General features: G+C 43.0%; 1 protein-coding gene and 1 non-coding gene across 2 annotated transcripts; one reads left to right on the forward strand and one right to left on the reverse strand.

Annotated features, from left to right (window-relative positions):
- The first annotated feature begins 13233 nt into the window (after positions 1–13233).
- LOC124613754 lies at positions 13234–60254 on the forward strand. Its single transcript, XM_047142469.1, has 4 exons — positions 13234–13299; positions 31208–31536; positions 37422–37658; positions 59970–60254. The coding sequence occupies exons 1-4, from the start codon at positions 13278–13280 to the stop codon at positions 60252–60254; spliced, it is 873 nt and encodes a 290-aa protein (XP_046998425.1). The 5' UTR covers positions 13234–13277.
- Trnas-cga lies at positions 37990–38064 on the reverse strand. Its single transcript has one exon. It is a non-coding gene; the product is annotated as a tRNA-Ser (tRNA).
- Positions 60255–60948: the final 694 nt, after the last annotated feature.

Genomic DNA, 60948 nt, shown 5'->3' on the forward strand with positions numbered 1-60948 from the left:
ATGTCCTTCGTGGTAGTCGATGGTAACAGCTCCCAGAAATGACCGAAGACACGAAAACCATCCAAATTGTGTACTGAAGAAAGAGTCCATGAACGTATCGAAAGAATATTCATATATGAGACACGAGTACATTATAGCTGAACGACAAACCCACCTAGTATATTTAATAATAATTTGAATATAACTGTTTCTATACTGCTGCTAAGTAAGGAACATTCAGCACGGTAGGGAAGGTAAATAAAGGTGGATATTTGGTCAGTTGTATAATATTAGATTTCAACTACCAGAATTAAATACTTACAGAACTTGTGATACGCTGTATGTTATGTTCAGCAATTCAATAAGTATTGGTGACGAGAGTAACAAGGCCCTTGAAGCAAAAGGGCTGTACTTGAGAAGCGCTTATACACAGAGGACGGAATTTCAAAAATTGACTACTACAGCTATGGAAAATCCCAAAAACATACACACAGTTTTATCGACCAGCATCAAACGTTACTCACACCAAAACCTTCTTGTGGACCTTCTTTTTATTTCCCTAATATTACTCTGTGAATGCTATTATAACAGTTTCTTTCTTTCTAATGTTTAGCACCTCTGGTAAACTACTCTCCGATGTAAGACAGTAAAACTCATATAATTGCTCCGAAAACGTTACCAGGTATTCTTTAATGAAGACTGTACTAACTCAACGTAGCAGGGGCGTTCTTACAAGTAAACAGTTTTCTAGGTCTTACTAATCATATTTTTAAACAATTTTATAGGACTTACTAATAATAGAATACATTTATTTATTTCCGTCTAAGATCACTAACTTGTTAGGTCCTCAGACTTCAGGTTTCGGTCATGCATGACCATCTTCAGCTCTGCAGCAAGACATGGGAAAAACGCAAGTACAACTAATGGATTGTCTACAATTTAAAACAATACAATAGGCCACAAAGAAAAATATTACTGACATACATGTGACAATTATGAGGTTTAAATATGGCGGAGCATATATTAAAAGAATGTCCAAAAATAATCGTCAAAGGATAAAAATGAAATCAGCTCAGATGGTATAGAATAAAAAGAAAATTTCAATCGATAAAGTCTGTAGTAAGCTTAGGAGGTGAATAAGTCATATCAGTAATAAAATGCAATAACTTAAAACGCTACCGAAGTTAGTTGGTTAAAAAAATAGATAAACGACAATAACTCTGATACGCACCTGTGGCGAATCTTATATAAAGTACAATTAAATACATAAGAACAATCCTACGTAGTTCACAGAATAATATGGAAATGGTAAAACAAGTAGGGAGAGAAGCCAAATAAATGAAAACAGACAGTTGCAGATACTCAGTACCCTCTGTTGGCGTGAGCGCCAGAATGCCGCATATACGAGAAGTGGTCAGAGGGACGTAAAAGGCAGAGGACCCCTCCTACCCTGCGACTGTCGTTCCTAAAAAAAGAAAGATAAAACACAGTACCAGTTGATTAACAAGATTGTCTAGTTAATGAAATATATAAGCAGAGAAAGAACAACAAAACAAGAGAGTAATACGGTCAAAGTAAGTAAACGAAATAAATATGTAAAGCACTCTATGATAGGTAAAGACAAAGACAAGATGTACACATAACAGAGGCGTTCAGTGATTATAGCAGAACATTGGCAAACAAAGCAAAGGAGACTTGGGTACAAAATCGTTTTGCCACTCAGCTCTTTTGCTGAACCTCGTTTTTCCGCATCATAAATTTCAAACTCTTCAAACAAGGTGACCGCATGACCTTTTTCCATCCTGCGGAGAATATGGATGAATACTAACAATGCTCCCTATACAATGACCATTTTTTGATAAATGCAATCCCAGGGAAGACGATATAATATTTATCACAGTTATTACAATCAATCCTTATACTCCAGAGCCATCAAATTTGTCTTACACCCTTTCCAGTTTACGCTTTGCTCGCAATTTTAGGTTGTTGTTAACTTGAAAACCGCATCTAACATTAGATTTTCTGCAACATTTCTCTATTTTCTGGGCCATTTTGCCGTGAAATTTCATTGGAATGATTTTATTTCTTTCTTTATTGGTTCTGTTCTCTGTGTAAGGTTCGTCTGTCTGCTGTTTATTATACTTTCTTTAGCCTATTGTAAGGGTGCGTTACGACATTTACAGAAAAAGCAATATCTATGGCAGTTTGCTTTAAAATGGTGAATTCTTTACATATGTCGTTCTCGACCAAACGTTTAGCTGTGAAACTTGGCATAGACAGGAATAAAGAAGTTTATTCTGAACGCTCCGGATCACTGTTAGATTCGCGGCTATGTCGCAGTTTTTGTTACTAATAATTACTAATAATAGTTTTACCAATACGACAGATTACGTAGCAAAAAAAAAATAGTGTGACAGTTCGTAGAAAAATTTACTCATAACTCCATTATGATTTACGATTTACAGATTTAACCAAACAAATAACATGCATTAATTCAAAAGTATGTTCTCATGAGTTAGCACTTCCATCCGCTGACGCCTTTGATTAAAATAAGTGGTACTTATGTCTTATGTAGTCTGTATTTTCTGTGGGTTGGGTGAGGCTCGAGACATGAGCAGATCAGCCCAAGAGGGAATTTAATAGTACTCATCCTCATATGGTCTTACAGAACCCACCCCTTGAAGCCAGCGGGAAATTACCGGCCAAAGTCATCTAAAGGTGCGCCAGAAGGCAACTTGCTGACACTGTTCGCTACGTACATACTGTCCCACAAAGACAGGAAACGGGAATGATTACTTATACATAGACCATTAGAATTTATGTTTTGTAAGAGAGATGTAGCAGCTAAGGTCTTAACCAGACTGACTGATATAATAGGAATTAACTGTGAGAAACAAATGGAATGTAATATCAAATGTTAACGGATATTGCCACACGGTCATGGGTCGGCGTTTCTCACCAAGTGCTTATCTACCAGGTAAGTTATCCTCTCCCTACGATGATCCCATTTTTTGTGGACGTGTAGCAGTGTTCATTTCCCGCAGACACTTGGAGGATTCGTCGCTCATGAAGACCCAGTGGCTTTCAGTCCACTTGAAGGCTTGATGGGCAACAGTTGGAAACGAAAGACAGATTAGTATGCTGTCATGGTCACTGTGGTACTGAAAGTCGATTCAGCCCGCAAAGATTAACCTAGTTTCTTTGCAATTCCAGTTGTAAATATTAGTGTGCATTCTGACAAAGAACACAATGAGCTGTTATCAGAAACATGTTAAACTCGATGAAATTAATAGTGCTTCTCTGATGTTATAATAAGATGATGTGAGCAGATGAGCAAGGAATCAATAAATGAACAAAGATTTGACTAATCGCATGTTTTTATTGGGGTATTTACAATTATTTCGACCCAGTTGTTATTTATATGAATACTGATGTGATCTTCGTATTTTCAACCAGTTTAATCTGATTACATCTTGGCTGTTGCGTACAAAGGCCAACCAACCTTTCCTGGGAGTCCAGTAGTAGATTCCGATGCACCACTGCAGGTTTACTGCAACACTTGGACCTTCACATTGACGATGAAACACAGATATTGCATCGGGAATGAATACAAAAGGCACAATGCCGACTTCTGTCCAGGTGGAGTAACGCTTCAAACAGTCTGTGCTTTGAACCTTTCCTGGGATATCAGTAGTAGATTCCGTTGCACCGCAGGTTTACTGTAACCCTTGGACCTTCACATTGACGATTAAACACAGAAATTGCATCGGGATTGAATAGTAAAAGGCACAATGTCGACTTCTGTCTAGGGGGAGTAACGCTTCAAATAGTCTGTGTTGGAACCTTTCCCGGGAGTCCAGTAATCCTAATCGCCATGAGTTTGCTATGATGTATAACTTCACGATCAGGGTAAGAGCATTTGTATTGTGTAGCCATCTTCCTGAAGTGCGTTCGTGACCTGAGTAATGTTAGAGGGGATCTGAGAATGCTACTCCTGGTTATCCTGTTCATGTAATTCATTCGTTATGTAACTTTTTGCACCTTTATTTGCAGTTATTTGCTCCACTTCTGCGATTTTCGTTCAGCAGCATCATGAAAACAAGGTAAAACATTTCATCTTACAGTAATGACGTACTCCTAACCAGTACTTCCTTAAAAATTTCGTGTCATTCAAGAGATATCATGGTTGGTCTCCTAAAAAATTATTTAACTGTGCATCATTATGGAAACAAAATCGGTAAACGAGTCTTAGTAATTTCTTGTTTTATTGCAATTAACCACACTGAATGTACTGGTAGCTGGCTAACATGACGTCAACGTAATATTTTGTATGCTAATAATGTGGAGCAGTGTTGTATTCTGAATAATATTTTTACTTGAAACTTAAATAAAAATATCGTATATCATTTAAAAACACCTGCGCCGAAAATCACTCTATGCAAACTAGAATATTTCAGGAGTACGTCATGGTAGAAGCTGTGTCCTGACAGAGTACAAAGGTAGTCCGCTGTCACCTTTGCGTCAACAACAACATCGTTATAGTAAAAGTATCATTATTATTTATCATTTAATTATAGTATAGGCTTAAACCAAAGCTATAGCCTAAAGGAGGGAAGTCGAATGGCAAAGGGGAAATTGGTGTAATCTTATTCGATTGATGTAAAGCAACGGAAAAAATAAGTTTAAAGTTGGCAATACAGATGCTCATCGCAGCATTTTCAGTTCCTTAGAACGTCGGAAATCTGTTAACGAAACCTGGGGACTGCTTATTTTGTCGACTCCTTGACAATCCCTGGCATCAGAGAATAGACTCGGAATATAAATGAAACATGTGTCACTAAATATCAAGATTATCTCGTACACAGCTGACAACACTGGTCAACAATTACAATGTTAAATAAATAATTTCAGCTGTTTCCCATGCGTTTGTATCGGCCAAATCCAAAAATGAAGTCACACGTGTTCCAATAACCACAATTTTTTTTGTAATATAAAAAAATCTACTTTCATATTTCTTAATGTGATTAAAAGAATATAATTTTATTTGAATGGGTCAACAGTTGATATATTTGCTTCAAACGTTTGTTGTTTATGACTTCAGGAATCACAACACTGTTGAACAATGAACTTTTCGTCTTGGTAATGGCTTTCTCCCTATTACAAAGGTTTGCTCCAATAACGGATAAAGTGAAAGATCTGTTGCAGACAGTGTCCTGCATAGCTGCCAGAGGAGTAGAAGCTTTGTTTAATGAAAGAAGCTAATCCTGTGTATTCTTCAACTGTGAACTGAATGTCGGCTAATAGTATATTTTCTCAGGCGTTTTTTTTAGGAGAGGAACATGTCTTGCAAACGTTCAAACGATACAAATAATTTTAGTTACGTTTGTGGCGAATTCAATTTAAAAGAGAAAAGGCAATATTTGACTACTGTCATGCATGGCCTGCAGTATATTTGTGCTGTTGATTGTCGTCTAAAAATATATTTGAAACGTGTAACATAATTAACTGGCTGCTTAAAAGGAGTCTGTCATGTGTCTTTTACAGTTCCTATAATATGGCGGGAGCCTGACGAAAATCTGAATGCTGCTTCTGCTTGACAAATAAATCTGGAATTCGTTTTAAGCTCATTTATTCTGTTAAATATCCGTGTTTAGAATTATCAATTCGACCGTTTCCTCATGGATGAGGTCTTCCCCTACCATCTCCACCAGACGGCAAAAATATGACTGCAGATTTTTAAACCGTTGATGACATTAGTGAATTACCGCAGCAGAGTGGCCCCAGTTTTTTGCAATGAGTTACCGCAAACGAAACCTCAATTTGCAACATAGAAGGATCTAAACGACTTGGTTCGTGATCTTGGTTTACCTAAAAGTAAAGCAGGATTACTTGCTTCAACATTGAAAGGCTGGCACATTCATAGGATGGGATCAAACTAAGTTCGTCTCATCAAAGCCAAAAGGAATTCAAGCATTTATTTTCTAAATAGGACCTATTTGCTGGAGTAATGTTGAATCTTTGATGGAGTCATTGGGTGTTGAATATAAACCTGAAGATCGGCGTTTGCTCATTGACTCCTTGAAAAACAGCTTGAAAGGTGTATTGCAACATGATGGAAATAAGTTTTATTCATTCCTGTAGCTCACGATGTATACACGAAGGAGAGCTACACGAACACGCATCTCTTGCTATCCACTATTCTATGTATAGGCTATTCATGGTATATATGTGCGGATTTTAAAGTGATAGCTCTACTGCTTCGATTACAGCATGACTATACAAAATTTTGCTGCCTCTTGTGCATGTGGGATAGCAGAGATAGAAGCAAGTACGAAAAGCTGGCCAAAGAGGGACTCGTTCAATACAGAAAGACAAATATTGTTCATCGATCATTTGTAAGTCCTGAAAAAGTCTTACTGCGTGCATTTTATATGTCTATGTTTGACTAAAATTGTTGTGAAATTAATAGATCGTAACAGGAGTGTATTTCTCTTCCTAAAATCCACGTTCCCAAAATTTAGCTAAGCGAAACTAAAAGAGGGAGTATTTGTTGAACAACAAATTAGGAAAATTATAAAATATTCACAATCTGAAAGCCTGTTAAATATGTTAATATATGTTAAATATGGTTCCCTTTCAAAAAGTTGTCATAAACTTTCTAGGAAACTACAGATCTGAGCATTAAAGAGAACGACTCAGCGAATGGACTGAGAACTACAAGGTCATGGGCTTTAAAGTGTCGTTGAAAATACGCATGTAGACCTCCAATATTCATTTCTTCCGTGAGGTCCTCCGTGCTGTCAGCGACGAACATGGCGAACTCTTCCACAACGACATCGCTGAAATGGAAAAACGCTACCAGGGGAAATAGACTCCAAGTAAGTTGGCAGACTGCTGCTGGATAGTCAAGAGAGCTGTTCCTTAACCAAAAGACAGTCGAAACTACATTTCATATATTGTACATTTTAGGTAGGTAAAAATTACTCTAAGAGTTTACATCTACAGAAACGTACGATTATTCACTGTGTGTCATGCAAAAGTTCTGTTAGACTTTCAGGACAAAATACTTAGTAAAAATCACAATTATACTTCTTTTAGTATTAAAAACCTAAAATTTTATTTATCAGTGCAATGAAGGGCTTCTAAAATCGGAACAGTTTTAATGTTAAATCTATGTACATTCATTGCAAGCCGTCGTACTGTACTTGGTGGAGGGACTATTATTCAACACTCTCGGGCTATGCCTTCCGTAAAACCATGATGACCATTATCAGGGACTTGACACACACTTCCAAATGAAGGTATCTCCAAGGCCTTTCCCCGCCTTACGGTTTTCGGAATAAATCCATATTACTCCTGCTTGTTTTCTTATTTCATCAATACGACTTCCAGCAGTCGTGGTTTGGTGTCCCTTTAGCGTTTACAATCCAACGAAGGACTTCCTCGATGTATCTGTCATCGATTCGCCACGCTATACGTCTTGCAGACCTTCATGACAGTCACACTCTGTCTGGTCCGCGGTCCATCTGTATATTTTCCTCTCTCCCGTAGATGTTATCAGCATACATCTGTACACTGGTCTTTGATCAAAACTGTTTTCGAATAGTTTCCATTTTAAATGTCCATGTTGCACTGCCGTAAGCCATACTTGGCATTACAAACTGATTTTAAACTTGTAAAATAATTTCAGGCATACTTAGTACTGATAACACTACATAGCTTGCCAAACTCCTATATATCACTTTTATTCTATTTATTTCTTTTACTTTTGCCACATTAGAGACTGTGGCGTTAACTGTGCTTGGGTTCGATGAAAATAAAACCTGAGCCTTCGTTCAAACACGCTACAAATTCAACCTGTGGAAGTCTTCAGTGCCATGTTAAGAACCTCGGGTTTCAAGACTAAATAATTGTAAGCCAAAAAATTTCGTCATAGCAAAATATTTTTTTTTATAAAAACTTGCAACAGGTACGGACAGTAACAGCGAATATCGGACGTTTGTGTGTAGACTGTTGCCAATATTTTCTTGGATAGTATTCTTGGAAATTAAAAGTATGGCAGCCAGAATGAGATTTTCACTCTGCAGCGGAGTGTGCGCTGATATGAAACTTCCTGGCAGATTAAAACTGTGTGCCCGACCGAGACTCGAACTCGAGAACTTTGCCTTTCGCGGGCAAGTGCTCTACCAACTGAGCCACCGAAGCACGACTCACACCCGGTACTCACAGCTCTACTTCTGCCAGTACCTCGTCTCCTACCTTCCAAGCTTTACAGAAGCTAAGGTTCGCAGGAGAGCTTCTGTAAAGTTTGGAAGGTAGGAGACGAGGTACTGGCAGAATGAGTATGTGAGTACCGGATGTGAGTCGTGCTTCGGTAGCTCAGTTGGTAGAGCACTTGCCCGCGAAAGGCAAAGGTCCCGAGTTCGAGTCTCGGTCGGGCACACAGTTTTAATCTGCCAGGAAGTTTCAAAAGTATGGCAGGTTTACACAACCTACCACAAATCAATTCACTCTGAAGTGGCGTTGGCGACTCTCTGCATTATTTAAGGACGTATGTCTCTCAACGTGTTTGACGGATGTGAGGTCACGAAACAAAGTATAAACGTTTATTTAACACCAGATTTAGGCTGCCTGAAGGCTAGTTCAATTTTAATTTACAGTAATATTAACTTAAAAGATAATTTATGTGAAGCCATCATACAACTTTTATTCAACAAATATTGAGGATATTCAGCCCAATTTTAAATCATGTGATTATTGACACAGCATGTTTCGGGCCAACATCATCCTATTTTCAAGTGTCAAAAACAAGAAAACCAGAGAAAACAATCCTCCTTATACCGATAGAAATGTAAGGATTACAGATGTCCTTAGTTACAAATTACCTTAAAATTTTTTATGGCATTAGGCCTCGTCACAAAAAAGAAGCTGCACACGTGAATTGTCAACTAAAACCATAAAACATGAAAAGCCTGTGCATCCACCGTCCTCGAGGTACAGTTGCAAACTGAGAGCCGCTGACATCAACTACCAACTACGATATTTTCTTGAAGCCTCATGCTCAGCACCAACGATACTACTGTCTGTCATACAATGTTTGAGAAATGACTTTTGTCTGGTCCTAGCCCATTCTAACTTAAAACTACATCTAAGCAGCAATCTGAACGGAATTAGCATGGGTAAATCCTACGTCACTAGGTAAAATATGTTGGTGGCTGCATCTTAAAGAGGATACCGCTAAATGTGCCCAGAAATGCTCTTTAGACACATTCGTCCTCTCATTTAAAACGCCGACGCACTCCTCTTTCAAGGCACAATAAATCTCTACCTATTCTAAATATGATAGCAACCACCCTCATGCTTTCATTTATATCCCCCAACGAATGCTGCTTATTCTTGAGATGCTTTGCTACAAGTGACGAGCCGTTCTCTCTACTGTTGTGCTCCATATATCAAATATTAAAACCCAGTCCCGTCTGCCCCCTCCTGAAAATTGGATAATGTTGTCCTGAAACATGTTGTGGCAGTAGCCACACGATTGACAAGTGGGTTGGATATCCTCAACACAACTTAAAAGAGATTTTGTGTAGTACATTAAGTTTTTAATGTATTTCAATGTTGTAGGAAAATTACTGGAGTCCACTGTTATTCCCAAAACTCTGTCTCCCATCTTAGCAAAATTAAATAAAAGTAGTATTTACGAAATTTAAAACGACTGAGAATCGATATGCAGGTTGTCTCTCCTGAGAGTCGTCGGGCGCATTCCCTCCAGTGTTTCAGTAGATATATGCAGTTCGTTTTCGCAAATGTAGCTAGAGTCACCTCAAACAAATCCTGTTTATCACGTCTTTCATACAACGCTCAGCATCGAAGGAAAGCGTCGGTTTGTTTCCCATTACAAACTACAAGCAGAATTTTACGTGCCCATTAGACAGAGTAGTCCCAAATTAGTCTAGTTCGAATTTTTTTTATCGGCTGTATTAACAGGGACAGTCGTGTGACTAGGGCCTCCCGTCGTGTAGAGTCTTTCGATTTGATGGCACTTCGGCGACTTGCGCGTCGATGGGGATGAAATCATGATGATTAGGACAACACAACACCCAGTCCCTGAGCGGAGAAAATCTCCGACCCAGCCGTGAATCGAACCCGAGCCCTTAGGATTGACATTCTGTCGCGCTGACCGCTCCACTACCGGGAGCGGACAACAGGGACAGTGAAACACGAGGAATAACCAATATTCCGGCAACGACAGAGCACCCTGGCCCTTGCTGACTGCTACCGCCATACAGGAGCGCTTCTTGTGTACTGATTATTCTATTATTTTACTGTTGCCGTTAATTCATATCGATAAAACGAATAACGCACTAGACTAATTTTGGACAGCTCTGTCGAATGGGCACGTAAAATTCAGCTTTAGAAGTCAAAGCTTTCCGTCGACGTTGGGCGTCGTACGCAAGACTTGATCAGCAGAACTTGCTTGGGTTTACTCCAGCTACACGTTTGCAGAAACGGAATTGCAAATATCTGCCGAAACACCAGAGCAAATGGGCTTGAGAACCCATAACAGAGACACCTGGTATAAAGTTGGAAACAAATTTTGTGTAGATTCCAAAACTCGTCATAGGTTTTTCAAATATGTATATTTTTGAAGTAACGGAAAATGTAATATAGTTTCCTTTTTGCAGTATTAATTAAGCTGATGTGTTTGGGTTTCAATTGAATGTGTAAAACATGATCTTTCGTACTCTACGAGCTGCTGAACCAATGTTACTCTTGCAAACGATCGTTTCATTGAATTTCAGTATCGCACAATAGCTTCCTTTATTTATACATGTCATTTTGGCATTAGCCAAATTAGTAGGTACCCAATGAAACCTATTATAGTCGTTAGTTATGATCCTCAATCAATGGTAGCAAAATGCACGGTGGAGGATTAAACTGACTTCAACATTTGAAATTTGGATTTCTTGCAGGAATCCTGTAATACAGCTTCAGAAGAATTGTATGGTACGACATCCATTGAATCAACAGGCAATCAGCAATGTTTTGCTGTTGTTTTAAATTGTGTTATGTATGGGGAACAAAATTAAGCCACTTGATACAAATTTGTGGTATGGTTAAAGAACGCGATCGACTGTGAGTCGATAATCAATTGTGAAATTATGTGCATCACAAGACATCAGTGGAACTCAATGCCTCAAATTTATCCCATTAACACGTAAAGCCTTGCATACAGATCGAGAAAATGTAGGAAACAGGCTAATACGACTCTGCGAATACTTAGATTTGTTTTGTTTTTCAACACCATTGTTATGCTGTTCCATGACGTGGATAAAAGGTTACTATTTGTTTATATAAAACCAGAGCTTTCTAGGTTTTCCTGAAACAACTTCTGCCAGTGCTTGAGTTTGGAGGTTACTGACTTCTGTAAGTGGTTCAGTTTTTACGTGGTGGTAGGTCCTTACACGACACGAATTCGCATAAGGGAGATCAAACCTGAGTTTTACATGGTATGGAATAAACCGCAGGGGAATAGTTTAGGTAAATGAAACAACACTTAGACTGAGGTAACATTATTTTTGTCACGGAAATATATTGTTGTTATTGTTGTGATCAGCAATAATACTGGTGTCATGTAGCTCTCCTCAAAAGTATATGTTCTGAAAATAACTACTACTGGTCCCTACATTCATTTGAACCTACTTACTGTATTCAAACCCTACAAGCTCTCTACGACCCCCTCCCGAAACTCCCACCCATTACAAAATGAGCTACTCTTTGGTATCTCCATTATGTCACAAATCCTATGCCTTCCTTTAGTCAAGTTGTGCCATAAAGCTATTTCATCCTGAGATTTGTTGAGTATCTCTTTATTAGTTACTCGATCCTTCTTCTGCATCTTTCTATAGAACAACATTCTCGTCTTATGTGCAATATTTCCTGTCCACTTTTAAATTCCATAAAAGGCTGCACACTAAATAAATACTTTCAGAAAAGTGACACTAATTTATAACCAATGTTAACATATTCTGATTCATTTTTGTTGGCACTGGAATGTAGTCTTCTGTATCTTATAACGTACAATCACTCAACAGTGTAGTGAACTCTGTTTTATCTGAATTCTTACATTTTGACCACCAGCATGTACACAAAAATTTACATTAATAGTTCATCATATACCACATATTGTTCTGATCTAACTTTAGAAGATTTATTACAGTGTCGGAGATCGCCTAATAAAATTAAAGAACATAGTTCGTCGAGAGTATCGCTCTTTGTGGCAACATAATGGCATTCACTTGAGGCAACATAAATCGTCAGAAATAGAAAAGTGAATGGGAAGGCAATTTCTCCGCATTACAAGTCCAGCGATTTAAAGACTGTGGCGTCCTATATGGTAGAGCTTAACTTCTTAACAATGGTTATTTACTTATGTGTCTCACGTAACTGTTGAAGCCTTGGTAGCTGACAACACACGGGCATCCTGAGTACCAAGTGTCATAGCTGTAACGGAGTCGTATAAATGATATGTGCGAGTGTACTGCAGTGTTTTCTTCGTGTTGTTGATGGTGAAGAAGACGGGAGAGGGTGACTTGCGTTGCCGGCACATATCCTACTCCTCTCAGATAGCACCAACAGGATCTTGTGCCATAACCGCCCTTAGTCAACATTATTTGAATGCTAATACTACGAATGAACCAGTTCGGCTTGTAGTAAATAACAGTTTTCCTCTAAGTACATCATATCAAATATTATGCTTCGTTACTGACTGGTCAGTTAAAAAACTTTACTTAAATTTGTGTTGTTAGATTTCTTTTTCCTGTCGGTGCACCAAATGTATATTGTTACAGATTCTTTCAATGGCGGTACCTTGAGATTTTAAAGGCCTGCTCGCAAGGTGGTATTGCCAAGAAACTCTGCTTTCTTCTTTTACAGACGGCTGAAATTAAGTCTTGAGTTTGTATTGCGGAGTTTCTAATCAGCCAAGAAGCGCTTAAAGAATTAAAAATTGCTTTCTTCTCCCTCCCAGGTCAGTGTCAGATTTTCCAACAAAGTGAATTTCCAATCATGACGAAAGGTGCGCCAGAATAATTCGGCAAGATTTCATGCTTATTGAGGTCAATGTTTCATTTCATTTACACGGCCTTTCCAAGGAGAGCTTCACGTCACGTTAATATTGATATATTTGCAGCAGCTCGAGGGATAAAGAGAATTGAGAAGTCGCGGAGTCCTCTGCATTCTCGAGAACTTTTGTCTGCGGACATTCGTACGGTGACCAGAGAGCGCAGCACTTCATCATGGCGAAGGCTCAGAGCGCCGGTAAGTTGCGTAAACCGTCTTCTGTTCAGAACTACAGTATTGTTTTTAGTCTTGTGTCTTTCAACTTCAAATTAGAGCCATACCTTTTAATTTAGGACTACGAAATTCGAAATTCGGATAGGACCGCAACATCTGAAAACACTTTTTAATTTTTTTTACTAGTGCTAGTAGTTATTTTAAAAGTATGAGTCGCATTAATCATTTCTCATTTTATTTTTCCAATAAGTTCATAGTGAACAATAGGAGAGAGAGACGAAGATTCCTTTCGCTTACATTGTAAACAAAGCAAGCAGTTTTAACTGAATTTTCCATGGGTGAGTAGCAGAATATGGCATTAATTAGGAACCACTCCCCAATGTTCAAGGACTGTACGGGAGAAACGCTTTTATGTTGTTGATTAAAATTTATTAATTACTTTTTTGACGTATTAAGCTGTTGAACTTCGAATTCATTTACGTAGATTTTTTTCTACAAGTAATGTAATTCCGAATCCAGTTGTAAATAGGTTAATGTTAAGTAAGTACTTAGTTATTCTTCATACTAAAACTATTACTCCAGCTGGTGTTGTTAATAGTCAAGATCTATAATCGACTATGTGAGATGGGTAATTTGAACGACTTGTTACAAACAAGTACCGCTATACACATGTCTGCATTTGATATTAAAATAATTATTTCTGTGCTTGAAAGTCACATTTTTGCCGTTACAGCAGTCATCGTGTTGTTGATAAGCGTACATTAAACGAACTTGACCGAATATTGGCAAATTTCCGGCAGTAGTGTATTACTCATAATTCTGAGGCAACTAAAAACCAAACATCTTCATTTCACATCCTTTAAGTAGTCCTTCACAAGTTAAAGCCTTACAGGCAGAATAAGTATTTTGAGACACTTAGAACATTACGAGAAACAAAATGCTTTTCCTGCAATAGTTCTACAATAGCGGGTATTAACGAAACAATACTTTGATATTAATGCTACACAGTACATTCAGATATTGTACTAGTTTATTCCTGTGTATTGAGTTTTGGCTTTCAAAGACGAATTCGTAGGAAATCTGCAAAATGAAGTGTTGCATGTGACTACATACAGCACACAGACCCAAAATATTTAATCCTTTAGGGTTCTAGAGAGGGGGGAGGGGAGGAGGTTGATTTGGGGGGAGCAAACAGCGAGGTCATCGGTCTCATCGGATTAGGTAAGGATGGGGAAGGAAGTCTGCCGTGCCCTTTCAAAGGAACCATCCCGGCATTTGCCTCAAGCGATTTGGGGAACTCACGGAAAACCTAAATCAGGATGGGCGGACGCGGGATTGAACTGTCGTCCTCCCAAATGCGAGTCTAGTGTGCTAACCACTGCGCCACCTCGCTAGGTGGTTCTGAGACTTTTACTTGGGAAGCAACTATATTGAAATTCAAAAGAGTTATATCCTGACGAACTTCTCTGATTCTGAAACTCTGTCATAATCGTAATAAATTTTAGTTTTACTAATTTTACTACAAATCTTTGAGAATGTCTCCAGTGTTGCGATTACATATGACTAACACGGCAGCAAAAAGTTCATTTGTGTTTGTCTGTTAATAACCGTTTTCAATGGTAGCGACATCCATTATCATTTTTCTGTCACGTGTCCACTGCCTGACCAAAAGTCTGTTGCTAGTTCAAGAAGCCTTTCCCATTTCACGACTGGGTCTCTTCAAGACTGATGAGTTGTGTGAGCTGTACAAACACGTTAAGCAGCGAAGATAATGCCACACGATTCATTAAAGTGTTGACGTAACACTCTGTTTCGATTCGATGGCTACTGATAAAACGGAAGCATTGTCAAAAAATAGAACGCCATGACCAACAATTCATAGCCAACGACGCAACCACGCTTAAAAATCGGTTGCAAGAGGAAAATAAAAATATGTCAACGATGAAAAAAACTAGGTAGAGGTTTCTTCAAACAGAAAATTAATTTGAATTTAGCTATTTTTTCGCGAAAAGTTATAACAATAAATATTTTTTTTCATATTTCGTACTCCATCTGAACATGTAATTCTGTCAAACACTAATTGGTACTCGAAGGAACTTCATTTTGCAATGTGCATTCTGCTCTGTGGATGACACAGTGAGAGTCAGATTATGAATAAATTCTTTTGTGCTCAGGATAGACAACTACCTTATGATAAATTCCAGTAAGACCACGATCTCCCTGTTGCATCATATTATATTCATATAAAAAAACAAAACATTCAGATTTTATTTCATATCGTCTCCCCTAAGTAATGCAGAATCATAGCTTTGGAGGTATACTGATAGATCGGAATGTAAAGCTAGAAAAGCACTATCTGGAACATGTTACGGAATATCGCTGCTTACTGGGCGTTGTCAAGTTGTTTTTTTCATTCCCGAGCTATATTACGTAGCAAAAACAATGAAATCTGTCTACAATATAAAAACAAAATCATATAATTAACATGTTTTTGAAAGAAGGAATCCAATATGCAAAGTATAAAACTGTGTAGCACCCCAACAGCATTTTCCCAGATAGTAAATGATAATATTAAGCACACCGAACGTAAAATTAATCATCGCGCTAATATGGTGTAACACCGTCAAAGCCTTGACAATGGCCCCTATTCGCCGAGGAAGTGAGTTAACAAGTTTCTTTAGGTAGCTACATCTAGCTGAGGCCACTTGTTGATAATCATATAGGTCTATACATCTACATCTATATTCTGCACGCCACCTTGCAGTGTGTGGCGGAAGGTATTTTGTGCAACATTTTCACTCTCCCTTTCCTATTCCGGTTGCGAATAGTTCGAGGGAAGAACATTGCTGGTAAAGCCTCAGTGTAGATTTAATCTCTCTATTTTATCTTCATGGTCTTTTCGCGAGATATATGTTGGAGGAAGCAATATATTTGTTGACTCTGTTAGGAACGTACGCTATCGTAACATCAACAATAAACCACACAATGATGCAGAGAGCCTCTCTTGCTGCGTACGCCACTGGAGTCGGTTGATGATCTCTGTGATGAATCTAATGTGCAGAGTTGTATCGAATGCATTTCAGAAGTCGATACAGATCCGCACTGCCGCCTAATGAACAAAATACGGGACTACGGAATATCTGGCCAACTGTGTGATTGTATTGAAGAGTTAATGGTAAACAGAATACAGTGTGTCGTTCTGAAAGGAGCGAAATCTTCAGATGTAAAAGTAACTTCAAGTGCATCCCAGAGGAGTGTTATGTGATCGTTACTGTTCACAATATATATAAGTGAGCTAGTAGATAACGCCGGAAGTTCCATGAGGCTTTCCGCGGATGATACTTCTGTATACAGAGAAAAATCGAGCCGCTAAAAAATTGTAGCAAAATGAAGGAGGAACTGCAGAGGATCAACAGTTGGTGCAGGGAGCTACCAAGTGCTGGGATACTGACTGCTACGTTTCACTCGCTTCTCCAAATGATCCCCGACTTTCGGTTCAAATGGCTCTGAGCACTATGCGACTTAACATCTGAGGTCATCGGTCCCCTAGAACTTAGAACTACTTAAACCTAACTAACCTAAGGACATCACACACATCCATGCCCGAGGCAGGATTCGAACCTGCGATCGTAGCAGTGGCGCGGTTCCGGATTGAAGAACTTAGAACCGCTCGGCCACTGCGGACGGCAATCCCTGAATTTTGCCATTCGGTTAAAATCGGGTGATTTTGGGGGCCAGTCGATATGCGACAGAGTTCGTCAAATCAGGAACGAATAGGGACAGTCCTGCGAATATGGGTGTTGTTATCTTAGAAGATGAGAGTGTTCACAGCAGAATTACACAAGCAACACGCTCCGCGACGAGGTAGCGAGGGCACGTGCGCGGGCAGCGTGCACGGTTTCTCATTGTCGAACACGGCTTTCAGACACGTATGTGGATCCAAATTCTTGTCATTAACCATCTATTGTTCTTAAATTTGGCTTTATAGTCCCAGTAGCATTGTAGTCCAGCTACTTCAAGCAGTAGATCGGCGCTGTTTTCATCAGATAGACGGTAAATCATCAAGTAGAACAGAAGTGATATCTTGCGTTCCGCAAGGCTGTGTCATAGGCCCTCTACTGTTCGTGATCTACATAAATGATCTAGGTGATCATCTGAGCAGCCCCCTTAGATTGTTTGCAGATGACGCTGTAATTTACCGTCTAGTAAAATCATCAGACGATCAATTCCAATGACAACATGATATAGAGAGAATTTCTGTATGGTGCGAAAAGTACCAATTGGCACTAAACAAATAAAAGTGCGAGGTCATCCACATATGTACTAAAAGAAATCCGATAAATTTTGGGTATACGATAAATCGCACAAATCTAAGGGCTGTCAGTTCGACTGAATACCTAGGAATTACAATTACGAGCAACTCAAATTGGAAAGACCGCATAGATAATATTGTGGGGAAGGCGAAACAGAGACTGCGCTTTGTTGGCAGAACACGTAGAAGATGCGACAAACCCACTAAAGAGACAGCCTACATTACACTTGTCCGTCCTCTGCTGGAATATTGCTGTGCGGTGTGGGATCCTTACCAGGTAGGATTGACGCGGACATCGAAAAAGTGCAAAGAAGGGCAGCTCGTTTCTTGTTATCGCGTAATGGGGGTGAGAGTGTCACTGATATGATACGCGACTTGGGGGGGCAGTCATTGAAACAAAGGCGGTTTTCTTTGTGGCGAGATATATTTACGAAATTTCATTCACCAACTTTCTTTTCCGAAAGCGAAAATATTTTGTTGACACCCACCTACGTAGGGAGAAATGATCATTGTAATAAATTAAGAGAAATCAGAGCTCGAACGGAAAAATTTAGGTGTTCCTTTTTCCCACGCGCCATTTGAGAGTGGAATGGTAGAGAAGTAGTATGAAAATGGTTCGATGAACCCTCTGCCAGGCAATTAAGTGTGAACTGAAGAGTAACCATGTAGATGTAGATGTAGATTCACGTAATATGGAGAGGTGACTCAAACCTAGCTAGCACGCCTCGCTGTAATAAAGCAAACTACCGCACTGGCTAATGATCAAGATTCAGTTATCCGTGTTAAACTCCGCTCTTCCAAATATGATTAATCGCAGCCACAACAGAACTCATTACATTTAAGAAAATGACATTATGACTAGTTTGCACATAAATTCTACTGGCGAATCATGTGATGAACACCTCTGATATCACTCCATACTACAATGATTTTTTTTTGCTATTCAGTTGCACTACAAAACCTCTTTTACTTCCCAACGCGTTTGGCGCTCCATCTGTAGACAAAGAAACTGCCAAATTCTACCATAAACCTATATTTTCTCTACTTTCTTCTACGCTGCTGATGCATTTATCGTTTTCTTCACTGTTACTAGGGCCATGTGCTCTTCTCTGACGCCTGCCCGGGTCGTCGAGCGGTTCTAGGCGCTACAGTCGCAAGTTCGAATCCTCCCTCGAGCATGGATGTGTGTGATGTCCTTAGGTTAGTTAGGTTTATAAGTAGTTAGAAGTTCTAGGGGACTGATGACCTCAGATGTTAAGTCCCATAGTGCTCAGAGCCATTTTTTTTCTTCTCTGACCTCAAGTTCACTGCGGTCCTCCAGTAAAAAAGAACTTGCTGGACTCTGTGCATGATATCTACACTTTTATTAAAGAATATGCAACGAACTCTTTACAAGGATTTACAAGCCGACTCTCAGCTCCGTGTACTATATTCTGTGTCCGACACACGACAGTCATGTTTGATAACGACACAATCTGAAACTCTTCTACCTGAAGAGGGCGATGTTCAGCTGCATTTATCAAGCATTTGCTTTTCAAATGACCGTCTGTGTAACGGACGTCGCTAAAACTACTTCCGTTTGGTAATTTATCCGATCGGTAAACTCCTTTGAGTTCTCTTCTCCTTCCGCCACATCTTCTGAGAGCTTTCTTTTAAATTTTAAAATGTAGTCCATACAGGATATCCCTGGAGGAATGGTCAATACTGAGTGACATTGCATGACCGGTCATTAGAAGCAGAAAATGTAGTAAATATGGACACTACATTACGTACTCTAAGAGCTACAAGCACTTCTTCGTCTTCGATACTGTGAAACAGATCTCTTCTACCGCAAGATCTCTGGTTTCAATAATCTGAGAGGTGGTAGTGTGGACCGAAAGAAGGAAAAAACCTCCCGCAAACATGGGCGCTGAAGTACATACCTGAAGAGCTGCTATTGTGAAACACTTCTACTGAACAAGTGCTCGTATATCTTCATGATTTTAGAGATTATGTTTACTAGACAATTTTTTCTTATCTGGGTCCATACCACCTTCTCGAAAAATAGGGAAAGATTTGTTTTGCAATATCGATAAGAATTTCTGGTGGTTCACGAGGTTGGCATTTTAGTGCCCTTGTTTTCCAGAATCTTCTTTGCTTCGAGTTATCGTTCGATTCATATTCCTGAATATTAAGCTCCTGGGACATCCAATATGTTCAGTTCTTTCAAATTTCCATTTAGTGTTCTTTGGCGTGGTATGACTTGTAATGAATTACTAAACTTCCTAAAACTATTTATTGTATTGTGATAAATCAAAAATTTTGCAGACCTATCCTTCCTCTGACTGCGGATTGAAAAGCGAAGACACTGTCAGTGTTATAAAAGGAACACTCGTCCCTAGTCCATTTACGTGGCAGCACTGTCAAAACTGACCACGCCCTATTTATCTTTTGTTATATTGTCGCGACCATTTCTGGCAGTCCTCAGCAAGCCGCAACTGCTCGCGACCAAATGCCTGAAGGGGCGTGAATGTTCACGGTCAAAATCAGTCCTGGACCACAGCATACTAATCATAAAGATGAAGAAAAGGCAACAATGGGTTGTTGCGAATGTTGCATCAGACACTCTGGTTCACGCTTATGATAAACTGTATGAATGAATCCGAGCCATGGTACGACAACCCATCCAAAACATCACAGAACCGCCATCGGAGTTAACTGCACCCTCAACACGCTGCAACTTGAAGACTTTACTGTGCTGTCGGTGCACTCGACGCAACTTTTAGGCAAAACAGCGATTGTCGGACCACAGTGCGCACTTACAGTCAGCTACTGTCCAATTTATTTTTGTCCCACTGAAAACAGCTCTATGTGCCGCTGTGAAAAACGACTTTTGCTCAGACACTAAATCCAAATGTGCATTAGAGTAAGTTCCCTTCGCAATGTTCGCTCGTAAATGCTTGAGATGGACATGCATTCCTGTTGGAATTGATACCGACTGTGATTGGCAAATCAGGACTATCACCTCTGCTTCCTGTCGGTTACCATTTTTCTACGACCACTATTCTTATGCTTTTACACATGTTCGTGAGTGATACACCTTTTCTTTGTAAACACGTTGTACAGTACGAGTTGAAACACCAACAAATTGTGAAACTTCATTCAGCTGTAGTCATAGACACGTCCAAAAACAATAGTTTATTTCTACCGTTCTCTGACGTCTCTGCGACGAACCATTTCTTTTGATAGATTTCATACGGTGGACTGGCGCATATATACCAGCTCACCACAATTCAACAACTACCGCCCCATTTTCAGCGCCGATACGCTCTTTTCAGAGGATGACCAATATCTTACCCGTTGAGTTTACCATTATTGAGAGAAATTGATTCAAATGTTTTAGTTTTTGATACGCATGTCATTCTGTCTTATCGCCACCCCCACTCTTGGGCGATAAATTCCATGTTGACTATCACGAAGATGCTTAGCGATCCCAGAAACGGCCGGCCGGTGTGGCCGAGCGGTTCTAGGCGCTTCAGTCTGGAACTGCGCTGCCGCTACGGTCGCAGGTTCGAATCCTGCCTCGGGCATGGATGTGTGTGATGTCCTTAGGTTAGTTGGGTTTAAGTAGTTCTAAGTTCTAGGGGACTGATGACCTCAGATGTTAAGTCCCATTGTGCTCAGAGCCATTTGAACCATTTGAACCATCCCAGAAAAAGTGAATTAGTGTCCTAATACTTTTGCATGTCATAGCTTCCAAAAGTGTACTTCATCTCTTAAACTGATAGGGCTGTCTTATACGAAAAATATTTTTTTTCTGAAAAGTGAACTTTAGATAAGACAAGTCTTCTTGAAGTGTTCTGGTTACGCTTACATACCATCACTTCCGAATGCTACAAATATATGGGCGCTATGGATGTCATACAACCAAGGTATTTGTCTTTCGGTGAGGTATATGTGCGAAATGATGGGCTGAAGTTATTCGAGTGTTGTCTCTCCTAAAGGTCATCAGGCGCACTTTCCCTGGTGTTTCGACAGATCTTTGCAATTTCTGTTTTGCAAGGTGTGGTTAGAGTCAACAGAAGCAAATACTGTTCATTGCGTCCGAAGTAATTTTGGACCACTGGTCACTTAAAATTCCACTTTAAAAATAATTTTACCTGTAATAGGAAACAAACCGACGGTTTTCATCCACGCTGGACGTCGCACTAAAGACGTGATGGGCAATATTTGTTTGATTCGTTTGGGCTGACTCCAGCTTCACGTAGCAAAAAAGGAATTCCAAATATCTGCCGAAACGCCGGAGTAACTGCGCCTGTATCCTCCGTAACTCAGTAGTCACCGTGCCTGACCGCTGCGAGGAGGACCCAGGTTCGATTGCCAGGACTGTCAGGTAGTTTTCCTTGGTATGAAGACTGGAACGGGGTGCCCTTAGCCGTGTACTGTCAATAGAGGAGTACCTTGAGCGAGAGGACGCTGCTCCAAGGCCTGGGAAGCCGACACCAAGCTGGATTGCATCCATACCGCATCCATTTGATACAAATGACGCAATTGGCGAGGGATGACACGGTGGGCAGAAGGGAGTGGATTACCGCGATGGGACCAGTCGACAGAAGTTCAGCTTGTAGCGTTAAATAGAAAGATAACTTTTGGAAGCTAAGGAATTCTGCTACCTTGGAAGCAACATAATGCACCACAGTCGAAGTAAGGAGGACACAAAAACCGGTATCGAACTTCAGCCTTAATCTGAGGAAGAAATTTCTGACGAAGTTCGTCTGTAACACAGCAATGAATTGTAGTGAGTTGTGAACAGTTGGAAAACTTGAATAGGAAGAGAAACGAAGCCAGAGGCGGCCAAGATTTCCGCTCGCGGGCCACGCCCGGGCCTTTATGACAAAGCCCTCAGCCTCTCTTCACATTGCTTCCACCACCACGCCCTGCTGTCTGAGAGCGAGGAAGGGGAGGGAGTAAAACAACAATTGCGCCGCATTTAAAAGTCAGTACAGTCGTACAGCATATGACTTGGTTGTACATTTCTCAACAACAGATTACAAACAAAACAAGTTTCCAGTATCAATTAATTATTTTTGGCGTGAAGACATAATTTTTATCTGGAACGAACTGTCGGCATACGGATAGATGAAAACAATTTCACAGAGTTTCGCACTCAAATTGCGACATAACTGTGGCTTATTTAGTTTCATAATCGAAAAAAGGTGTTTCACACAAACATGTCAATCGAAGTACTGTAATACTTTTGCAACCTCATTATAGAGACTTGGGAAATCTACCTGAGAAAAAATATATAGACCTACTGGACAGTTTTAACGTAAAAATATTTGTAATTGAAACTGAAATTAGGTTTTCAGGTCAGTTAGTTACAGCGGTACATGCACAGAGCGCTTTCAGTTGAAACGGCAAACGGTCTCGAAAGCAGCTCGAAAACAGGTTGACATTGTCGTCAAAACCTTTATAAAACCATCTTTGTAATTCTTGCGAGGCCACAATGAATTCTTCAGAGCTTGCGCTTTCTTTAACGCCAGTGAATATAAGGAACTGGATTGTCTTTGTCAAAATGTGTTCCTTCTACAAGGCGATTTGCTTTATAATTGGATCCCCATCAAATCAGAAAGAAGTAACCTTGCAATGTCTTACTATGGTAAGTGGCCAGTCAAGTCCACTTAAAATGTGAAGTCTGCAGTCTATTTTGAATGTTCTAATTTTCGTTGCTGGGCTCCGTTTTCCTTCATAAATTTAACAACAGAGAGATTTAAAACGAAAACTCGTTCCAGACATGCCCCTACACTTAAACAACGCTCTCTTCAGTAAAACGAGTATATGAAGGCTCCATACATTTCGTTCATTTCCATTGAAAATTGCTGCAACTGAAAATGTAATAATGGATGCAACTTCAAAAATTTTGCTACTCATACGACAAATTTCTTCAAGTGCTCCATGCCTGCTAATTTATTTGAAAGTGTTTCTTGATATACAGAACAATGAATCCCATCTGTAGATCGTTGAAGTTTTTTGCTCTTTTATTGTCATCTAAAAGTTTAAATTCTTTCTGCATAGTACTACACATATCTAAACAAGTTTTGCATCACCTTGGTTTGGAGAATTCAGGAACCTATACAGAAAATTGGAATAGAGATCAACATAAACATCGCTCCCATCCTTTTCATTGCTCATCAAAACCACAAATTGCATGTTGTACCATCATACAGCGAGAACGAGAGGTGGTGGTCCAGATTGCTGTACAGACCGGTACCTCTAATACCCAGTAGCAAGCCTCTTGCATTGATGCATATCTGTATTCGTCGTGGCATAGTATCCACAATTTCATCAAGGCACTTTTGGTCCAGATTGTCCCACTCCTGAACGGCGATTCGGCGTAGATCCCTTAGAGTGGTTGGTGGGTCTCTTCGCCCATTGACAGTCCTTTTCAATGTATCCCAGGCATGTTTGATAGGGTTCATGTCTGGAGAACATGCTGGCCACTCTAATTAGGCGATGTCGTTATCCTGCAGGAAGTCATTCACAAGATGTGGACGATGGGGGCGCGAATTGTCGTCCATGAGGACGAATGCCTCAACAATATTCTGCTGATATGGTTGCACTATCGTTCGGGGGATGGCAATCACGTTTCGTACAGCCGTTACGGCGCCTTCCATAACCACCAGCGGCCTACGTCGGCCCTACATAATGCCACCCCAAAACAGCAGGGAACCTCCACCTTGCTGTACTCGCTGGACAGTGTGTCTAAGGCATTGAGCCAGAGCGTGTTACCTCCAAACACGTCTCCGGCGACTGTCTGGTTGAAGGCACATCAGACACTGTTCGGCGAAGAGTACGTGATGCCAATCCTGAACGGTCCATTCGGCATGTTGTTGGGCCAGTCTGTAGCTCGGTGCATGGTGTCTTGGTTGCAAAGATGGACCTCACCATCGATGTCGGGAGTGAAGCTGCGCATCATGCTGGCTATTGCGCACAGTTTGAGTCGTAGCACGACGTCCTGCGACTGCACGAAAGACATTATTCAACATGGTGACGTTTTCAGGGTTGCTCCGAGCCACAATCCGTAGGTAGCGGTCATTCACTGCAGTACTAGCCTTGGGAGGCCTGAGAGAGGCATGTCATCGACAGTTCCTGTCTCTCTGTATCTCCTCCATGTCCGAACAACATCGCTTTGGTTCACTCCGAGACACCTGGACACTTCCCTTGTTGAGAGCCCTTCCTGGCACAAAGTAACAATGCGGAAGCGATCGAACCGCCGTATTGACCGTCTAGACATGGTTGAACTACAGACAACACGAGCCGTGTACCTCCTCCCGGTGGAATGACTGGAACTGGTCTGCTGTCGAACTTCCTCCGTCTAATAGGCGCTGCTCTTGCATGGTTATTTACATCTTTGGGCGGGTTTAGTGATATCTCTGAACAATCAAAGGGACTGAGTCTGTGATACAATGTCCACAGTGAACGTCTATATTCACGAGTTCTGGCAACCGGGGTGATGCAAAACTTTTTTTATGTGTGTATAATGCAGTTTCGTAGCAAATAAGCAGTAGCCGTCGCTTATGTGAACTGAGTATTCTCATCCCGTTTTTTCTGTCATTCCTATTCATTTTAAAGGATTGTGACGATAGATTGTTAGACTGCATCTGTGTGTGCAAACAGCTAGTGGATCTGTGAATGCCTTTCATATCATGCACAAAATAGTGAAGGGAAAAACAGCGCTGAAACCACGATCCTGCCGAACTCATAGAGTTTTGCCAACCACAAAATACCTCACCGCAATGGTAAATGAAATACCGCGCTTTTCCAAGTACTTCCGAGATGGACCGAACAAAGTCGAGTGACAAGCCAGTCCTTGACCTGCACGCGGCCCATACACATTCGCGTTAAATTTGGCATGCCATGGCCGGACCCGATCTAAGCACTTGAAATTAAGTGCTAAAGATGGATGTTGAAAATTAGATGGACGGGTAAAACAAGGAACGAGGACTTGTCTGCAGAATCGGTGAAGAACGGAGCATATGGAAATCACCGACAAGGAGGAGGGAGAGGATGATAGGACGTCTTAATACGTCAGGGAATAATTTCTATGTTACTAGAGGGAGCTGAAAAAGGGGATGACAGAGAGTGGAATACATCCAACAAAAAATTGAGGTCGCTCTACTTTGAGATGAAGAGCACAGTGCAGGAGAAGAATGACAATAAGAGAGAGGTAGAGGGGGAGAGAGAGGGAGACAGAGAGAAAGAGAGAGAGAGAGAGAGAGAGAGAGAGAGAGAGAGAGAGAGATTTACATTGGAAAGAATCTTTCATTACCAACCACATACATTTATTGAAAAAGTAGCATTGTTATTCTTGCTTACCCCGAACTAGAATGTTTATTCTGCAACGTGGTGTGTATTCAAAGCGATAAACTATAGAATTATTCACTATGGTATGGACTCGTGTTGAGACGAAATCGCACACACTAATTGACTACTGGTACTCTTCAAATTTCATGGTAGGATAATATTCATTTCTCAACAAGAAACCATATTGACGTGTTAAAAATCAAGAAGTACGAGTTGAATAACAGGGTAAAACGTATCGCTACTGGCGGGTTATTTTTAAATTCGAACTAGAAATAAGTGGTTGTTAATCTTAGAAATTAAAATGCAAGGGAGGCAGATAAAACCATACCCAACTCCTCCTCCTGGTTCGCTGGTACCATCATGCCTGGCTACAATGAAAAGTTCCGACGACATCAGTATTCTCGCTACGTTAAAGGAAGACATAATGATTATTCAAGGAATGTTTAGCATACATAGCACAAAATTTTAACTGAGAATGAACACAGAAAGAGGAAAGTGATAGGTGATAACGACTTACTGAATACCAAAATTTCGAAAAGGGAAGATGGAAGCATACTGGCATTCTGGTAAGATGGGTAAAATGGACACACAGAGAGCAGGTTCAAACGGAAGAAGGGAACTTTCTTAGGAAGGAAGATTTTTGATGTCTAATACTGATATAAAATTGTGGAAGAAGTCTGTAAGAACATTCTTATAAAACATACCACTGTGGAGAAGTGAAATGTAGTCCTTGAGAAATATAAGCAAGAAAGTAATCAAGACAAACTTGAATTGATACCACTCTAGTTGTGATAAATGAAGTAGCTTATAAGTTTGTGGACAAATCCTTACCTGAAGAACAGGCAGATATGTGACCCACCTGTTACGCTGTTAACGAATAATTAACTTCGGAATGAAATGCTGACTAGGGAAGAAAAGCTGTAGTGCTTGACAAAGGTTATCGAGAATATTTGTTGTAGTAGATGGCAGAAATGAAAGGAAGAGAATTAAATGTAAATGGAGAGCGGCGTGAAACATGTATAATACTAATTTTAAAAAATCTAAGAAGCACATATTGGGGCGACAACTTCTCAAAAGACACCTGCGTGAGAACTGAAACGCCTGCACGAGGCGAGATACGCCAGCAGCCAGTCTACAGCATAAAGTGAAATGAAATGATCGTGTGGCATTGATGGCCAGCAATCCTCACCCGGGGAAGTGCAGCCGCCAAGTTGCAAATCTTCTCAGTTGACGCCACACTGAGCGACTTGCGGGTCGATGATGATGAATTGATGGCGAGGACAACATGACATCCAGTTCCCCAGAGGTGAAAATTTCCGACCAGCCCGAGAACCGAACACGGGCACGCTGTTTTGCAGTCAGATGCTCTGACCACTTTTTTTCTGAGCTTCAGCTAAGAAAGTGGGCACTACAGCGTAAATGCCTGAAAGCATTTTTTAAACTTGAGAGTCACGTACAGAACTTCAGTAAATGTGTCATTGTGTGTTTTCCTTTTTCATCAATTATCTTCGATCCCAATCTGTTCTAGCTCTTTTAGGACCTAACAACGGACATTGTTTAAAATACAAACTATGGTACGCGTGAGAATCCAATCAGGAATAGGTACGCTGACGATAACTCCTGCAACTAGTGTGTGACTCACATATCAGTATTACCTTGTCTGCATACGTGTGAAATCGGCATATCAAACACGAATTCTTTCTGCTAAACATAGATGTTGATTTGGTGCTTGTAACGGAACATATTAAAGGCTTTACTTTAATGAAGTATGTGATACCCTCCAAATTCAACCAGTTTAACGAGTATTTAAGATTATAGAAGAGTTATTGTGTATGTTAACAATGATTGCACAACATGTCTCCATAAACAGTCAATCCATTAAATTATACTGAATAACTGACCCACACAAAAGTTAATATCACTTGATCACTGATACAGCAAATGTCATCATGTAAAAACACTAAGTTTATCTTAAATAATTAATATGAAGTACGAAAAATAGTAGCCAACTTCGGTATTTTGGATCTCCTTAAATAAAAATCACCCAGTGAAACCTATTCGTTCACTAGGAGCGTTTTCACTCAGTATTCACGTAATCAATCCTATTTTAGACGAGAACCAATGTAATTCTTAATAATTCATGTTAATTACTTATTTATGCAAATTAGAGAAGTCAATTGACAAACTTCTAAAAAACGGCCTTTTGGTAACAAAGAATTATTCTGTCAAGTCTACAAATCTGTCTGTCATTTTAATAACATGTTAAATTATGTCACTCGATGCAAATTAATAACTTTTCTGCACAAATTATGATAACAGATGTACATGTGACTTGTAAACTATATCTCTTTTTAGTAGTTCTTTGACAATGTTATAAATACAAGCAGCAAGAACGGTCGGGAGGCAGTCGGAATGTCACTTTGGTAGAGTGTGTTTGTGTGTTTGAGGTGGATAAAGAATGCAAAGAACATGCAACGGAAATACTACTTTGTCTTGTGTCATGGTCTTTGGTGGACAGTGGAATTAAGATGGCCACCAGAGTAATAAATATTTGAAGGTTACATATTTGTTGGTTTTGCTCGTTCTTTATCATCAAAAGCACATAAAAAACACGGGACCTCATGTTTTTAACCCTAGACAACCAGATTTAGAGCCAGCATCAGCATCGAGACACAGTAGCGATCCAGCAAGCAGCAGCGATTACTACAACGCATTTTAATGGCGCCAACCAAACATCAAGTGCTAACAAGCTCCGTAAATGGGAGTGAAATAGTGCGATTACAGCAATTAGCAATATCAACGACTAGGCGACCATTACATGCTTCTGTTTTATATCCTTTGTACTTCCAGATCGGTTTTGTTAACTGTTATGGTATAAATTTACCTAAGTGCTAATAGTGACATGAAGATGTGAAAACAGTGTATTTTCAAACTCAAAACAGGTACAATAAGAAATACACCTAGAAATACACAGAACAGAGCTATTACTGTTCCTTCCTTGAAGCAGTTTTCTTCTGTGCTTCAGAAAAACTAATACTGAATAGGAAAGTAAATAGTATAATACTGAAGAAAGAGAAAATCTTGGAACGTAAAAGCATGAGGCTAATAAGGATCTAAACTTCACATTGACGTTATAAAACACGGATTAATATCAAGAGGAAAAAAAAACAAATTTACTCAAAATACAAGAAAGTTATTGTTTTTTAATGAAGACAGAAATGGAGACAGTAAAATCGATTGGGTCAGTAAAAATTTATTTGAAATTGAAAGGAGTCACACAAGAAGATATCGAGAATAACAAAATATTTCGATGCAAATTACATTAACGAGAGATTGGCTGCCGGTCAAAAACGAAAAACGTGAACTTGAAAGAAAACAAGCTCGCAATGAAAGAAATATGTGTTTATAATTACTCTGTGCAGCGTTAAGTAGCCGCATTTACGTAGAAAGGTAATTTTAGTAGGTGTTGTGCTATTTCATATCGTTCTCTGTAATACCATCTTTATTGCTCAGTCGCAAATGTTACACCGTGAAAATCTGTGCATGTAAATAAAATGGTTCAAATGGCTCTGAGCACTATGCGACTTAACTTCTGAGGTCATGAGTCGCCTAGAACTTAGAACTAATTAAACATAACTAACCTAAGGACATCACACACATCCATGCCCGAGGCAGGATTCGAACCTGTGACAGTAGAGGTCGCTCGGCTCCAGACTGTAGCGCCTAGAAGCGCACGACCACTCCGGCCGGCGCATGCAAATAGCTCTAGGTATTCAAACATAGAAGCTTTCCATCGGTTTCTTGATAGACTTATATTCACCTCTCAAAATCAATGCACTGTTGGTGGCAGCCTGGAGTACAGGAGCTGTTGATGGACAAGTACTGATTGCAGCCGGGTCCAGACAGAAGAAATCTGTCTCACGAGGCAGTAGACAACACAATTTGACATCATGTGACCGTACACGAAAATTAATTCTGTTAATTGAATGTAAATCGACTCGCTTCACTATCTTTCGGCAAATGACGTCTACATGTATGGAAAACTAAGTATCGAAGGCGTTTAAAAAATGGTTCTGAGCACTATGGGTTGGTTCAAACGGCTCTGAGCACTATGGGACTCAACTGCTGAGGTCATTAGTTCCCTAGAACTTAGAACTAATTAAACCTAACTAACCTAAGGACATCACAAACATCCATTCCCGAGGCAGGATTCGAACCTGCGACCGTAGCTGTCTTGCGGTTCCAGACTGCAGCGCCTTTAACCGCACGCCTACTTCGGCCGGCTAGCACTATGGGACTTAACATCTTTGGTCATCAGTCCCCTAGAACTTGGAACTACTTAAACCTAACTAACCTAAGGACATCACACACATCCATGCCCGAGGCAGGATTCGAACCTGCGACCGTAGCAGTCCCGCGGTTCCGTACTGTAGCGCCTAGCACCGCACGGAAGGCGTTTACAAGAGAGTCATTTTGTTTGGGGCTGACAGATGTAAGACAATGGCGAAGTCCACTAATTGTCTGATTTCGAATTGCCACGACCGCATGATTAGTTTTGAAACCTGTTGTATTTTCAGCTGGAACAATTACAGCACAACTTCACGACATGATACACGAAGTACTGAAAATTAGAGCCTCACGTTAGCCAAACCCACCGGAAACTCTGGGCAGTAAGAGTTGATCAGACAGCAAACGTAAATAGGTGGGTCACTTCATTCAGTAGTTTGTGAATAAAACCGTCTACATCACTTAATACATATCTTTATTTATAACGTCGTTTCGACTACTGCCATCATCAGGTCAAAACATAGAATTCGTAAAACAACGTTCAGCGTCAGTTTCACATTTTATTTATTCTCACACTGAACGTCGTTTTACAAGTCCTTTGTTTTGATCCGGGTGATGGCAATTGTCTAATTGACGTTATAAATGAAGACATATATTAAACGATCTAGAAGATGTTATTCGCAAAATGTTCTCGGTGATCGGAGACTCATTTAGGAAATTGTTTTTACTCTGTTAACAATTCATCCGAGCGGTTCTAGGCGCTTCAATCCGGAACCGCGCTGCTGCTACGGTCGCAGGTTCTAATCCTGGCTCGGGAATGGATGTACGGGATGTCCTTAGATTGGTTAGGTTTAAGTAGTTCTAAGTCTATGGGACTGATGACCTTAGATAAGTTCCATAGTGCTTAGAACCATTTGAACCATTTGAACAACTCATCAGTGTTTCCCGCAGGCATGTGTGACATAACCGGTGTGTCTTGCGTTGATGCAGGTGAGGTTGGCAGGCGGCTGCGCACAGACCTCCGCCTACAGCAATGGCTGCTGCGGTTAGTGGGGGCGTGGGCACCACGCAGCGGGGCGTCGACGTCTGTGTGGTCGTCACTGTACGGCACGTATTCCGGCTGCGTCGTGGTGATTCTGCTGCTGTTCGTGGCCAGCCTGCTGTTCGCCATGGTGCACTACTGGGGCCACATGCTGGGCGTCACCATGAACGCCTGTCTCATGTTCACCTACGTCATGAACATCATCAAGATCGTCGCCTTCCTCAGAATGAGACCCGCTATCGACCAGTTCATCGATGAACTCGACAGCTGTATGCAGGTAAGTATCATAACGACACCATGATAGGAATGCTACTAGTTTAGGGCTCGCAATTCCGTCCTCAAACGCTAATTTTCGTTTAAATCGGATAAGTAGCCAAACTACGACTTCCCATCATCTTCACTTCTCACAATTATGCCAGCACAGAACTTAATGTAAATGAAAAATACAAATATAAAGCCGGCCGAAGTGGCCGTGCGGTTAAAGGCGCTGCAGTCTGGAACCGCAAGACCGCTACGGTCGCAGGTTCGAATCCTGCCTCGGGCATGGATGTTTGTGATGTCCTTAGGTTAGTTAAGTTTAACTAGTTCTAAGTTCTCGGGGACTAATGACCTCAGCAGTTGAGTCCCATAGTGCTCAGAGCCATTTGAACCATTTTTGATTACAAATATAAATAAAAAAAGTTAAATCCATTTCAGGACTTGCTGTTCCCAAAAAATACTTTGTCATTTACGAACCCACAAATAAAATTCAACTTCTAAAACAATGCTGTTCCTCATGACATGCTTAGATTGAAAGTGCTCGGGTTCGATTCCCGGCTGGGTCGGAAATTTTCTCCGCTCAGGCACTGGGTTTTGTGTTGCCCTAATCATCATCATCTGACGGGAGGTCCCAGTCACACGACATTTACATTTTACTAATCTGACGCTGCTACTCTTACCTGGTGCGACTGACATTACGTGCAACATGTGCGTATCAGAAACCGTGTCACACTGAATTTTATGAATTATTATCATTTCATAAGAAGAGTGAATATTAAAAGCTTGTCTGACCACTGATCCAAAAGTACACAACCTATTTCAGAATCAGACATCAAAGTTTCTGACAGTCAGAATAAGATACTAGAGAGCCACATTTACTAATACTGTTTGCAACAGCACATTGACGAATAGAATGAGATATATTTATTTAAGGGAACAACGGACCTTCAGTGTGCACGAAACAGTTGAGATGCGTACTAGGCAATCGCATCCAATCCATGTCCATTGTAAGCAGCAAGATTTTGCCACCATACGTTTAACAGTCTGTAAATTCTGTTCGATTTATACGAGGGTTGTAACTTAAATAGTGCCAGCTGTTTATTCAGAACCGATACAAAAGAGTTACATGTTTGTACCTGTTACTGTCCTTCAAAGTAGTCACCAGCGTCGAGTAGAACCCGTTTCCAGCGATGTGGAAGGCGTAGCATACCGTTAGCAGAGCCTGTTGTGTTGATGGTGCGAATGGAGCTGTCTAAAGTTATGGTAATTCTCGTGTACGACTGTGATGGTGTTATCCTAACACATTACGTTCCTCCACGGCAGACCGTCGATGCACAGTATTACTCTTCGGTATTGAATTATCACCTGCGACCAGCTTTGCGAAAGAAGCGGCGACACTTTCTGCTCAACCCACCCATCATTTTGTACGACAATGCGTGGGTGCGTACAGCGTAAGCTGTGGCTGCTCTATTCGGTTGATGGGACTGGGAAGTACTATTGTACCATCCGCCATACTCACCGGACTTAAGTCCTTGTGACTTTGATATGATTTCGAAGAAGAACGAACCACTTCGTGGCATTCGCTTCAGAATTGTTCCAGAGATTCGACAGGCAGTAGACCGCTCCATTCGCACCATCAACAGAACAGGCTCTGCTAACGGTATACTCGGCTTTCCACATCACTGGAAACGGGTTCTACACAACGCTGGTGACTACTTTGAAGCACAGTGACAGGTGGAAACATGTAACTCTTTTGTATCGGTTGTGAATAAATGGTTTCCAATAAATACTTGCCACTATTTAAGTTCCAACCCTCGTAATTGTATTAGATCACTTTTTACGAGGCACAATAGCATTATTAATCATTTCATTGAGTGATCCTGGCTAGCACCATGTAGTAGCAATATCTGTAGTACAGCTTGTCTTGGAGTTAATTAAAGCTGAGCAATGACAGAAAGGGTGACGTTGGCAACGTGTTCCTCAGAAGGGGCTGTTGGCTGAAGAGGGGCTGGAAAGATAGTTGTCAGGTTCTGCAGGGGCGGGACGATTACTCCCCTGACACAGAACAGAGGAAGGAGCCGGTGGTTTACAATGCTGGAGGCCGCAGAACCCCGATAGCGAAAACAGTGCAGGTGGGAGGTTGTACTCTGGTGAGTAAAAAAAAAGTTTCAGAGTAGCGTACCTGGCGGAAGAGCGTTCGGGGGTGTAAGAAGGCGGAAAAACATACTTATTAGTGTGAAGGAATGCGTGGGGTCACAAATGATGGTTGCGAGCTGACCTCCGAGGAATATTCTCAAGGGAAGACGAGGAGCACACTTCCCATCAAAATGCAGAGATACGTATTTGATTGACAGAGTGCTAAGGATGTACGAGAGGAAATGGAAACTTCTAGAAAATCTTCTGAAAGGAGCATGAGCTTCAGGCGGTCGGCTGACATGTAGTGCGAGGCATTATTTTTGTAACAGTCTCCGGGATATGTCGCCTGAGTTCAAACGTAGATGCCGTGTGTCCGGAAGGGAGCTGGTGTATAGTGTCGAGACACACTTCCCTGCGGGGACTGAACAAAGACTATTCCCTCCCGGGCCCGCCTAGAGGTTTCGCTAGCGAGGCCCATACCGGAGAATCTGGCAGTTAAATCTGAGAAGTACTGATTTCGCCGCAAGGAGTACGTGAGGTTGTTTCTCTGTGAACAGAGTTGCTGTTCAGTTTACTCGAGTGACGATTCTTTATCTCTACGTGGAGTCTGACACACACTGAAGAGATTCTTTACTGAAGAATACTTAAGTGCAATTTCTGTTCTTGACTAGTGAGCCAACAGGAAACTTATCTCGTGATCTGTCTTGTACTGAGGTAATTTTAGCCCTATAAATTTGTGGATGCAATATTGTGTCCACTGTGTACGCAGAGAATTGTAAGTACGCACGTAAATTATCTCCACAGTGGCCAATGGCCCAATGAGCAGATCATCGGTGCAGAATAATTGCTGTCCATACGTCACTAGTTGACATGCACCCTTCTGTTCGGCTGGCAGGGATACATTGAAAGTCAATGTGTTGAGTCCCTTTACCCTGTCCACCGAACTTTTTCTCAAAGTTCCAGTTAGGGTGTAGGTGTTCTATTCTCACCTCTAATCAGTATCAACCAGCTTCATGTACATCTAATAAAAGGGGGAGCGGACTAAAGAAAGTCAAGAATATGTTCTTACCAATCTCGAAATTACATTTTGGGCAGAATCTGACATTGTGTACTTCATACACACATACAATTTCTTTGTACTATACATAATTTTTAAGAATAAATCATCTACAGTATCCAAGCTACGATGCATTCTAGTATCATCCCGATAAGAATAATTCGTTTAATTATCTGCATCGAAGTGAAGTAAAATTACAACACGATTCTTCGTTTTATGGCAATCTCTAGGTGTAGGTCGCCAATGGTAGAGGTGTTTCAATCATTTGTAGGCGCGAGAATTCCATTGCGGAGAGAACCTAAGGCAACAACACACAAGAGTGCTATATTTTTCATAGCAAGTAACGACCAAGAATGTGAACTAGCAATCTCCATTCCAATGACTCGCAATATTTTCACTCAAACGTGTGTGACGAAGCGAGGCAAGGATACCACAGTAAAGATCTCACGCTGATCTCATAAGACTCTGTGTACGAACTGAAGAATAAGGAACACAGTTTGTTAATCAGATAATGTAGGATTTGGACAGTGCATGAGTGTTTATTCTAGATGTAAACTTTGGGAGCCGTCTGCTACCTGTTTGACCCGACTGATCTAACATGTTCTGGGCGTTGCTGCCCTCAGATATTCCATTTATTATACGAAATTTTGATCCATGAATAAATACCAACTCGACCGCACGTCGACTGATGAAATATTAGGTAGCCAGCAGTCTTTCATACTGCAACGAATTATGTGAAGGGTCTCTAACATGTATTAACGTAACGGTAACCTATAACGAAGACGTACAGTTATATCAGTGCAACGTGTAAGTGTGGTTAAATCTTCTCTTACAGAGAAAATGCGTGCTAAGCGAATGTAAACCACATCTTGTATAGCCTGACACCTGATAATGAAGAACATGAATTACAAAGTAACTGATTTCGGTGTCTTCAGAACCGCAGCACGTGTCTGGAAGTTATCAACAGCTCTAACTGTTCTTATGTCGGCTGTAATATATATCCAAAGATAGAAAAATGTTGTCCCCCAATGGCAACTGATCGTATTAGCAGTTCTGCTAAAGCAGAACGTATTCAGTGAATTGTGCCTGCAGCAGCTAGGAACTGAGACAGCGGATAAGTGAGCATGAAATTAGTAAAATTTCATAAATAATTAAGGAGAGCTTTGAAATTTATTCCTGTTATTATTAAGCAAATGACCAGAAAATTTACTAAAGTAGCAGCACATGTTCTACTAGGGATCACGTGGAGTATAGTTACAAGTATTAACAAAACAAAAGAACAAATTAACCTCATACATTCTTAAATGCCCGTCAGATTGTCAAATGATTGGGAAAATAGCATATGCCATGACCTATAGCCACTGCTGACTTAGCGATAGACCGATAATGATCCTCTTACATTGAACAATGCCTCGATCGGAACAATAGATCGAACCTTGGTCACAGAGCTTGGTCTACAGAGCCAAAAAATCCTATAACAGAATATTACGACAATGCATGCTTACAAGCAAGAGTTTCACCATAAATTCACGAATGCTGCAGATTAGAAGTGGTCGTCTCGGCAAAACACAAGACAGAAGCGTCTGAACTTAACGAATAGAGTCATATCAGTAACAGGTATCGCGTACGTAAAGAAGCAAAGTGCTGCCACGCCCAAAGTCCGTGGAAAGGATTTCCTCTGTGTTCATCCACGTGACCAAGTGGACCTTAGCCACCCAGTTGCCTTATAGGCAGACTAGGTTTTACCTTCAAAGTACACCGTGCGGATATGCTTCCACTACAAAGCCAAAGATGTGATTCACCTAGAAGACGAGGACAGTTCAAAGAGACTTTTGGCACCTTGTTAATGTTTTGCAACTCGCATTTATTTATTTATCTATTTTTGAGTCATCAGTCTTGGTTTGATGCGACCCGCCACGAATTCCTCTTCTGTGCCAATCTCTTCATCTCAGAGTAGCAGTTATAAGCTACGTCCTTAGTTACTTGCTCGAAGTCTGCCTCTGAAGCTTTTACCTTCTACAACTCCCTCTAGTATTATGGAAATTATTCCATGATCTCTTAACAGATGTCCTACCATAATGTCCGTTCTACTTGTCAGTGTCTTCCATATATTCCTCTCCTCACCAATCCTCCGAAGAGCCTCCTCATTCCTTACCTTGTCAGTCCACCTAATTTTCAACATTCATCTGTAGCACCATATCTCAAATGGATCGATTCTCTTCTTTTCTGGTTTTCCACAGTCCACGTTTCACTGCCATACAATGTTGTGCTCCAAATGTACATTCTGCGAAATTTCTTCCTCAAATTAAGGCCTACGTTCGATACTAGTAGACTTCTCTTGGCCAGGAATGCCCTTCCTGCAGCGCTAGTCTGCATCTCATGTCTTCCTTGCTCCTTCCGACATGTGTTAATTTGTTGCCTAAGTAACACAATTCCTTAACTTCATCTACTTCGTCATCACCAATGCTGATGTTAAGTTTCTCTCTATTTTCACTTCTGCTACTCTAATTATTTTTGTCTCTCTTCGATTTACTCCCAGCCCATATTCTCAATTCACTAGACTGTTCATTGCATTCAACAGATCGTGTAATTCTTCTTCACTTTCACTGAAGACAGCAGTGTCAACTCGCATAGTGATATTTAATGTGGAAGATGTTTCTTAACAGACAGATTGCAACTTCTGTGAGGTACAGCCTGGACCACTTCCACAGGAGTACGGGCAGGAGCTGCGGAGCCAGAAGGCGGCCGTGTTCCGGTGGACAGCTCTGAAGAGCCGGATAGTGTCTGTGGCGCGGCTGTCGGTGACCGCCATGGGCTGCGTCTACTGGGCGGTGATGCCCGCAGTACGGGCCAGCGCCTGCGGCCACACCGTGGAGTGCCGGGCCAGCGTGGGACTGCCTGCCCACGTGTGGTACCCCTTCTCCTACACCGTGTCGCCGGTCTACGAGGTACAAGAACTAACAACTTATCTGTGATCGTTGTATCTGCCTCGGATATTTCACTATGCAAACAAAAGTCTCCTCCCAAGTCTGCACTCTGTCAGGCTGTTCCTTTGATGGCATACACTGAGGTAAGTCATCGGATACCTCCCAATATCATGTCAGACCTCCTTTTTCTCGGCGTAGTACAACAACTTGACGTGGCACTGACTCCACAAGTCGTTGGAAGCCCTTGTAGAGTTATTGAGCCCTGCTCTCTCTATAACGTCGGAAGTTATTAGAATGAAATTTTCACTCTAGGTGTGCGCTGATATGAAACTTCCTGGCAGTTTAAAACTATGTGCCGGGCCGAGACTCGAACTCGGGACCTTTGCCTTTCGCGGGCAAATGCTCTACCAACTGAGCTACCCAAGCACGACTCACGCTCCGTCCTCACAGCTTTAATTCCGCCAGTACCACGTCTCCTACCTTCCAAACTTCGCTGAAGCTCTCCTGGCCTTACCTCAGTTGGTAGAGCACTTGCGCGCGAAAGACAAAGGTCCCGAGTTCGAGTCTCGGACCGGCACATAGTTTTAATCTGCCAGGAAGTTTCAACGTCGAAAGTGTTGCCGGTGCAGGGTTTTGTCCATGAACCGACGTCTCGATCCCCCGTCGGAGGTTCGAGTCCTCTCTCGGGCATGGGTATGTGTGTCGTAAGATTAATTAGTGCGTAAGCTTAGGGACCTATGACCTCAGCAGTTTGGTCCCATAAGACCTTACCACAAATTTCCAAATTTTTCTGACGTCTCGATTACGCCCTATAAGTATTCGATGGGTTTCATGTCGGGCCATCTGGGTGGCCAAATCATTCGTTCGAACTGGTCAGAATGTTCACCAGTCACGAACCGTTGTGGCCCGGTGGCATCGTTGTTTGGGAACATGAAGTCTATGATGCTAATAGTCTCAAAGTAGCTAAAGATAACAATTTCCAGTCAATGACCGGTTCAGTTGGAGTAGAGCACTCGGTCCATTCCAAGTAAAAATAGCCTGCACAATTACAGAGCCACCACCAGCTTGCACAGAGCTTTGTTGATAACCTGGGAACATGTCTTCGCGGGGTCCTGGCCGTACCAAATGAAATCGGAACTCATCTGACCAAGATACGGTTTTCCAGTAGTATCGGTCCAACCGATACGGTCACGAGGCCAGGAGAAGCGCAGCAGGCGACGACGCGGTGTTAACAGAGGCACTCGCGTCGGTCGTTTGATGCCATAGTCCATTAAGGCCAAATTTCGCCACACTGTCCCGTCTGATACGTTCGTCATACGTCCCACATTGATTTCTGCGGTTATATCACTCAGAGTTGCTTATCTGTTAGCACTGATAACTATGCAAACGCCGCTGCTGTCGGTAGTTAAGTGAAGGCCGTCGGTCACTGCGTTGCCCACGGTTGCCTGAAACTTTATATTCTCGTCCGATTCTTGACACGGTGGATCTCGGATACTGAATTCCCTAACGATTTCAGAAATGGAATGTCCCATGCATCTAGCTCCACCCACCATTCTACGTTCAAGGAATGGTAATCATAATCTCGTCGGAAACTTTTTCACTTGAATCACCTGAGTACTGCACTTTTACACCGAGTGTACGTGCCATCTGTACTGCCGCCATCTTTATGCGTGCATATCGCTATCCCATGATTTTTATCACCTCAGCTACATTGGTATATTGGTGCATCATCATCTTAGACGCGTTATTTCTTATCTTACAGCATAAACAAAAAGAAGTTAATCCCAACGATGTATGGTTCTACCAACTCACAGGACTGGACCTTTCATCAGGCAAATTTCACAGGAGTCACATATACTTTGGTGTCTTTATGAAGTGTAATCGGAAGGAAAAGTTATCGCTTATCGCTTTCTTCACCATGATCTCAACTAAATCAGCCGTCTAACAACTTCCTCAGCAGTGCCAAGACATAAACTGAGTGCACTGATTCCTTGCATAAAGTGACTATTCCTCACCACATGTCTCTGGATCTGTGAACGAATGTATTATGGTGTACAGAATGACGAATGAATTGTGACATTTATGTCATATAACTTTGGTGACATGTGTTTAGAGGTGAGTGTTGTGATGAAATTCACTCAAGTGGATGATACTGTCTGCGACTGAGTTTTCCTAGTTAGGGCTCACTCCCGTAATTTTGTGTGTTAATACATGTAAGTACTAATGGAAATATTTTAGGCAATGTCATACTTCTCAAACGAAGACCGTTTTCGAATCGGACCTTTGCTGTACCACCATTATAATTCTAGTGACTACCAAGTATTAATCACTAGTTTGAAGGGAATAATGTATATTTACTGTACTTGTTTGTTGATATTCTGAACCGAAAGATCTTTGGAATGACCTAGATGGTCGAATACGTATCACATCAGTACACCAAACTCCACTATTGTCCACTACTGTCTGAGAAAACTGTTACGAAATTTTCCCTTCACGCTTTAAGAAAACAACGTTCTACATTGCTGGATCGTGCATTCATGACCTTGCCATAGTGCTATTATAAAATACTAATAAACTAATAATAACATTCATGTCAACTCCCGCATATTAAATGTGTTTTGGTTTCAGACCCAAAGGTGAAAGAGTTTTGCGATATTCCTCCCTCAGAAACTCATTGTAATGACAGTCACACAGTACATAATCAAATTATATACCACTGAAATCCCCCTCCCTGTCATAGGTTAAAGACTGTAACAAAAATAAATGAATGTATTTAGCTTTAGAAATAAAAATTCTCTCAAGGGAGGAGGTTGGCTTATTATCATTATTTTAACTTTGTTTTCAAAGTTTAAGAATCTATAATGCAGAACTTGTGGATTATAAAATTAAAATATCGTTCCAGGAGAAGAGTTAGATGGAATATGGTAAACTGTCTATTCTTTGAGGAAGGATTGAAATAATATCAAAAGACCTACCGCAGTTAGCTACCCAAATAAAACCTTTGTAACTAATCAAAAATGCAGTGGGTCTACAAAACATGTCTTCCAAAATCTACATTGTAATATTTTACAGACAATATAAAAATGCAATGTAAGTAGTTTAGCTATTATATTTAGCTGATAGTATCATAAATTGTGGGTGTATCACGAAATATTGTCTACTATAGATCATCACAAGTAGTAAAAATGTAGCTAATACACCATAACTGTCTTACTTCTACAAATTATGATTGTAGTTGCTTCGTTCAGACGATAGTTCCCTATAACTTCATAGCATGTCTACATGATTTAAGGTACATATTTAGAAAATTTTCTAAAACCTACAAGTGTTGTGTTAAACGTATTTCATAGTAAATCAAAGATTTTCAACTACAGTTGTGTATTCCAAAACTTTTGGCAGCAATGACTTATTTGAGAAGTCGTTTCCTCTTAATTGCAGTGAAAGTATTTACGTAATTAAAATAGTAGTTCCACTTTTATGATCGTCACTTAAATATACTGCAATGGTGTACTATCATATTCCATTTAGTTTCCCACTTCAACAGCAACATATACAGTCATAAACTGCCGCCATTTTCGAGTTCGTTAGTTTTAGCGTATAGAAGACTTCTATCCCAGGTTATTCTCTCGTTATAAAACAAATCACTTTCTTCGGCACTGTAAGTCATAGCTTAAAACGAACTAGCTGTCCTTGGAAATTAAAACACAATCAGCGACGATGTTTCAAAAGTATCCTGCTGTCTGTTGAAGTTGTAATGCTATCAAGACACCATGCAACAAATGTAAGATTAATGAAAAGCCAGTCCACTATTTAGAACTGTCCACACGACTGGTTTAGGTCTTAATATTAGGCCATAATCAAAAGTATATGAAACTGCACATTTTAGTGAATAAAGATGGGCTTATTGATACTTTCGTTTTTTATAACGGAAGATGAGAGACAATACTTATACAGGGTGAAGACAAATTTGCGCACTCGGACTTCGCTGCGCAATTCCTCGCCTACTTGCAATACAAAAATATCTGTCACAAGATTTCGTCATGCGCAAATTTCTGGCAGAAAATGGATGTTAAATATCGGCAATCTGGGAACACTGTAATCACGTGTACGGTAGCTCCCCTGTCATGTGATAGCAGCAGAGCTGTGTAGTTAGTGCAGTGGATAGCGTTGCTGGTTAGCGTGTAGGAGGCCGAGGGTTCGATTCTGAGTGTTGGATTATTTGCTTTTATTTGCTAAAAGTGGTCTGCGTGGTACGGTATCTGGCGTCTTAATCGTCATACAGCGAATACAGTTGCAATTACGTACTACGAACACAGAAATGAAAGTACAATCGTATTCATTGGTCACCTTTTAAGGAAGCCTTTTGCGCGTCGTGAACGCGAATCGTTTCGCACCACTGCATCTATTGGGTTCTAAAAATGTTTTCTGTCTACCCTCCCCCAATGGTCCCATTCCTCGTCCAGGTCCATTACGATCCGTTATGGCTTTACGTCTCCAGCAGAGCAGGCAACGAGCTTTAAAAATAATTTCGATGGGACCATTGGGAGAGGGAACACCAAAACACATTCGGGACCTAGTAGATGCAGTGGCGCAAAACAATTCGCGTCTACGACTAGTAAAAGGTTTCTTTAAAAACTGAACAATGAAAACGATTATACTTCCATTTCTGTGTTGGTAGTACGTAATTGTAAATATTTTGTAAAAGGCACACTGTAATCACTGTATGACGATCAAGACGCCAGATATCGTACCACGCAGTCTACTTTTAGCAAGTAAGAACAAATATGCCTCACCACTGAATCGAACCCTCGCCCTCCTGCATGCCAACCCATAACACTATCCTCTGCTCCAATCGCACAGAAATGCTGTGCGCCTGTTGACAGACGTAGTTACCGTACGTGCGATTACAGTGTTGCCAGACTGCCAGTCTTTAACGTCCGTTTACTGCCCGAATTATGCGTAGTACGGAATTTTATGACAGACGTTTTTGTATTGCAAGTATTTAAGGAATCGCGCTGCGAACTGCGAGTGTGCGAATTTTTCTTCACCCTATATATGTATAGTATAAGTGCTTAAATATTGTGTAACTTCCATTATGCTGTAGAGAAGTGACGTCAAATGATAAAAACAGTACAAGTCAAGTGTTTTTAAAAAAAGTTCCACGCCCATTGACGTCATGAGAAAAATGCGCGTGTCGTAATAATGAGAACTGCACAATCCGATGTTTAAAACAGTTAACGTAGTTTTACTCAAAAAGAGTTTAAGCAAAACTTCGTTAACGTTTTTAAAGTATCAGGTTGTGCAGTTTTTATAATTACGACACGGCCATATTCCTTATGAGGTCATTTGGCGTGGAACATTTTTAGAAATGTTTCAAATGGTTCCAACAAGGGAAGCTCCCCATCAAGGATAATATGAACGCAGGAGCGCCGTGCTCCCGTGGTTAGCGTGAGCAGCTGCGGAACGAGAGGTCCTAGGTTCAGGTCTTCCCTCGAGTGAAAAGTTTACTTTCTTTATTTTCGCAAAGTTATGATCTGTCCGTTCGTTCACTGACGACTCTGTTCACTGTAATAAGTTTAGTGTCTGTGTTTTGCGGCCGCTATATTTGCTGGATTCAGATTGCCCACGGAATACATCTCACGTATTTAATGCACTCTCGTCCAAGGTAGCGAACAGTCAGCTGCCAGCCTGGGAGCCGCGTTAGCAGGAATACTCTCTCCTCCGTGCGCTGTTGTCGCCTGACGTCGTGTGTTTCGATGATTGTTTAGGTGTAGCGTCCCCATACTACGAAGCAGTTACCTCGCATTTGACGGACGGACGGACAGATAATAATTGTCTGAAAATAAAAAATTAAACTTTTCACTCGAGGGAAGACTTGAACCAAGGACCTCTCGTTCCGCAGCTGCTCACGCTAACCACGGGAGCACGGCGCTCCTGCGCTCATATTATCCTTGATGTTGCATATCTTGCGCATGGAGTACTCAGTTTGTATATTTTGCTCATTTTTTTCGTAGTTCCATACAACTTCATCCTGTTTTCTCGATTGATCTGTGTTCAGGTTTTCAAGGCCTATCCACTGTGCCAACTTATAACTAAATCTGAGAGGGTTGCGATGGGGAGGTTCCCTTGTAAACACTATGGCACTTAACATCTGAGGTCATCAGTCCCCTAGACTTAGAACTAATTAAACTTAACTAACCCAAGGACATCACACACATCCATGCCCGAGGCAGGATTCGAACCTGCGACGGTAGCAGCAGCGCGGTTCCGGACTGAAGCGCCTAGATCCGCTCTGTCACAACGGCCGGCTACATTTTTAAATCCACGTGACTTCCACTGTTTTTATCATCTGACTTTGCTTCTCTACAGCACAACGTAGGTTACATACTATTTATGTCGTTATACTTTACATATATAAGCATTGTCTCTCATCTCCTATTATATAAAACAAACACAAAAAATGTCTATATGCCCATCACATTATGTATTAACATGTGGCAGTTCCAGATGCACTTGATAATGGCTTAATATCAAGGCCGAAATCGGTTGCGTGAACTTAATATAGTCCTAAAAATGCAACTGGACCGGCTTTTCATTAATTGAATATCAGTTGCAGAATCAGCAGCGTCATCCAGATATGGAGAAACTAATAAACGTAAGATTGACAAGAGGTCTATTATATGCGTATCAGTGCTACGTACATAGTAATTAGAAAAAACGCCATGGACACTCCGTATGTAAGGAAAGGCTATGCGTTGGATTTCTCGTTCACATATGGCACTTCTACGTCGTGTAGTAGATTGGGAGTAGAGTGACTGCTACTGGGTGGTGGAGGCCGTTATGGCGCTAGTCAGCATGCCCTTGACATCCACCTGAAGTGTCCAGGGTTAGTGTGGTAGCGAGAAATACGGGGTGATTTCTGAATATAGAGGCCTACCAGGGTCTTATGGCTTACCGACGGAGACAGGGTTCAGAATGACATGAGGATAGGCAAAATATTTACCATCCAGATTTGGACAATTATGTAGGTGTGCCCTCATACCAGGTACAGCTTGGTATTTTCTCTTAATATTTCCTCTCTGCACAGCAGGTGAGGTAAGTGCAGCAAAGAGCCTGAGACATATATACACTGCCCGCGAGGTCTTGGGCTGAGGTCGCCATTTTTTGGAGTGGTGGGCTCAGACACAGGCCTCGGTTAAGAGCAAGTGACCAGCAGCAAGGCACTGAAGGAGTCTAACGTTGTATCTGGCACAGTCCTAGTGGTGGTTGTGACGCCTGACACACAGCAGGCACCGTGCATGGTCCTGACTGCCGATGAACTACTCGGCTGCCCAGTAGGTTTAAATGCAGCTTTACAGAGCTGACTATGTGGCGGGAGCTGCGTTCCGTTGACACCTGGTAACTTCTCGATATAGGCCAGTGACTGAAGTGTGGCTGTTGTTACACGGTTGTGGGTCAAACTGCAGAACCTCGCTGAAGGTTGATCAGTGTCTCAGCCATTCGGTGTACAAATGTCTGGCTGATGTCCTGCTGATGAAGCAGGTCATTTTCTGGTAACGGTAAGCGCTCAAGATTTGGCACTCTGTCTACGACACAAAGTGCTTGCGTGGTCTGTGGTGTTACACTTCCTCCCTCTTTAGGTAAATCCAGCCCCCCCCCCCCCCCCACCTAGTATTGCTGCTGGTTGAAATAGAATCACAAATACATTACAATTGTCAATGAGTTTTCCTTCGTGTGGGACCACAGTCATACAGAGTTACTTGAAAGAAATTTCCGCCATTTGACTGTAAATTGGTCATTTATTTCAGATAATCATGAATTTGGCTTTGTAGCCATTCTCAGGTGCATGTTAAATGTTACAATGGAGCCGACCTGTCTGCATGATATGTCATTGTCGAAAAAACGTATTTCTGGTCTTATAACACTAGAAATATGTGCACTCAATTCTGGCCCACAGACCAGTCACAACAGACTAAATCTCATATGTACATCAGACATATTCGAAAGCTTTTATGAACATTTATAATCATTTACTCTTGAATGGAGGCTTATTAGGTTGTGAACACTTTAAGCAGTGGCTGGAAAACTCAGATGGGCAACTAATAACACCAGACACATATTTATACGTTTGTGTACAACCATTTCTAGTGGTTCAGTCTTCTTTCTTCTGTAACTTCTGGGGTGGAGCATTAGGCAACTTTGTTCTCATTGCTTCTACTACTTGCAAAATTTCCTAGTTGCTCCTGGTTTGTCGTTGATTCGCTTCTTCTCTCACAGTTTGCGACAAAACAACAACCTGAGAGATTTCTATCAGTATAGTGCAGGAAATGTGGCCTCCACCCAACATCGTGCATCTGCTGGCGTCACACCAACTCACTGAGAAAAAACCTGTTGTAAGAAAGAATTGCTGCTGATGCCGTGAATGAAAGTGCTGAGACTAGGCAGCTGGTGAGGGAGGGATGATGATCCTCTTGGCAGGTGCCAAACGTATGGCTGCTTTGTGACAAAAAGAAGTTTGCGATTCTCCACCCAGAAAGGATGGCAAAAAACAATAAAAATTTATAATTACTTACATAATTAAAGTGAACGACTAGTAGTTAAAAATTAACTCAGAATCTTCAGCAGTTAATGAGTGAGGAAAGTTGCCCATCAGTTCTGTGGGTGCTGTGAGGGTGACCGAGAGATGATATATAGATAATTATGTTATACTGTTATAGAGGTATTTTTCTATGATGTATCCAGTCGATACCGAATAGCTAATTATATCAAGATGGCGGTTTTTGTTAAAACCAAGTCTTTCCACTAGCTTGGACACCATCATATGTGTGCAGTTGCAGGTGAAGTTGGCATTTAGTAGATGCTAGTTCCTGCCAACTTAACGTTTAACAGTAGAGTTTCCAGCACTACTGGAAAAGATAGTTATGTTGGCAGTAAGAAGCAGTGTCACTTTCGTTTTTTTTTCTTAATTGTGATTTCATTTCCCTGGCCCATATGGGTAGGGGAGGGCTGTTAGTGGCACAATACGCCACTCTTCAGCCGAATGACATGACAGCTAATAAAGAAGAAAATTATACATATAAAGGCGATAAAAAGGGGGACATAAAGCAGAGTAAGGGGAGATAATGGAGATAAAAATACACTGACATGGAGAAGTTCATGGGGGATAATTAAAGAGGTCGACATAGAGTTAAAAAAACACAGTTGGCGATTCGTAGAGCACAAAAGGGCACTGAAATCACACACACAGGTTAAAAGTTGGCCCCAGTATTAGAAACAAGCCAGAACAAGACACCTTAAAACTACTTGAAGAGATGAAGCACGCACGATGAAGTCTAAAACTGCCAGGAGGGACCTACCGAGGGAAAGGCCTGAGAGAATGGAAAAGGAGGGGAGAGCAAGGTGCAGCAGGGGAGGGGGTGGGATGAAAAGAATAGGGGCATCAGGGGCGCACCAAGAGGCAGGAGACAGGTGGGGTGGGAGATGAAGAGGGATGACAAGGCAGGAGGAAGTGCAGAGACACTTATGGGGAGCATGGGAGAGGGAGGGGGTGTAGGAGGGGAAAGCCACTCAGGAGAAGGGAGGGGGAGTAGAGGGAGCCCTGAGGAGGAGATAGGGGGAAAGTGGGGTTAGAGTTGGTATGAGGGGTAGATCATCTGGAAGTTGCCTTGGGAAGGGAGGTGGAGGGTGTGGAGATGGAGAGAGGGCATGATACAGCAGTAAAGGCGCGGCAATGGGCTGGCGGTGAAGAGGAAGGAGGGCACCACGAGGGGGGGGGGAGGGGTCGAGTCGGCAGCCAATGTACAGGGTGCAGATGTGTTCAAGGAAAAGAAGAAGGTGGGGGGAAGGGGAAGAGGTCATAGAGGATGTGCATGGGGCATGGAAGGCGGATATGGAAGGCAAGGCGGAGTGGATGGCGTTCTAGGATCTTGAGGGTGGTATAGAACCTGGGAGGGGTGGAAATCCAAGCAATGCTGGCATAATAAAGGATGGGGCTGATCAAGGATTTGATGGTGGAAGGACGCAGTCCCCATGTCCAGCCAGTCACTTTTGTCTATTAAATGTTTTATTTTGGATCAGAAGCTTGAAGAAGCATCCGAGATAAGCTGTCGAAAATACATCACGTGCATATGATTCAGGGTTTTCATCCAGGCTACATGGACTTACACCTTAGGTTCTTTCTTGAAGCGATGTTCGTAAGTGCTTAAGCCTCAGGAGCTTTTGTTCCGGTGTAACGACAAGCGCCAGCATGAAGATCAAGAACGCAAGAGCAGAGAGGGCTGTGAGACGACGTCAGCCAGTAGTACGCTGACTAGGAGGACACCACGACTGGAGAATACACGAGGAGAATAAAAGCGACGCGCCGCCTAGCACTAGAAGAGAGGCAAAAGAAATGCACTAGAAGAGTCGCATTAGAAGACGAACCGTGACTTGTGAACCATATGAACTTGTGTGTAAGTACTTGCATGGACATTGTATGTAGCGAAGGACTTTGAATATTTGCATGTCTCCAATTGCTTGTGACCCATCATGTAGAAACAGAACTTAAGTATTGTCTATTCAATTACTGTATTCAACTTCATTAATATGATTTGCTTGTATGTTGTCTAGTTATCCGAGAAAACAGCTTCCTATTCACCCTATAAGTGTCGAGCACGCAGGATCCCACAGTTTTGTGGAAGCCACCGCTTTTCGATGAGCAGACCATTTATCTTGCTGATAACTAGTCGAGGAGTACGGTGCACAAACTTGGTACAGGGAAGGATGGAGAAGGAAAGCAGCCGTGCCCTTTCGAAGGAACCATCCCGGAATTTGTCTTAAGCGCTTAGGGAAATCACGGAATACCTAAATCAGGACGGCCGGACGCGACATTGAACCGTCGTTCACCCGAATGCGAGTCCAGTGTGCTAAAAACTGCTCATTAGTCGCAACAGTTCGATTAATAGATATTACGATGACAGATAGAAAGAACGACCGCAAACGAACGAAAAAGCCATCCATGATGTCACTCAGGTAACGTTAAATGATCTTCTGACGTTAAATGATCATTTGGCAGGATCTGTCACTTGACTTGATTTTCTTGTGTATTTCAATATTTCTTGTGGGTGATATTCACGTGTTGACCAACCATTTACTGCCCGCCTAGTAACCTGTAAAAGACGAACAGTTTAACCATATTTTCACACTTATTTGATTATCACATTAAGTCGTTAAGTGACCTTAAAGAATCGGCAGGTGAGGGGCGTATTCGATATATTTGTTTATTTAAATCTGTCTGCAATTCTTGTCTATGTAGTGCTGCAAATTTCTAACCTTTCCTAAAGTTCTGTTAGCACATGATAAACACAGCAATTAATTTAAAGGGCAAGTTTAGTCATACCTCTAGGCATGAGGTGTAGTTGTTGCATGGTTCACTGTCTGGACAGGGAACTGTAAGGCTGGGTACCAATTTTAGTGATAAGCCAGTTTTAGTAAGAACAGACAGCAATTATCTTAGTCTTTCCCAGTGATTCGTTGTTATCTCGTTGAGATCGGATGTTCTGCCGAAGGTTTTTGTCTTCTCAGCACGATATTTCGACGCCGTAAGTCGATGTCTTCATCTGGTGTTCTCTGACAGCTGACCAAGATCCATATTTATGCCTGGGCAGTCGCTGGAGTTCCACCTGCCTCTGCTCCAGCTCCTCTTTAGTCCACGCCAATGACACGCACTTCTACACCGCTGCAGGTGTTCCTTATTCCACCCGCGTCCACTGTGGCCGTCTTCCACGATGGAGGCTGCCGCCTGGTGCCCCATATGTGGACTGATCCTGTCATTTACGCCTGCAGCAGTCCGGGGTTCATTACTGACCAGAGGAGGTCAAACGCCGGATTTCATGCAGTATTCTTTATTGTCGTTCCTTGTTAACAATATCAGTTTCTTCCCAAGAATTAGCAGCTTTCACTCAGTTCACTCAGTTAATATTAGGCAGAAATCCAATCTGCATTAGGATCGCACTTCCTTAACTCTCGTGTGGATTGGTGTGCAGTATACTGCTGCATCCATTTTCAAAAAGAATTCAAAAGTATAGGCAGTAATCCAAGCGCTTTGAAATCGAAACTGAAGAGTTTCCTCATGGGTCACTCCTTCTATTCTGTCGAGGAGTTCCTTGAAAAATTAGGCTGATTCCTGTGTTATATTGCTGATTGCGTTTACTTAAACTTATGGCTTGACTTTTTTAGGTTCATACAAATTTAATTTTATTTTTTATTACTTTTATATTGTAATTTCATCTACTGGCCCGTTCCATGTCTTTGGAGATTTGCTCCTCACTTTGGTTCTACGGAATTAGACGTGCAAATAAATTTATAAAATGGAGCACCAGACTGCGGTCACTGCTGCGAGAGACTGCTACAGTGGGTGCGGACGAGATATGGAACAATATTAACAACCTGAGACCTCAAGAATCGTACCTCATGGAAGTAGATCAAATACGACGTAATATGGAACTCTAGCAGCAGCGTGATATTGCACGGAGGACGTCTGCGGGTTCGGATAGAATACGGGAATACCACGAGACTGGTACTGTCGCGAGAGACTGTCACAGTGGGCACGGGCGACATATTGAACGCCGACAGCGGTGTGAGACTGCAGAGAATGTAGGTGTGGACGGGATATGGAACACCAGGATGCGGCCACCCCCACAGGAGACTGACAGAGGGCACGTGCGCAAGTGTGCCTCGAGGGAGCAGACCAAAGAGGGCAAACCCGATCAGTAGCGGATGGTAGGCGGATCTCCAGGCACCAACCAGGCATCAATATGGAACCCAGTCAGCCATGCAGCCAGTTTCAATGAGTACTTGATGAAGAAGTCGAGTTGCAGCGTCGAAATATCGTGCTTTGAAGTCATGGGCCACTAGCAGAGCATCCAGTCTGAACCAGATGACAACAGCAGACAGTTTCAGGGGCGTTCTAGCTCAGAGGTGTTCCAATGGGTTTAGGTCGAGGCTCCATTCAGTCCGGTCCACGAATGTCGTTGTCCAAAATGTTAGTCATCCACTCGAACAGAGTTGATCCTATAATGCACTTGTCGTGAAGAGGCTAAATGATCGATATGGCACTGCTCTAGGCCAGTACCAACCTCATGTTTGTTAATGTACGTTTTGTATGCCAAAACTGGAAACTTTCTGCTGCAGTCCATTTCACGAATTTTACTGTCGACAAATCGTTGCCTCAAAGATATTGCTTTATGACTGGGTGCAATGCCACTTTTATGCAAACAGTGATCGTCTTAGAGGTTTTCCTCTACTGTGCACAGTATACAATTCTGTAAAATGCGTTCATATCCCTCCGTATTTAGCGTTTCCTTATGCGCAATAAAGGCATCATACTTGGGCATGAATAATATTCCCATACTATTACGCTACTTCCTCTGTTCTCCACAACCCTTACGACATGCGCTGGTTGGTAATACTGTCCAAGCATTCGCTCAATTTAGACTCTTGCAACGGATTGCCAAAGTGTATATCGTAGTTCATGACTTTAAATGACTATCATCACTATCACCAGTGATTCACTATCCTGTGGCGTTGCTCTTTACACTATTTCAAGCGTCACTTAACATTGACAACAGAAAAGGGTGGCTTTGAAACTGTTCGACCGTTGTACCTAATTTCTTAACTCCATATGCACAGTCATTGTGCTAGGTGGTGCTGGTTCCTTCCACTGATTCATGATATTATTTTTACACTCTCCTCCAATACTCGACAACCCCTGTGTTTCAGTGCATGAAGTCTGCCTCTTCTTGGTTTAGATGTGGTTGTTCCTTTGCGTTTCCACTTCGCAATCACATCATCAACAGCCGTGTTGGGCAGCTTTACAAGATCTAAAATGTCCCTAGTGAACCTGTTGCTATGGTGACCAACAATGACTAGTCCATGTTCGAAGTCACTGAGCTCTCGTGACTAACTAGTTAGTCTGTTACTGTTTTGTACTGAGAATACAATACCTCACACCTGTAATTATACTATAGGGTCCGCACCTCGTGAGGTATAATGGTCAATTCCGTGATGCACAGCGGTGTCCGGATCCTTTTAGATCAGATACTGTACAAGCCTTGGTTGGTTGGTTGGTTTGTGGGGGTTAAAGGGACCAGACTGCAATGGTCATTGGTCCCTTTTTCCAAAAAACTAAAATCACCCACAGAGAATAAAAAACGAACAACAGAAAAGACGGCAGACGACACAGGACAAGAGAGACTCAGAGATCAGACAAATCAAATTAAAATCACACAGAGTGTGACGGTGGTTGGCCAACCATAGAGAAAAAAAAGGAAAAGCCAACCACCGAGACACGTATTAAAAACTGTCTAAAACTGTAGGCCAAAGGCCAGAATCAACGCAAAACTAAGCCTGCCATGGCAGTTTCATCAGTTAATAGAGCAGGGAGCGTATCAGGCAGCGCAAATGTCTTCCTGACCACAGCTAAAAGGAGGCAGGCCAACAAAATGTGGGCCACTGTCAAACCTGCCCCGCAGCGACATAGAGGAGGGTCCTCCCGACGCATTAAATAACTGTGCGTCAGCCAGGAATGGCCAATGCAGAGCCAACAAAGGACAACTGAGTCTCTGCGATTGGCTTGCACGGATGACCGCCACACAGTGGTCGTCTCCTTGACAGCATGGAGTTTATTGGGTGCGGTCAGATTGTGCCATTCAGCGTCCCATAGCGCAAAACTTTGCAGCGTAAGAAGGCTCGGAAATCAGTCTCCGGGAGGCCAACGTCCAGAGATGGTTTACTGGTGGCCTCTTTCACCAGGCGGTCAACATTTTCATTGCTGGGTATCCCAAAATGGCCGGGGGTCCACACAAAGGCCACAGAGCGGCCACAACGGGCAAGAGTATGCAGGGACTCCTGGATGGCCATCACCAGACGAGAATGAGGGAAACACTGGTCGAGAGCTAGTAAACTGCTCAGGGAATCACTACAGATAATGAAGGACTCACCAGAGCAAGAGCGGATATACTCTAGGGCACGAAAGATGGCGACCAGCTCAGCAGTGGAAACATTGCAGCCAGCCGGCAAGGAACGTTGTTCGTAGTGGTCTCCTAGAGTTAGACCATAACCAACACGATCAGCAACCATTGAAACGTCAGTGTAAACAGCGCCAGAGCCTTGATACGTGGCTAGGATGGAATAAAAGGGGCGGCGGAAGGCCTCCGGAGGGACTGAGTCCTTCGGGCCCTGTGCTAATTCGAGCCAAAGGCAAGGGTGGGGCGTACACCACGGGGGTGTACGCAGAGGGTCCCAGAAAGGAGTCGGATTAGGGAAAACCCCAAGCCCAGAGAGGAGCTCTCTGATGCGGACCGCAATCGTACAGGCCGACTGGGGCCGACGATCTGGGAGACTGACGACCGACAGCGGGAACAAAAGACGATAATTAGGATGCCCGAGCAAGCTACAAACATGCGCAGCATAAGTGGCCAGCAAAAGTTGGTGCCGTAACTGCAGTGGACGGAGACCAGCCTCCAGAAGTATGCTGTCCACAGGGCTGGTCCGGGAAGCACCAGTGGCAAGGCGTATCCTGCTCTGAAGGATTGGGTCCAGCACCCGCAATGCTGAAGGGGTGGCTGAACCATAAGCCAGGTTCCCATAATCCAGACGGGACTGGATTAACGCCTGGTAGAGCCGTAAGAGGGTAGATCGATCGGCGCCCCAGCTGGTGTGGCTCACGCATTGCAGAACATTAAGATGCCACGAACACATCTGTTTAAGTTGCCGTATATGAGGCAGCCAAGTCTACCGGGTATCAAAAACCACTCCCAAAAACCTATGTGTGTCCACCACATCAAGAAGTTCGCCGGCAAGATAAAGCCGCAGCTCCAGGTGAACAGTGCGTCGCCGGCAGAAATGCGTAACGCAGGTCTTGGCTGCCGAAAACTGGAAGCCATGCGCTACAGCCCAAGACTGCGCCTTGTGGATAGCGCCCTGTAGCTGACGTTCAGCAGCTGCAATGCCAATAGAGCTATAGTAAAGGCAGAAGACGACAGCATACAAGGACGCTGAGACAGACGTTCCCACCGCCGCAGCGAGCCCGTTAATTGCTATTAAAAACAGGCAGACACTTAAAACAGATCCTCATGGCACCCCATTTTCCTGAATTCGGGAGGAACTAAGGGAGTCCGCGACTTGCACGCGGAAGGTACGATGCGACAGAAAATTTCGGATGAAAATCGGTAGAGGATCCCGAAGACCCCAACCATGAAGCGTAGAGAGGATGTGATGACGCCATTTCGTATCGTACGCCTTCCGCATGTCGAAAAAGACAGGGACCAGGTGCTGACGGCGGGCAAAGGCTGTACGGATGGCTGACTCCAGGCCCACAAGATTGTCGGCGGCAGAGCGGCCTTTACGGAATCCACCCTGAGATGGAGCCAGGAGGCCCCGAGACTCGAGTACCCAACTCAACCACCGGCTCACCATCCATTCAAGCAACTTGCAAAGAACGTTGGTGAGGCTAATGGGGCGGTAGCTGTCCACCTCCAAATGGTTCTTCCCAGGTTTCAAAACGGGGATAACAATGCTTTCCCACCATTGCAACACAAACTCACCCTCAACCCAAATACGGTTGTAAAGGTCGAGCAGGCGTCGCTGGCAGTCCACTGAAAGGTGTTTCAGCATCCCCTGATGCGATCTGGCCTCGGAGCTGTATCAGGGCAAGCAGCTAGGGCACTGTGAAATTCCCACTCACTGAATGGAACATTGTAGGATTCAGCATGGTGAGTGCAAAATGAAAGCCTCCGACGTTCCGTCCGCTCTTTAATGGAGCGGAAGGCCAGTGGGTAATTCGCAGAAGCGGAAGTCAGAGCAAAATGCTCTGCCAAGCGGTTTGCAATTACGTCGGTGTCAGTACAAACTGCTCCATTCAGCGAGAGCGCAGGGACGCTGACAGGTGTCCGATAGCCATAGAGGCGTCTAATCTTGGCCCAGACCTGCGATGGAGACGCATGGAGGCCAATGGTGGAGACATACCGCTCCCAGCACTCCTGCTTGCGTTGGCGGATAAGGCGGTGGGCCTGTGCACGCAGCCATTTGAAGGCGATGAGGTGTTCTATGGAGGGATGTCGCTTGTGACGCTGGAGCGCCCGCTGGCGATCTTTAATAGCTTCAGCGATCTCAGGCGACCACCAAGGCACAGTCCTCCTCTGAGGGGACCCGGAAGAACGGGGAATATCAGATTCTGCAGCAGTAACGATGCTAGTGGTGACTGAGTGAACCACCGTATCAATGGCTTCATGAAAAACAGGAACAATAGCGGCAGTGGAGGAAAACAAGTCCCATTCGGCCTTATTCATAGCCCACCTGCAAGGGCGCCCAGAAGACTGACGCTGTGGCAGGGACAGAAAGATCGGAAAGTGGTCACTACCACACAGGTCGTCTTGTACACTCCATTGGACAGAAGGTAAGAGGCTAGGGCTGCAGATCGAAAGGTCGATGGCCGAGTACGTGCTGTGTGCCACACTGAAATGTGTGAAGGCACCATCATTTAAAATCGAAAGGTCTAGGTGTGTCAATACATTCTCAACGGTGGCGCCTCGACCTGTTGCCGCTGACCCACCCCACAGAGGGTTATGGGCGTTGAAGTCGCCCAGTAACAGGAAAGGCGGCGGTAGTTGCGCTATCAGCGCAGCTAGGACATGCTGCGGGACATCACCATCCGGTTGAAGATAAAGACTGCAGATGGTAACAGCCTGTGGCGTCCACACCCGAACAGCGACTGCCTCTAAAGGTGTTTGCAGAGGGACAGACTCACTGTGAAGGGAGTGAAGAATATAGATGCAGACGCCACCAGATACCCTTTCATAAGCGGCCCTGTTCCTATAATAACCCCGATAGCCACGGAGGGCAGGGGTTTGCATTGCCAGAAACCAAGTTTCTTGTAGAGCAATACAGAGGAAAGGGTGAAGGCTGATAAGTTGTCGGAGCTCAGCTAGATGGTGGAAGAAACTGCTGCAGTTCTACTGGAGGATGATATTGTCCATGGCTCAGGAAGGCGTGAACGTACTGGGGAGGCAGATTACGCCTCCTGGGCCCCTACTGCCACCGATTCACTACCCATGCAACAGCTATTCATTGCATCTGAGGGACTGGCGAGATACAGATCCTCAGCAGACACCAGAATCTCCACCTCATCCTCAGATGCAGAGTTGGAAGTTTGCGGTGAGACAGGTGCCACCGCAATGTCAGGATGCTTGGGAGCCTTTTTCTTTGACTGCTTTTCACGCTGTGCCTTTGGTGGGTCTGGCTAGGAGGGCCTCACTGGGTCAGTCTCAGGGACGGACGACGACCGTGAGGTCCTATGACCAGCGACCGGTGATTGCTTCAGAAATTTGTGGGTGTCTGCTTTGGCACTGGGCAAAGCCTGGGATGGAAGGGCCTCAAGGGACCCCTTCCTGGCGACAGTAGCCAAAGAAGTCGCACGTGTCTCTGGCTGGGAAGTGGGAACTAATGTCCCCGATGGTTGGGGTGGTGTTGCTCCTGAAGTAGATGGAGCAGGAGCAACAGGAAGTGAAGTGCCCCCCACAATCAAGGGGGCTGGTGAATTCTGACATAGCTGAGAGCCATCTGTATGTGAGGACACAGTAGAGAATCGAACCGGTGTTGCAGCTGCGGCATAGGTTGATGTTATTGGCACAGGATGTAGCCACTCATATTTCTGCCTTGCCTCGGTGTAGGTCAGGCAGTCCAGGGTCTTATATTCCATTATCTTCCTTTCTTTCTGGAAGATCCTACAGTCCGGTGAGCAGGGGGAATGGTGTTCTCTGCAGTCAACACAGATAGGAGGGGGGGGGGGGGGGGCACATGGAGTATTGGGATGAGAAGGACGTCCACAATCTCGACACGTGATGCTGGAAGTACAGCGGGATGGCATGTGCCCGAACTACCAGCATTTAAAACACCGCAGTGGAGGAGGGACATATGGCTTCACAACAAAGCGGTAAACCACCACCTTGACCTTTTAGGGTAAGACATCACCCTCGAAGGCCAAGATGAAGGCACCGGTGGCTACCTGATTATCCCTTGGACCCCGATGGACATGCTGGATGAAGTGAACACCTCGTCATTCTAGGTTGGAGTTTAGTTAATTGTGGGACTGTAGAAGGAGATCCCTGGACCATGTTGAGACTCTTATGGGGCGTGATGCTAACTGAAACATCCCCCAACTTGTCACAAGCGAGAAACCTCCGTGACTGGGCAGAGGATGCTGTTTTGATGAGCACTGAACCAGAGCGCATTTAGGACAAGCCCTCCACCTCCCCAAACTTGTCCTCTAAATGCTCCACAAAAAACTGGGGCTTGGTCGACATAAATGATTCACCATCAACGCGCGTACACACGAGGTAGCGGGGTGAATAATCTCCACTGCCTTCTTTAGCCATATGTTCCTCCCATGGAGTGGCCAGGGAGGGAAATGATCTTGGTTCGTATTTCTTGCCGTTGAGGTTAGACCTCGATCGCTTAGAGACTGCTGGTGGAGGCCCACAAGCAGGAGATGATGTACCACGCTTCATTGCGGGTCATCCGCCCTGATGCCACTCACTCTGGCCAGGGGCTCTCCCCACGGGCGCCACCCAGCCACAGCAAAGACCACCTGGCAGGATGGCTTTTGCCGGGAGTCCCGATGCCCCAGAGGGATAGGCATCTACTCCTCGGCATACGTGGGGAGTTAGCAGCTCAGGCATCAGCAGTGTGATCCCTGTGTAATCAACGGGCTACAACCAAGAGGGTACATGACGACCCCACCACAATGGACTGGCTACCGTGCTGGTTGTCGGGTGTCGAATATCCATTAATAAAAGGAGCAAAGCTGGAAGGGCACAATGGAGGGAATATAGGCTACCCAGAACACACTGCAGAGGATGTGGCCGGAAGCTCAGTGTAAGTCCAACTCCATGACATTAACGAATATGCCAGATATTAGGGCAAGATGGATATAGAATACACCACGTAAGGCGTCCTTCCCCAAATGGTACGCGCTAACGGAAAAATTTTGAAATGGAGTGGTCAAACCCCTTAGGTGACCATCACATTAAAGGCAAAAACAGTTGAGACTCCTTTTAGTCGCCTCTTACGACAGGCAGGAATACCACGGGCCTATTCTTACCCCCGAACCCACAGCGGGGTACGAGCCTTGAAGGATGGCATTAAAATACGGAATGTAAATAGGCCATCACGTTTGACGTTGCTTACAGAAACAATATTTAGCATATTGCACCAGATGCAAATGTATGTGATACGCCCTGCTAAACCTGCAGGACAGGTCAGGTAGTTGGAATTGTGGAAAGGGGCCAAAATGAGCGGCTGTCAGTTACACTCGAACACATATAACTTTATTTATTTGACCAAACATTACAGTACAAATTCTTAAACTTAGTTACCGGCTGAATACGCCACACTGTCTTATGCCTTAAGGGCACAACCACTTTAATTAAAAAACAAAAACGGCTGAAAGCCATTAACTCAAAATTCAGAGGACAAAAGAATATTTAGCAGGCAGAAGACCTCACGTTAAGTGGCTGAAGGCCCAAAAATCTAACACTTGAAAAGCAACAACCTTAATTTAAAGACAGTTGAAGGCCGATGATTTAAGACTCAAGGTAAAATTAAATAAAATAAAAACACAAGGCAGAAGACCTTATCTTAAATTAGGCTGAAGGCCCCAAAAAATCTAACACTTGACAAGTAAGGAACTTTAATTTTAAAACGGCTGAAGGCCCATGACTTAAAACACCACTAAAAACAATTGAACTGTAATTCAAAAGCATCGGCTGTGAGCCATACAAATACACACAGCAGAAAATAAGAACAGGCAGTGCAGCTAACGGCGCTCAGAAGTTTAGGGGGTCGGCCAGCACTTGAAATACTAACGTTCACTTAGGTGAGACAGGCAGTCGGCCCAACCATTCACGGTCCGACGACAACCCAACAGACAGACAGTCAACGGACAGACCGAGAAGGTAACTTGCGCTCCTCTCGACCAGCACACAACCGGGAGTTCAATGCAAACGTAAAAGGCATGGACGCCCACAACCAAGTATACATTAAGCTGTCGAACTACAGACCTTGCTGGACAGCGACAACACGGTGAGGAAAGGACACTGCCTAAATTTACGTCAACAGCCAGGGCAGGTAACCTGAAAGTAAACGGCCACAAGGCAGAAAATTCCGCTGGTGCGCTTCAATTGCAAATAACCAAATACAGTTAGACTCCACCGGACAGTGGCTAAACCTTCGCCAAATCGAACACACACGTTGTTGTTCGCGGGAATGTCCCAACAGCCAACAACAAGAACCAAATGCCACAACGTGAACAGTCTTGACTTGCTGGTAAGTTAAATCCAAACTCAACTTTCGTGTCCAGGGTCTGTGAGGCACGGACCTCGTAGGAATGGAAACAGCCCCACATACTCCGACACTGCGTAGAGACCGCCAGCGGGCCCGGCCAAACAACACCCCGCGAAGATTCCCTCGCTGCTCCACACCAACCGACCGACTGCACACACACTAGTACAGAGACAGCTCTAAAATAACTGAGCAGTCGACATCAAAAGCTACACACAATTTCAAAAACACTAGGATGAAGAACGCAACCAGTGCTAAAAGCAGTGACCGAACAATGACACGGCCGAACCACGAGTTGAGACACACACCGCCAACCCATAAGAGACTGGCGAGAAAATACACGTCGTCCGCTAAGACGACCAACCGACGATCAACCAAGACCGTCCCCAGTTCAAGTCATGTATGCTGGCGACGGTCGGGCGAGTCATGGCTATCCAAGCCTCACTTCTGCTACAACGCGACTGACTTCCACCGCGTCCGAACAGCATGATCGTCAGGTCCGAACCGCTCTGCAGGCGCGTTCCAACTCGCTGCAGATCCGAACTGCACTCCCAACACTCGACAACCGGGAAGTAATAGCAGTCAGCAAAGGTGCTGCTGCCGCTCACGGGGAGGCAAAGCAGCAACTTATTGACAACAGAAATTGAAACTAACACAACACTTGAGGCGGCAATATGGTAGAAAAACAAAAAACAAACAGGATGTCAAGTAAGAGATGGCGCGAAAACGAGCCAGGCACGGCTCAGTATGCTACAAATCTCTTATTCGCAAGTAGACAACACTGTCAAATAAAAACATAAAATTGCTGAAAGGAGATTTAGAAGCTATGATAATCAGCAAAGCCGTCGTAATTCCTTTCTGACAGTTTCCTTTGGCTATGTCATGAACTGAGAGTGGTTGCCAGGACAGGACCTGATGACTGTGGCTGGCTGATGGGAGTTTCTGGCTTGCCCACAGGTGATTTACGCGGGTGTGGCGGCTGGCTTGATGTACGGCGCCCTGTTGTCCTCCATCATGGACGGCTTCCTGGTGTCGCTCTTCATCTACATGGCAGGCCACCTGCAGCTGCTCAATCTCATGCTGCGCAGCATCAGCGGGGGTCAGGCGGAGGATGACGAAGATGAGGACTACCACGGCGAGAAGCGTCGTGACGTGGCAGCTGCTAGCCACTTTCGTCAGGAGCAGCTCATGAGATGGCGGCTTGCCCAGTGCGTCACCTACCATTGCCGTATCGACATGTAAGGAACCACGTATTGCTACAATTTTACTTCTTTGCTGCTAATTCGTTTCCTGATTTTGAACTACGCCACTAACAGTGGCGTATGACTCAATTTTATTTATTTCACAATCACTCCCATTACGACAACATAGCTATGGGCATCAGATCCTTCCAAACGATATCCTCGTTGTATCTCTTCCAGTGCTACAGAAGAATGCTGAAGATTAGATGGGTAGATCACATAACTAATGAGGAGGTATTGAATATAATTGGGGAGAAGAGGAGCTTGTGGCACAACTTGACTAGAAGAAGGGACCAGTTGGTAGGACATATTCTGAGGCATCAGGGGATCACCAACTTAGTATTGGAGGGCAGCGTGGAGGGTAAAAATCGTAGAGGGAGACCAAGAGATGAATACACTAAGCAGATTCAGAAGGATGTAGGTTGCAGTAAGTACTGGGAGATGAAGAAGCTTGCACAGGATAGAGTAGCACGGAGAGCTGCATCAAACCAGTCTCAGGACTGAAGGCAACAACAACAACAACATCTCTTCCAGTACCATATAAAAACAAACTATACTCCTTCTGGACAGCCTTGAAAGCCCCAAAGCTACTGACCGACTACCGTGTCACCCTCAGCCTATATGCATCAAATGGTTCAAATGGCTCTGAGCACTATGGGACTTAACATCTGAGGTCATCAGTCCCCTAGAACTTA

Source organism: Schistocerca americana, chromosome 4 (genome assembly GCF_021461395.2).
Source record: "Schistocerca americana isolate TAMUIC-IGC-003095 chromosome 4, iqSchAmer2.1, whole genome shotgun sequence".
Taxonomy (NCBI): domain Eukaryota; kingdom Metazoa; phylum Arthropoda; class Insecta; order Orthoptera; family Acrididae; genus Schistocerca; species Schistocerca americana.

What these genes read in the sequence shown, in the direction of transcription:
- LOC124613754 (XM_047142469.1), top strand. Translation starts at nt 13,278, where the DNA reads ATGGCGAAGGCTCAGAGCGCCG. An exon ending in GGCGAAGGCTCAGAGCGCCG is followed by an intron (nt 13,300 to 31,207) that starts GTAAGTTGCGTA and finishes GCGTTGATGCAG; the next exon opens with GTGAGGTTGGCAGGCGGCTG. An exon ending in AACTCGACAGCTGTATGCAG is followed by an intron (nt 31,537 to 37,421) that starts GTAAGTATCATA and finishes CCACTTCCACAG; the next exon opens with GAGTACGGGCAGGAGCTGCG.